This window comes from Chaetura pelagica, unplaced genomic scaffold (genome assembly GCF_000747805.2).
Source record: "Chaetura pelagica isolate M959 unplaced genomic scaffold, ChaPel_1.0 scaffold48, whole genome shotgun sequence".
Lineage (NCBI taxonomy): Eukaryota > Metazoa > Chordata > Aves > Apodiformes > Apodidae > Chaetura > Chaetura pelagica.
Window position 1 is genome coordinate 4,076,400 of NW_009954241.1, and position 51,601 is coordinate 4,128,000.

At 40.4% G+C, this 51,601-nt stretch overlaps 1 protein-coding gene across 1 annotated transcript; it reads right to left on the reverse strand.

The window, feature by feature from the left end:
* Positions 1-14,705: 14,705 nt before the first annotated feature.
* SYNE3 (spectrin repeat containing, nuclear envelope family member 3) lies at positions 14,706-46,102 on the reverse strand. Its single transcript, XM_010003738.1, has 17 exons — positions 45,953-46,102; positions 42,875-43,047; positions 42,122-42,431; positions 37,326-37,487; positions 36,260-36,604; positions 34,931-35,067; positions 32,830-32,977; positions 31,906-32,088; positions 31,502-31,645; positions 30,362-30,496; positions 29,272-29,433; positions 28,362-28,525; positions 27,297-27,423; positions 26,975-27,124; positions 26,197-26,360; positions 24,839-24,866; positions 14,706-14,900 (listed from the first exon to the last, which is right to left on the reverse strand). The coding sequence occupies exons 1-17, from the start codon at positions 46,094-46,096 to the stop codon at positions 14,706-14,708; spliced, it is 2,871 nt and encodes a 956-aa protein (XP_010002040.1). The 5' UTR covers positions 46,097-46,102.
* Positions 46,103-51,601: the final 5,499 nt, after the last annotated feature.

The window sequence follows — 51,601 nt, forward strand, 5'->3', positions numbered from 1 at the left end:
CCTGCTGTAACTTTGGTGACATCCTTGGAATTACTCAGGGAGGAAATCTGATGCTTTCAGCCACATAACCAATTGGCTGTTCATGAGGATGTGTTACTAATTACAATAACTGAATGTTAACAGCACTACAGAAGTATTGAGAACGCCCTAGATATAAAAATATTTTTGTAGCAGCTAAGGTCATAAATGAGCCTACTAATTTCAAATTAAAAGCAGAAGCCAAGAGTCTGTAAGTCTGTCGAGGGGCCTTGTGCGGTCTAACGTGAAGCAGGTAGGGGCTGCTGGCACTGGGGAAATAACAGATGGAGAAGAAAGGTAATTGCTAGTCCTAACCTGTCAGAGCTGCTCCTTTGTGCACCAGGTCCAACTTCCCCTTACACTTCCAAGTTATCTACAGTAAAGTTTCTTCCAAGCTAAACAAAATCAGAGGCTTTTAGGAACTTAGAAATGTCTGCTTAATTTCAGTGTCGATAAGCCCCTGCTCCAACTCATTCTTAATGTATCAAAATTAAATGCTTTAAACATATTTATCTAGTTGCTATGGCTTCACCTGGTGCGTCAGACACTTTATCCATCAAAATGACAATTGAATAACATTTTTATTTTTAGATACATATCACAGGTCCTTCTCATCGTGCTATTCCCTTCCCCCTTTCCCGAGTTTTGAACTGGAAAATCTGTTCCATAATATGGTGGGTAAATGAATTACAGCCACAGATGGCCTCTGGAGATTTCATACATGCTGCAATTCACTTGTTCAAGAATGAAAAAAAGTAAGAGAGACCCTTGACTTGTGAGGGTATTATCAGAGACAGCAGATCAGACACTGTAATACTGCCTTGCATGCTGGATTTGACCCATTTCCTAAGCTTTTATGGCTCAGCATTTACTATTCCTGGATTTGAAATTTTTTAAGTGGAACATCCAAATCCACAATGAAAATGATTGAATGCAAGGAGCTGTGGCAGTTACAAGTTAAAATTTATTTTTACAATTCTGAGTGAAACTATTGTGTACTATTGTAGAGAGATGCTCAAGAGCCACAATCTTCTGCTCTGGCAATAGTACTTCAGTTGTAATTATAAAAGATTAACTCAATTGACACATGATTGTTGAGAATTAGTTAAACCTTGCAGAGGACCTTGGAATCCTCAGGAGGCAAATGCTAGCAAAATAAGAAATACAATATAGAAAGCAAAATGTAGTTTTACTGCTTGAGTGTCTTGTTCAGCATAAGTCATAAAGCCTGTTTGCAGGCAAGTATTAGGGTCAGTCCCTGAGATTCACTTTCGCCTCTGAATTCAGGCCAGCAGTTATGGGAGGAAGGAATGGGATGATGGATACATCAGCCACCAGGGAAAAATTTATCCTGCAATAACTGCAGAGAATTTGTCTCAAGAGGGAATCAGACAAACTTGTTTCTGTTTGTGCAATAATATAAAAAAATATTACTACGTGGTCAAACATAGGATGGTGAATTCATTATCCACACCAACACACCATCACCCCATTGCAGGGCCAAGCTGCAACAGCCTGAGAGAGTCAATATTGAGCCTTTCTCAATATTGAGCCCTATCTAAGTGACATTCCACATGCTTTCACCCCACCCTGTGATAAGGCCACACAGCTAACACAGCCCAATCGGTGTCCTGATGAAGATACTTGTCCAAACACCAGACAAACCAGCTGATGAGGCTGTTTGAGCCAAGAAGTATCAGCTGAGAGGCCCCACTCTGTGCTGGGACTTGATCTGGATTAGAAGGAAACCACACAAAATCTTTGGCATTTCCACAGGTGGGCACCCGAGGGGAGTCTGTGCATCCCAGGGGGTTCCTGACCCCCCTGCAACCTCTGCCACTGGATGAAGGTCCCTGCATGGAGCTGAGTCACCCACAGCACCCGCTGCCAGAGAGGCTGAACTCCATTGCCCATCTACCTCATCAGGAGTTTAGGGAACCAGGAGGTTAAAACACCAGCTGAACCTTCCCAGAGCTTGCATTCCACTCCCTGTAAAGTGAGGGTGATTAAAGAGACCCGTTGCTCTGTGGTTTAATGGATGGCTCTTGCTGCAGTGCTTGGGGACCCTCTGACAGGGCGCTGTGAAAGGGCAAAGGGGTACTAATAGCTGCTGTGTTTTCCAGAAGCCCCAGCCAGAGATAGTTCTGCATGTAGCTGACAAGCAGTCAACGTCTGCTCCCTGTCTCTGTTTGCACTTCATCGAGTTATCTCCTCGCAAGCAAAGAAATCCCAGATGATTGAACAGCACATTCATCATCTGGATTTCCCCTGCATCTTTTCCTGTATCAATGGTGCCATAAAAAGCCCACCAGAAAAGTCAACAGTGATCTGCTCTATCTGCCATTAAAAGCTTTTGCAGAGCCATGTTAAGATCTGAAGAAAAGAAAAAAAAAATCAAAACAAAACCCAAACTTTTTTTTCCCCCACTCAAAAATGTCAATCAAGAAACATTAAGCAAAAAGATTAGTTCTGCTTTTATTTGTTTGTAAAACAAAAATCATGAAATATTTAGCAGTATCATAATGCAAACCAGATGGGAATAATGTTGGCTTTCAAGGCCACTGGTAACCACCTCCCTTTCATGCTGCTGCAGCGGCGGGACGAGGCAGGCAGCCCATTAGGACAATTTATGAACTGGACTTCCACAGAGGGAGTTCTAGCAAGAGGTCCACGGCTCGTATAGAGCAACCCTGATAACATCTGTTAGGGTTATTCATTGAAGAGGATTATATTACAATCCCTCTTAATACCACGAGTGCTACGGTAAAACCGGATGAGCCTTCAGTTTCATTTGCTCCCACAATATGTGTTTATCAGAGCGTTTTTCTGCATTTGGAAACCAAGTCTGCATGCATGGTGTGTCACAGAATGAAACGTAGAAAGCTTGAAATATTAACCTAGAAAAAAATCTCAGTGCCTGCTTTTAATCTCTCATGGCTGTAGAGCTCAGCCTCTTCGTGCAGCATCAACACACACCACCAGCCCTTTTCTATAGACAGCCACTCCCCATTAAATCTCCAGGACTGAGATTGATTTTATTTAAATGGTTATCACTTGGTAACCTTCCTCCATCCTTTTTTAAGATTTGCTAATGACGTATTATTTTCTCTTAGTTTACGTAAGCATGTAATGAATGTTCACATATCCAAAATGAACTCATTATACCAGTGAGAATTTTTGTGCAGATACAATTTAGTGCACAGGCATAAGGCAGAGGAGAACTCTCTAAATGGAGAGGTTTCATGCATTCTGTAAAATCCCTGTTGACTAGAAGCCAGATTCTTACTGCTGTAAATTGACTTAGTTCCAACAGCTTCAATGAAGCTGCACTGATTTACTCCACTCAAGCGTCTTACCCTATTATTTTTATTTATTGAACTTGCCACCTTTTGCTGCTACAACTTAAACAGATATTTCCATCCTCTAGCAGCAGGCTTACTATCTAAAACAGGTGTTTCTCTACTAATATGTGACTTACAAAATTTATAACTGCCTGGAGTATTTCTTCGTCCTATAAAGTGTTTATAATAATTCTTGTTGACTGTCTCAACCCCCACTGATCAGCTGTAGAGCTGTTTGCAGCCTGAACCTGGTCAACAAAATATTCATTCACCATACAAGCGTGAGCTGTACTTAGGCACTTTTCTCTCCTCTCTGCTGGACATCAGTCTTTCCTGTTTTATGTACAATGTTGGGAACAAAATCAGGTCCTGCGTTTCTTTGCTGGTTCCAGAAGAGGCCTGATACACACAAAGAACCCTACTTTCTGGATCCACAAAAAATAAACTGCAAGATGAAAAAATGCATTGCAAAGGAGAAAAATACTGGTAAGAACAGAAATTTCTTTTGTGCACTGACTGTAGCTCTTATGGGAATGTAACTGTTCCACCACTACAAGTTGCTCTTCCTACAGCCCTGGACTTGTTTTATCACATTCTCTTCTGGGAGGGATTCAAGCTGCTGCTCTGATCTTGACACAGCTATGGGCAGTTGAAGTGTTTGCATCGGTACTTCTGGGGGCTTAGCAGGAGACAGCTCATAGGAAGGCACAGGACCACATGAGAAGTCAAAGACTGGAAAAAGCTCAGGGTGTTCATTAAAACAACAGGGAACCTTACCCTTGGGTTCACAAAAAAATCATGGTGGTTTTTCACTCCTCCAGAAGTAACTGCCTGTGGAGCCTTAAAATGCCAGAGAAGCTGGCAAACTCTTATCTCATAAAGATTCAGGAAAGAAACCAGCAAAGACCTTGATGCTAATGAGAGCTGTGCATCCACACATCCATGCTGCAGTGATTACCCTTCAGAGAAGTCAGCGGTGGTTGAATTCATACACTGCTCACTCACTACATGTGACTGGTGTTAACCTAAAACAGGAGGTTCTCAAAAAAACCTTCCCTTTGTCTTAGCAGGTTTGGGATTGAGGGAAACCCCACAGAGAGTGTAAAAGGCCAACACTAAAAAATCATAGCATCATAACATAATTTAGCAAATTCACATTTTCTTGGGGTCCAGCAGAATTCTATTCAAACAACTGTGCAGCTTTATAGAAAAGTTGACATTTACTATTAAAATCTTACAGGGCTAGAGTGAAGTAGGTACATTCAGCACAACCTTCTTCCAGTGGTACATGAGTGGAGAGGCATGAAGCAGCAAATTTTATCCTTGATTTGCTTGTTCTGGGTGTTTCTAGGTCAGCCCAAATACTCTGACGGTAAGAAATAGAGCACAGCAAAAATGTGAAACCTCCCCCCAGAATAACTTAAAAGTCCTTAAAAAGAAATACATATGTGTTTATTTACTGCATTATGACTGCAACATCAAATACAGCTATTTTTTTTTTCATTACAAAAAAGGACACATGCAATAAAATACTCTGATTTTATAATCCGATTCAACATAACTCATTGGTAAGAGTGGAGCGTCTCAAAACAGCCACAAGGCTAGGGCTTGAGGTGATGAATTTCCAGGCTCTTTATCTTACTTGCAAATAGCAAAGCCACATCATATTTTATTTGTCACTGAAGGATAAACTTCCAGAATAATGTGGTCTGATCACAGAAGGTCTCAGCTGCTCTTAACTCTCAGATAAGTCTTGCAGAATCAGATACATATTTTTTTAGCTTGAGAAAATATTATGCTTCTGACAAGGTCGAGGAATAGACACTATTTTCCAGGCAGAGAGCAGAAATCCTTCCATGATACACCATGACCAAGGTACAAACCAAGGGCCCCTGCTTTACAGGTGCACAGAAGCCAAGGCTGTGAGTTACTTTAACTATTGCTCTGAAGAATGAAATCAGGCCATTTCCTGCAATATTTCATTGCAGCTTTCTATCATGTTCATCTGTGCACGGGGCTTCAGTCAATTTAATGTGGCATTTCAGCTCTGTAATAAATCCAGAATACACAGGAGGACCCCACAGCACAGGAAAGAACACAAGTTGTCCTTAAATACTGAAGATATAGCCCCTTAACTAGTTAAAAGGCCTCATTCTTCATTAGAAAAGGGCTTTTCTCCATCACTGCTTATTCACACATTATATGTCCTAAACAGTGTAAACAAACTATAGAATCAGGCCCCAAAATGGCACCATTTGCAAAACAAATTCTCCTGACTCTCAGCTGAGAATTTTTAGGAAGCGTCACATAACGATCTCCAGCCTTTCAAAACAATGACCTGATTTCTTTCCATGCATCTTGTGTGGAATAACACTAAGGATGACTTAGTTCTAACAATTTAAATAAAAAATAAAGTCAGCCTTCTTATGCAGCTGCATTTTATACAATTTCATATAGTCAGTATACAGACACTTATAGCTTTTTGAGATAATTCAAGCAAATAGGATATATATGAAAACAGAGTTTCAAAACTACATGGAAATCTGTAGAATAAAATATATATTTATATATCATTTCCCAACACAAGCAACGGCAGTTTAGAAAAATATGATTGTTACAGTCTTTCTGACTCAATAATTGTAAAAACAAGGATTTAAAAAATAAGTTCAGCTTTTCAAAAAGTTGTATTTTTAATAAGAAAATAGGCTGGTCCACATTTCCCTGAATAAGCCAGAAAGGTTAAAGAAAGGTCCAAGCAAGACAAGAAGTCTGACTTGGACTTGATATCAGCTGTGATAACATGCACATGTACAGAGACAGCTGCTTGGCTCCAGTCTTGTTTACCTTAGAAATGAGCCTAATTTATCACAAATGTATTTAAAAATCATAAATAACATGACAGAAGTGGAACTGGTCCCTGCAAGGCAAGTAATTATATTCATACAAGCAAAAAGTTACATCAATCCAGTTATTTTCTTGTGACAGTGAAAAGGTATTTTGTACCCAAATGTTACATTGACCAGCACATGTATAAACACAGATTATTATTACAGGCTCTGCTATCAGCTACTATACATAAACAAGAAGAGATGTTCATGCTGTAATTGCCTCTAACGTTTTTGTTCTTCTTGAATATTAACATTTACAAGAAGCTGAGGTGGAGACCTGAATTCAAGCCAGGGTTTCAACATGCAAAATGCACAGGGTTCATAAGAAGGTTTCTGATCCCCCCCTATTAACAACATTTGGAAGTGGATAGGAGCTCTGAAGAATTTAAAATCCATTTGCAAGATGTGTTTGTCTTGTGTACAGTCTCAAGTTTCCTGTCTGCCCAGTGCTAGGTGATCTAACATGGCATACACTGGTGAAATTTAGATCCACATCAATAAACCTCCCATTTGGGAGGATTCACATTTTAGTTCCAGATCACTTCTAGCAAAAGGTGGCAAAATGTACCTCAATATTTGTTGATTTTTAAATTAAAAGCAGAGGACAGTTTGACTGCACAAACTTCACTCCCCTTCATTTTGTTGTAATTTCCGTGAAATATATGGAGTATTTACTCACCCTATGTGGGACTCTTAGTACACTTATTTAACTTTCTTCTAGCTTGAAACTAAACAAAAGCAAAAAAACGAATGGGGGCGAGACTGATGGAGCGTTGTTGAAGGGATCCAAGATTGTTTATAATCCGGCCTTGTTAATGAAATTGGGCCCAAGACAGCCAGATGCATTGAGAAGTGAGGTCAGGTCCCCTGAAGAAGCACTGTACATTGATTGTATTGCTGGCAAAAAACAATGCAGCTTCTGGGACTCCCACCACTTTTCGATGTCAATGGAGTGTTAAGTCTTGCAAAAGGCAATGACAGAAAAATGCAACACCCGTGTTACTGCATGTGTGATTGCTTCACAGTGGTCCAGTACACCCAAGTAAACAAATGAGAAGAAGGTATGTTGCTAGAAGGGAAGCCCTGAGGTTGGGCAGGTGGAGTGTGTTCTCCTGGAATCATCTGATAAACTCAATTAACATAAATGAAATGAAAAAAAAAAACAAACAAACTGGCAAGAGTGACATTGATCAAAAAGAATACACCTTCTGAGAAAAAAATGACAGGGTCTCAGAGCAAGTAAAAGGTTTATCTTTTGGCTCCCAGTCAAGCACATGTACAAAATGGAGGTTGGCATTTGAGAAGAGATGCACATTTAATACTTTCAGCATCCGAACACCTTCATGAGCAGCCAGTGCTTTAGCTGTGACTTCCACGTTAAACTCTTACAGGTTCTGATCTGGGAAGGTGATGGGAAAATCATATTGGGTGCTTTTCGCCTTAGAGGCTGAAGCCTTAGCTCAAAGCTTATTAAAGCTCATTAAAGCTCATTAAAACACACACCTCTAAACTCTTCCATCTTCCCTTTAAGACACAATTTCTTTTAAAAGCTGCACTTGGAAGTTACACTGAAGTGGAATGTGACCTTTCTTGAAGCAGAACAATAATTACACTCCCCGTCACACATATCTACATACACACACACACATATATATATTTCATGGCAATGAAAAGTACCACACAGAAGTGTTCATTCACATCTGTAGTGAAACCAAGTCTGTGGTGTTCAATGCTTATTGGACTTGACAAAAGAAATAATTTGATTTTGAAGGTGGGAGTCCCTTCAGGAAAAATAATAGCTCCTACCCCTGAATTCCAGCTGGGGGCCTCCTGGCAAAGCACTGGTGAGGGCGGGTGGCACCTCAGCCTGCCTTGTATCCAACCTCTCCAAATTCACCTCTGCCTTTTAATATACATCTTTTGATGGAGCAAAAAGGATCTAAAATAAATGGTTTGCTAGAGGGCTTGATGAATGAGTTGTGAAATCAGTTTGTTAAAAATGACCATTTTATTTTTTCTTTCTTTTTTTTTTTTTCTTCCCAACTTAAAAAAAAACCCGGGTCCTGGCTTATTAGGGTGTATAACAGCAATATTCACACATTTCCAGCAGCTCAAGGGCACCCACCCTGGAGTGCACCACCCGGGCACAGCAGCAGGTGGGAGCGCTTACATGGGCAAGGACAACGCAAGAACAGAGCTAAGACTGAAACTCAGCCCTCCTCACTGATTAAGGGGCAATTTTCTACATGCAGTAATTGGATTACACATCAAAACCTACTTAGAGAGAAGAAAGGGGCACAGGCAGGCTATGAACAATGCTAATGGCAAGGCTTCATTATTAATCCTTGTTAAGTGACACCTTTGCACTCGCAACTGCAGATGTGAGTATTAAGGGCAGGTCTGAGCCAACAAGGGAGATGGGTGAGGGCAGGACATGGCCAGGACATTTGGAAGAGATGGCTGTCAGGGACCAGAGTCCTGTCAGACAGTGACGAAGGCTGTTTTGACACAGGGGCCAGCAGAAGCAGGCAGACCATATGTAGGAGAAACTTGCAATGGGGGAAAAATTTACTGAATTTCAATTTATTGAAACAGGACCAGATTTTTTTTCTCTATGTGTGCAGGAAGAACTGGCACTGGAAACAGTTAAGAGAATGGTGATAGCAATGATCAGGTGACAGGAAGAACTGTAACATGAAAAGAAGCAGAAAAGATTGGGATAATTTACTTTAGGAAGGAGAGAAAGCCAAATCTTCTCTGCTCTGATAAAAGGAAAGACAAAGCATAGTCTGGAAAGGGTAGTACTGATCTTTCTGGTTTCTTGGATTTAACACACAAAGACCAAAGAAGGAGAATCAAACAATGCACCTCCCCCAAACAAAAGGTTTCTGACTCAAAACCAGTTCAGGCAAATACTTTTTTTCACACAACTTGTAAGGAGGATGTGGAACTCACTGCTGTAAATGGCTCTGAAGCCAGAAATCCACTAGCATTCAGTAAGGCACTGAACAGGCTCAGCCCCAAGTCCAGAAGACTAAGGCAACACCTGGCATTTACTTGCAAAAGAACAGGAAATCTACTTCAGTGCTATACTGAATCTCTAATTCCTAAGGATTGAACAGAGACCTTCATGACAACCTTGCTACCTACAATAGCACTTCCTGCATCTTTTCTTGGAGCATCAACGCCTACCACCATTAATCTGTCACTGAGGGCTCCATTTAGCAGTTTCTTCTGTATATCATGAAAAGAAAAAAAAACATACCACAACAAAACTCTCCTAAGGCTGAAATCTCAGCTAGAGTGAATCAGCCCAAGGGGAGCATCCTTCTACATTCAGGGATGTGAAACTGAACGGTGCTGACAGCCACTGTCAAAATTTTGTCAGGACAGCAAACCCTTGTTCATGGGTCATTAGTCCTGAGTTGTGCTTGTTACACCAAACCTACATTTTCATCTCTTGCATTGAGGGATTAGGCTGCCTTTTGAAGACCTAATGTCTGCTGCAGCTTCTACTGGGATGTTATACCTTCACTTGTGCAGTTTCATCTCACCCACATTTTACTTGGAGGAGGGTGATTAGCTCACAGATACAAGGAGCTAAATATGACAATTGCTGAGGTAGGTTAGATAACTGAGGTGCCATTTGGGCTACTGCTTGAACTGGTATAGTCCTGATAGATACTCCTTTTCTTTCCAGATCTACAGATATCTCTCCTGTAGACACATAATCGTATTTTAAATGTGATTGAGAAGAGATAATTAAAAAATCAACTGATGATTCCATCCTGCTTTATGATTGTGGGTTGGTTTTTTTTGTTGTTGTTGTTTTGTTTTTGTTTGTTGTTAGGTTTCTTCTTTTAAATGATACTTTCAAGCATCTTTGTTTTTTTACCATTGAGCAAGTGCAAAATGAACTCACAATTCTTAAACATACATGTGCAAGTCAAAAAGCCCTGTGCCTAAAACATTCCACACAGTTACCCAACAGTAATCTGCTTATAACCCAACATAACAAATAGATAATTAAAGATGGCAAAAGTAATAACATTGCCTTCTGAATGAATTGTGATGGCTCTCCAAACAATGTTATCTTTAGTATTTTAATAAACTGGTTTCTGAGAGTTACCAGCCACTGACAGATAAATGCAATAAATTTGTATTGACCAGCTCAGAGCTGGTCAATGATCAATGTCAAGGATAAGAATATTGTTCAGATATTCCTGGAGAGAGCATATATAAAGAATATTTAATACAATCTAAATTGCTAGCTGGAATCAGAAAAAGGGCTTTTAATAGATATGTGGCACAATAGCAATTTTCTACCTCACCATATTGCAATAATGGAAAATTCTGTTGAAAGCATCTGGCTACGAAACCACAATTTATAAATTAGGCTTGCTTTCACTCCAAAAGTCGGGTTTGAAATGTGTCTTTGAGGCTGTGCAGAATTCTGACTTTAATGCATGGGCAGCGGAGTTCAGAATTTTGTCTTCAACACTGAAGGGTTATTAATGTGGTCAATCAAACATTGAGTCCAATAGTAGAGGCAAAAGAGCTTGGAGAAATACAGAAGAGCTCTTCTCTGTGAATAAGCTGGGTATCTGCAGGCAGTACAGGCTACATAGGCTGAGCCAGATGCACAATTTATGAGCTCAAACATATTAAATCTGTTTTATAGAGTTTTAGCACCCTCTGAGAGTGGTTGGATTTAGATTAAAGTAGTGCGAGTCCTCAGTTTTGGATGTGTATCTGTTTTGTGAATCCAGGTTTTGGCAAGGGATGTCTTAAGACAGTGGCCCCAATTCAAAGTTGAGCTCTAACACATCACAGTTATGTATGGCTGTCAGAGATGCATGAGCTGGAGATTTTAGAGGCTCAAAAGTGAAGGTGAAACACCCAAATCATATGTGAGCAAAGATTCAGACATGAAGGCCAGTGCTCAAGATTTTAAAGATTGATTTGGAAATGGCATTATTTAGCTTGTGTTTTGAGAAATCTGAGCTTTCTTAAGTTTCCTGGAAGTTGAACTGGGCAGTTTGTTTCATTATTCCAAACACTGACTTGATTAATATTAACACACACACTTTCAGGGATCAGTATCACAAACTTTTCAGAAGAGAATAAAAAAGAAAGTAAAATTTGGAATTACACTCCAGTCTTACTTCTGTGATTCAAAAAAATTCTTTCTTAGAAAGATCTCACACCTGCATTGGACAGGTGAGGTCAATGAAATTACAGAAAAGTGAAATTCCTTTGAGTGAGATGAACATCAAAGTCCTGTGCTTTGGACAGCTTCCATTGCAAATCAGTAAAAAGATTCATCACTTATGTGAGATATTTAGATTAGTGAAGTTAACGAGAATGGATTTGCTGATATTTAAAGCAAAAAATTCCAAGATTACAGACAGGGGACTTAGAGAATAAATTGAATGCAAACCAGCAAAAGTGTGTTTCTAATTTAGTGGCAGGTTTAAACCTGCCACCAAGATTACAGACAGGGGACTTAGAGAATAAATTGAATGCAAACCAGCAAAAGTGTGTTTCTAATTTAGTGGCGTTTTTAAACCTGCCACAACACTGAAAAATCAAGGTGATGATGCAGTTGTTCTGTTATGCTCCTCTGTGTAGAAACTTTTCCCCCCCAGCTGCATACTCCCGTGGTGTCAAATGCATTTGTGAACCCATAAAAATCATCCAGATCAGAAAGGCTGGGCAGAAAGAAATCTGATGTGAGATTTTGTGCTTTTGTAGAAAAAAAACATCCATCTCCCTACTGATTTTCTCTTGTGGCAATGCTATTTCTCATTATTTTTACTTACTCATTGGCAATTTACTTTCACCACCTGGGACAGCTCAGCAAAAGTTAAAGAAGTGCAACATAGCTATGCCAGAGAAAAGTGCATGCACAAGTACACATACACACAAGCACATCCAGCTGGTTTTGCTACTGCTCTTCTTCCCCCACACGTCTTTTTTACTGGAGCAGTTAGTGTGAAATGGGGATGTGTGTGATGATTATCTCCTTGCTGCACAGCCACGGGGTTCTATCCTCAGGGCTGGCAGCAATTTTTAGAGGAGCACTGCAGGAGCATGCATGGCTCTTGAACAGCTAATCAGGGGAGAGAAGGAGGTACATCCTCCACTGCCGGAAAAAACTGTTGCAAAGAAGAAATAAATTGTCCCATTCTCTGGTCCATCTCGCTCCTTCACAAAAGAAATCACAGGCCTTACCTTCCTTCACTTCTAATTTAGATGTGAATGTTTTACTTACAGCGTAGCACACATCCTCTCTCCTCACCTCTCTGCTTTCAGCCCCTCATGCCTGCTCTCTAGAGCTCATCTGCTACCTCCTGACAGTCAGGTTTTAATCCACAACAGTTCAGCTCCTCCTCGCACTCCTCTTGTCCTCTACCTGAATATCTTCACCATCCTTACTCTCTTTTCTCTAATTTCCACCCTCTTCGCTTTCAGCAGAAAATTGACAATTTTATTAAACTCTAGCAAGGACAGTGCAGTCAGAAACATTAGTACAAAACAAAGTGACAGAGTCCTGGTGGTGGAAGGGTCTCCTCAGTACCTTGGTAGAGTCTCTGCTACTTGCAACATTTTAAACATTACTGAAGCAAAGCTGTTTAATATGCATAGCACCAATTCTGTACCTGAGAGAAGAAATGAAAAAGACTCAGATTTTTCCTCCTTCGAGCCTGTATTCTTTTCTATTCATTGTGACCTTGTTTTTTAGGCTTTATAAATTGTTGGACACCTCTCTCTATCTTTAGCTAGTCCTCTTTCACATCTCCCTGTTCTCCCTCATTCTTTGCATATAATTATTTTCTTGCTGTACACCTCCCTGTTCTATCCCAAGTTTGCTTCTAGCAGAAGTTTCATGGTTTCGTTAAAGACTTTCTCCTTCAGACTCTCAACTTCTAAATATTTTACCTGCACAAGGGATTTAGTATTATTCTGGAACCTATGCAGAAATCAACACTGAATATACCATACTGATTTGCCAGAAGGAAAATTCCTCCTGCAACATAGCCAGGATGGGAAAATCAATGTTTCTTCTCTTTGTTGTTGTTTGGTTTTTTTTTAAATGTTTACTACTGGAACTAAAAACATGAGACAAAAAAGGGATAGCTCTTAGGAATGGCATGAAACTTTAAAAATCACCTTTTTGCTCAGAAGTCAGTTAGGTAAAACACCACTAAGAATGGTTTCATCACAGTAAAGTGAGAACTGGTTTTACATTAAAAGGCAATGTTAAAACGTACATTCAAAAAAGTGATAAATCAGGCATAAGGTTAAGTAAATAAATGACAATTTGTTATCATCTCAGAGTTTAGAGCATATAGAAATCTATGCTTGACTGTCTCTGATACAATCAGTTTACAACAGTTTAACAAACCATTAATATAGAAACGTCCTAGGAAGGAATCTTGTTTCCAGAGTGATATTACTAAAGTACCTCCAAATTTTGCTTTGCCAACACTGAGCCAGGCTGCATCCCACTGTTCAGACTTTACGATCCATTACCAAATGCCTCTTCATAAAGTAAAAAATCGCACAAACAAGAAAAAATCACCACTGCTTTCTCTAGAGAAGATCTCTGAAACAAGGTTTTGTTTAATGCTCACAAATTTGTTCAGAAAACTGCGATCTGATTTTAAAAGGTCTCTTGCCATAGAGATGCTAAAAATATACATATATTCTTTTTTCCCCAGCTTTCTTCCCACTGTATTCAACCTCCCCTCATTCAGGTGGGCTGGAGAACACAGTAATTGCAAAAGAAATCTGGTAAAAAAATGAGAACAAGAGGAGACCCACTCCTACTGAAGTCGGTAGAAACATTTCCATTACCTTCCATAATCCCCGCATTCAGATACTGAAAAAAGAACCGAAACAGCTCAAGACTTCAAATAGAATAATTCCAATTTTCTTTGGGCTGAATGTCAACCACCATATTCAAACATGATTCTACTCTGCCTGTTCTCAAACTTGCAATTTGGTGCATGCTTACATCTTCTCATACTCTGACTTCAGTTGTAAACAATGAGAATCTGATTTTTAAAATCACCCCAAAACCCCCACAACAAAGCCACCATTCAGTATTCCTTGCTGAAAGATGGTAGAAACAGAAATGTTGGAGGATTATCCTTCAACAGTGGATGAGTGGATGGTGGATGTTAGTTTGACAACAGATATGCATTTACACATATATGTACATATATATACATACACAATCTCTATATACATATTATAAATATAGTAATAAAATATTGTAAAAATATTAATTTGCTCAAATACATGATTTAAGTGGACTATTAGTATGTTGCATTTATTTGACCTATCTAGTTGATATGATGGCCTTGTTAGGAAGCCATAAAATCTACAATACTTGAGATTGTTAAAAATAAAGAGTCTTTATTTCTGAGTCACCTCATGCCATGCCAAGAAGTTAGGTTGGAGGTGGGCCCTCATGTCTCAGCATCAGCTTGAAGGACCGAGCAAAGTTGTTGGCCAGTGTGCAGCTGTGGGTCTCCTCTGCAAGGGGCAGGAGGACAGCCAGGAGCAGGAGGAGCAAGAGGAGTAGTTGCAGTGGCAGTGCTGCCCAGCACACTCGATGCAGGAAGGAGCACACACGTCCAGAGCGCTTCTGAAAGGCACAAATCAAAGAGAAACTTAGAAAAATACAGACCTCGAGGTGTGCATTTCAGTTACATCAAACTGCCAGGTAGAGGGGGAGAACAACCCATGTTGTCCTTGCCCTGGGATCCAGCCTGGGTGCTTGGTGTGCTCCAGCTGACTGAAAATGGTACCTAAACCATTTATTTTAGGACAATATTTCACTTTCTTGAAGAATTCACTGCTGCAAAGTGTTTTCTTCTAGCATGAATCCAGTTTGAATCTGCAAAACTAGAAGAAAACTTTTTTGGGGCTACAGAATTCAGGAAAGAGTAATTAAGAAGTGAGATTTTCCCTGGCAAGATTCCTGGGTATCTCTTGTCCATCAGATGAACTATGTGTCATCATCCAGGTTGGATGAGGCTTTGTGCAGCCTGGTCTAGTGCGAGGTCTCCCTGTTCATAGCAGGGAGGTTGAAGCCTGATGATCTTTAAGGTCCCTTCCAACCTTAACCATTCTATGATTCTATGTTTTGTTGTGGTGAAGCCACAGGCAACGTCAGTACTGCAGCAGAATTAGTTCTGGCCTCTCCTGGATCCTTGGCTCAACAGGCAATGCCTTTGTCCTACTAAAGCACCACATGAATACTCTGTAGGAAACTTCAGCGGAGAACATAAAGGACAGAATGATGGTAGAGAAAAATAATGATCCCTTTCTATTTTTAAGGGTCTCTCTCTTCCACTGCTTTCTAAATTTCTCAGTCTCTTGCAGCTCTATATAAATGCTTACAGAATTAATTATGAAGGCAAACATATAGCTGCAGTTACAGATCATGAGACAGTTGTGCTGTGAAATCCTTCTTCTGCTGTAGTTGGTTTGCTCCCATTATACCAAATGGCTAATGAGATTTAATTATTGTGTCAGGCAGATGCAGCAGAGCAACAGCTGCTTGCTCTGTCATTCTTGACCTGCAGTATCTGAGTTGTAACTTACTTGCCAATTAAAAAAACAGGCATTTGTATTTTATGAACTTTAGTCTTTGCTTTCCAGCTTCTCCCTTTTGTTTGATTACATAGCAAGGTCAGAATCTTGTATTTGACTCCACGTGTTGCCATGGGAATAACTCTGCTACCACAAACATGGTATTATGATGTCTCTGCAGGACTGAAGATGAGGCACACAAGAGCTGTGAGGGTTTGGTGCTTTCAGCAAATTTGCAATGATAAACCCTTAATATATGAGGGCCCCAACCTGCATGCACTGAAATCCATGGGAGATTTACTATTAACTTCAGTGTCTGCAGCAGGATTATGCACAGAGACAACTAAATGAAGTCAGGATTGAGAAATGCTTATTCCTGGAGTTCAGCAGATACTCTTACAAATGGATTCATTACTTACATGCCCAAGTTTTGTTCTGATGGGCTCAGAGTGATCCAGGCTGTACGTGTCTACTTGGAATCAGGACCCCACTCCCAACCCTTCAGCACATCATTGTGGGTTAGAGAAGGGCAGTATGACACAGTTCCACCTTTGCAAAAGTCAGTTTGAGCATTTAATTTCTATATGAGATCAAAAGTGGGATCCACAACCCTTGCTATGCAGTGGAATTCCCCTTCCCTAATCACTCCAGCTCCTGGCACCAGTGCAGCTGCTGCCCAGCACCCACAGTGCCTGCAGTGCGTGTGTTAGATCCAGGCTCCACTAAATATTCTGAAATAAAATCTTTCTCTGAGGAAAACTGGCAAAGCTCCAGTGAAGTCAACAGAACTTTAATTTCCACCATCTTAGAATAACAGCTGGAATACCTGGGTATTGAGCCAAAGTGTCAGAGATATTTTTGAAATACAAATGGAAAAGGAATAAGTTGACATTTAAAAAGAAAATATACTTTTAAAGTTTGCCATCAAGGATAAATGTCCTCCCCCTTCTCCCTAAAAATACCAGGACAAGCAATGACTGTCAAGGGGTAGAGGCTGTGTTTTGTGTAATGCTAAATGCATGCTTGTTACCAAATGAACTACACTGGCTGTGAACATTCACATTTGTGCTTGATTCATGTTGGGGCATTTGAATGACAAGCATTGGTTTAGATCTAGGGAGTCCTCAGTACTTAAATCTGTTTGCAGTTAATAATTCTTTACCAAACACACCATGAAAAATCACTTAGATGGGAAACAGCAAGAAAACACTTTAGAACTTGCTACATAATATTCCTGCCTAAGTTGCTGAAGTGGTTTAACAAAAAATCAGTACACCCCTTGCTTTGCTATTGACCACATTCCAGGATATAGGAAAAGTTAATTTAGGTATTTGAGAGAGCAGAGAAATATAGCATCTTATACCATGCTCACTAGTGGGTTTTTGTTGCTGCTTTTGTGTCACCAGTATGCCTGACAAAAATCATACCTGCATCACAGAATCAGTGATTCAGCAGAGGAAAAAGATTTAGTCTGGATTAATTACTTCTACCTTAGAGCATTTCACTGAGAGACTAACCTGAGAAACACTGGTGCCTGAAAATTCCTGCTCTCCACATGGATAAGGGGACCAATGCCCCAGTGCCCCTACAGACACTATACAAAGACACCTACAGCCATGTTGCTTCACGCCAGTGCAGGACCCAGCTCAAATATCCTATATTCTACAGAATATGGTCTACACTACCATACATTTGTTGCAGATGTGTAGATACCAAGGCAAGCATTTCTCCTTAATATTCTCAGTTTCCAACTAGTTTCAGCTCAGGCAGCTTCTTGAGCCTCATGTACCTCATCCACCTATTTAACACACAGTGAATCTTTCATTCGGAGGTTTCCATTTTCCCCTTGAACTTATACAAACTTAAAAAACCCTCAATACACTTCAGCAAGAGGTTCCACGGGTCAACCAACTGGCATGAAGAACAAACTCCTTGTGCTAGGTGTAAACCTGGCTCATAATTCCTTCTTCCAGAAGAGGTGGAGAGACAACCTCCATTTACATTTTCTGTACCATTTTGGAAACCCCTGAGTTAAATGCTTAGACAGAATCCAGGCCTATGTCCACAATGGGCAGATGACAGCCTAATGGGCTTAAACTATAGCAACAGATACAGAGGAAGTACATCCTAATAGGAAGGACAGGCCTTAGAAAGGATGACCTACACAAGTATTCATTCTACCACTTCATTATTCTTATGAGAATAAGCAGAGCTGCCAGGAAGGCCGTAACAGCAGCTTACCGTAAGTCCCTTTCATTCTGAGAAGAAGCATACCATCATTGTGCACCATCACTTTTTTTTGGTAAAGCAGTTGCCTTATCAGAGATATTTTGCCTCTGAAAGGCCCTGGGTTTCTGTCACTTTAGATCCCACTGGGTACAAATTAAGTTGCCGCTGAATTTGGCAGTTTATTGCCGAATTACCAGTTATTGCCCATATCGGCAGTTTATTGCTGACATGAAGAGATCAGTTCCAGGGGCTCCTCATCAGTTCTCAACTCAGAGATATGAGTATCCTTCTCTAAATAAGCAACATATTATAAATCACAGCTGCTTTTTTCAAGAGGGAAATAATTTGGGGGAGGTGGATACTACTGTCAACATAGAACTGAGCATCCAACTTGCTCTTGGGCAAAGCTCTGCCCCATTCCCATACACTGCAGCAGGAACTAGGAGTTGTATACTGTCAATCAGAGGTTATGTGGCTTCTGCAAAAGGCCAGTGAGCCACCGGCTTCAGAACTTTACTTTCCTAAACGCAAGCACTGCCCAGGTTAGGCAAGCAGCACTGAGGAATGAGTAAGGATGGTTGGGACCTCTTTTGAGTCCTGTGCTTACCATAAAGAGCTACCAGAAAAAATGTGCTGAAGGGAGGTTAACTGAGGTCACACAAGCAATTTCAGTTCTATCTTCAGATTGCTTGACTTTGCAACCTTCACGTTCTTTTCAATTCTGAAGTGTATGTACATAAAGAAGCATACGGGCAAATCACAGGCTATGTTTTCTCCCTTAGGGTTGATTCTGTAGTACCTCAACATGGTTGGAATACAAGCTACAATCTTTGATGAAGGCTCCATTTAAAAAGAAACAGAAAACGAGTAAAGCAAGCAGTTTGTATCTGAGGTTTCAGCAGTCACATATGGCACATATTTCAGAATTTCTGCTGCAAAGTTGCTTAGAACTAAGTACTCTGCCATGTGCTACTGTGACACAGATTTATAAAGGTTCACTTTCCTGTGTATATACAACATGACACTCTTTTAGAAGAAGCATGCCATAGGACAAGGGCTACAGCCTGATTTGTTAAAGTACCACTGATTTCTATAATTCTCCAGGCCAAAGAAAGCAGAAAAAGTCTCTGGTTTGGTCCCATCTTCAGCACATAAGCAGTGGAAATTAATTTCTTTTTATCTGGAAAGTGTGTGACATGTGACAGAAGTTAGGAAGCACTGCAGAACATTGGCAAAGTGGTAGGTAGGATGGGCCACTAAAAATGTCTTAGTTCCATGCTATAAGAATATGAAAGGTCACACTTTCAGTGAGGTAATTTTGAAGCACATTTCCATATCCAACAGCAGGCAGTGAGTTACATTTAATTTCCTATCACAAACTAAGTATTTGCAAAATGTTCAAAACAAGGTAATAGGTGTTTAAACCAGTTGTAGTAATTTCAGCTGGAATAGTATTAATTTTCTTAGAGTAGCTTGTATGGGGCAATATTTTGGATTTGTGATTAAAACAGTGCTGGTAACACACTCATGTTTCGCTTCTTGCGGAGCAGTGATTAACCAGTGTCAAGGCCTTTTCTGCTCTCACACTGCTGCCAGCTAGTAGGCTGGGGGTGCACAAGACGTTGGGAGGGAACACAGCGCAGATAGCTGACTCAAACTGACTAAAGGGGTATTTCCAACCCTATGAAAACATACTCAGCAATAAAAACTAGGTGGGGAGGAGTTTTACCAGGGATGCCGTTGCCCGGACATCAATTTGCTGGCAGTGAGCCCTTGAGTTTTTCTGCATTATGTGTTTTACTTGTGGGCTGTTTGTAGGTTTTCTTGGGGTTTGTGGGGGTTTTGTTGTTGGCTTTGGTTTGTTTGTTTGCTGTTTGTTTTTGGTTGTTTGGTTGGTTTGTGGATTTTTTTGGGGGGAATCCTTTGTTTCTTTCTTTTAGTTATTAAACTGCCTTTAGCTCAACCCATGAGTTTTCTCACCTTTTACCCTTCCAATTCCCCTCCATATCCAACTGTGGGGGGGTGTGAGTGAGCAACTGTAAGGGGCTCAGCTGCTTGTGGATTTAAATTTAATTCAATTAAAAATATAGGAATACTCCACTGGTTTTAAATACATTCATAAGTAATACAATTTATCCCAGTAAATGTATTTTGCACTTAAGAGGAATCCTGTACTGCTTTCAGAATGCCAGTTATTGGCAGTTAGTGGCTTGATGACTTTCCAGTCAATGCATCTGAAATTTAGGAGACATTGGTGGTGTACATTTAATCAGGAAGGCAGAGAAGTAAAACAACTTTTCCCAGTTTACAGCTTCCACCCAGCCTTGCAATTTGAAATAAACTCATTAAGTTGGGCATAGAAAGAATAAAAAACTAAACAAAGACATGTTCTGGAACCTGTAGAAAAAGCTAAGGACATCAAAAGCTGGTTTATCATGTTTCCAGCTGCTTTGTGAGTGACTTCTGTGCAGTCAAGGCTAAACTTGTCTTAAACTTCAGCAGTCACCATGCATAATTTGATTAATATTTGCATTTTATTTAAAAAAATTTAAAATGTGATGGCTTATTTCTAAAAACCTGAGACATACAGTTTGAGGTATTGATTACAAAAATCTTCCTACCCTGCTTCTTATAGCAGTGTTAAAAAGTTTTTTCAAGTGTATTCTGAAAAATGGTTTCATTCTGCTACTAGGCAACAAATCTCTCTCACCACTTTTCAGTTAGGAGGTAAAAAAAAAAAAATTACATCTGCTGAAAAAATAATTCTAATATTTCTCCTTGGTGAAAATTTGCAAATATTTCTAACATGATAGGCTACCAAAGGGTGCATCTTTTCAACACAGGAAGCAGGGACCACCAACCACATACCTAGATACTACCACATTAACAGTATGAGAAAGTTATGAACGAGGTGTTCTGGGAAGCAGGATGTCTTTGACATCTTGCACCAGCACTTCTATAGGGGGACAGTGTTGCAAGCCACAGAAGTGGCAGAACCAGGTAACAGACAAAGAGTGTCTGTTTTCTAGCATCTGGGAAAGCTGTAACATTGCTTGGTAAACAACACAAAATCTACAGAAATAAGTTCCAGGCAAAGAGTCTCACATGTGCAGTAACGTGCGGGGAAGCTCATAGGCCTTCTGGAGAAGGAAGGGGTGATGCTGTCTGGCACATCATACTTAGCAGGGGGTAAGCGTTAGGAAGAGGCAGTCAGGATTATTCTGCTTGGAGTGATATTATCTATCTGTATAAAAGAGATACTGAAAACTGAGAGAAAGATACCTTTTAGTGAGTCTTTTCCATTTTACTAAGAATGTAATTGTACAGAAGATTTCAAGTGGCTAACACAGAGCAAGACTTCAAGAAAACAAATGGGCCACATACTTTCAATAGAGAGGTGCCACTAACACAGGCATATACACAGGATGCTGTGCATTTCTGTGATGTGACTTTCTGCCGTGAAGATTCCCAGTCAAATCTGCACTTGGCCAGAGCAGAGAGTATTATTGTTTTCTTCCTGGTAAGCTGTGGCAACTCCTGAATGACTGCATTAATTTGATTGAATCCAGATCAATGGTGTCTCTAAATAAGATTAAATTACATGTTCCTTCTGTCTGTGTGTTACAGGAGATTACTCTTAGCAGAATCTCAAAGGAAGCAATTACCTGACCACTGACGTAATGAATCCTAATTATTTTGTTTGTACAAACAATAAAGCCAGAACCATTTGTTTAGCAAGGAAGTGTAATTACTCTGAGCACTCAAGAAAATAAATCAAACAGTGCTACCTAGACCTGTGAATAACAAGCCTTTGACTTCCTATTTATGCTAAGAATGCTTATGGAATATTTTCGGGTAGGAAGGAGCCAACCTTTGAAAGTAACATTTATCATAGTTATTATTGAGCATTTGCTTGATTATGTCTTCGGGTGTGCTGGGTGCCCTGCAGAAATATCCATCTACATTGCCCTGTCACTGGCACCTGCTAAAAATTCACTGCAGCCAGTGCAATTTCCTGCAACTGCTTTTTGTTAATCAACAACAAGTCGCTCACATCGCAATCATTAGCCCATACTGTTCCTAAGGGCACCAGTGGCTGGGGGCACGTCCTCTAGAATGATCAGAAAAAAACCCACATTGAAATACATTAGAGCAGGCTTTATTCTGCTCAACATTTGGCCAGACAGGCTAGAAATGGAATAAAACCAGAAGGGAATGGAATGAGACTGACCACAGCTGGGTCTTCCCCTTCTCCAGGTTTATCTGCTGCTGCTGCAAAATACTTGCAGCTCAAATGGGAGAGACAAGCAGAGTCAATGGGGACACTGTGTTGCAGAAAGGAGAGATCAGACCAAAAATAGCTGAAATTCTACCACCTCTGCTGATATTACGTGACCCAAAAGCATAAGGGAGCTGACAAATCAGAGATAACCTGATCCCATTGCATGCAGACTCACTAGATGTTGCAAGTACAGTGATGCAGCCCTAACCATGTGTACTTTCTGCAGATACTAACTCCTGCAACCAGCTGGACATTCAGGGTAATTAATTTCCTTCACCACAATTTTGAAACGATGTTCAAAATATATATTAATATTTTTCCTAATCTTTCCTTAATTTCTAGCCACACTTCATGTGTTAAATCAGAATTTAAAATAAATTGTAAAGCCAGGAACTCTGCAGTTGGTTTGCTTCTCCTCTCAGCCTGAACAGTGATGCACCCAAAACAGATCAACATTATTTTCTGTTTGTTTTAAGTTGGTGCTCAAGAATCTTAGAGTAACACAGGCTCCTTTTCATATAGAAGCCTCAGCCTAAATGAAAAAAGAGACACCTCTGCTTACAGTTCTTGGATTCACATTGTAGCGACACTGTTTCAATACAAAATGAATGCTTTGAAGTCAGCAAAATCACACTGAACTGAGCAAGGTGTAAGTATCTGCCACTTTTGTACTGGCCAGAGGGAAACTGCAAATCACTTGATGGTTCAATGGGAGCCATTTCCTTCATGCTTATAAGGTACTTCAGTTCTTCATTTCTTCCTACCCCAAGCTGTTTCTCTTTGTTTGTGTTCAGTAGCTATTAAAAACTCATAGAATGTTTTCTTTATTTGTACTCTTGCCAGCAAATGTTTGCTGCCTGTCACTATGTTATTCCAGTATCCTTGAAAACGAACAGAGGACTTTAGTCTCCTTGAGAGAAATTAAGGAGGAATAAATATCACCTACCTCAAAGTAGGTGGTACAGATTAATTAAAATAATATATCTAATTGTGCAGTGGAGATGTGCTTAGGCTTAAAGATTTTTGTTTTGTTTTCCTCTATAAACAATCTCACCCAAAACCAGAGAATTCCTTGGTGGGTCTTCTGGAATATCCCTTTAGATCTTGAGGGAAAAGCAGCACTAGCAAACATTTGGCTGCCTCTACACTTACTATTAAAATGTCATATTGTTCTTCCAGCCTGAAAAATTCTGGTGACCTTACTGGATGACCAACAGTACTGAACAATTAATCCTAAGCCAGACAGACAAGAACAGAAACTCTTTAGGTGTTTTTGGGAAGGCTGAACTGCAGCCAAAACTATTAAGGGAATGTGTGAAAACTACCTTAAATTGGTTGGTATTTCACTGGAAAAAAGTATTGGAGATGCTACTCCACACTTGAGTACCAGAGGAATACCTCATCTGAATGAGGAAAGCTTAATCTCTGGCCATACTACAAGAGCACTGTATTGCACCCTTCAAATGTTGGTCTCTTCTGAAGACATGGTGCAACAGGAGAAATCAACGTTTTGATTTAGCTTAAGATTATCATGTTATTATATTCCAGCAGCACATCATTCGTGCAGTCTGCTTTGTGTTGGGCAAATAAAGCCTTACTCTATTCCTTCTGAAAACAAGGGAAAATGAAATGACAGTTTAAAGTTGAAACAAACAGTGTCCATAAACAAAGCCAATTGTGACACAGAGAAAAGACTCAGTTCAGTGCTGCTCAGGTCACCAGGAAAACACGCTGACTTCATCAACATGGGATCAGAAATGCTGCTTGGGTTTAATAAGAAACTGGCCACATTTTGTTTTCTTAAAAGTCTCCTTATCTTCTCCTGTATGACTTCTGTTTCTTTATCATCACTTCCAAAGAAAATCCTTCACAGGAGGAATTCTGCTGCTTAGAATAAGGATTTAGTCTAATAGCATTAGACAAATCTCTCGACTTTCTCTGCTTTTCTGCATTAGAAAAAAAGATGGGCTGAATGATCCAAAGCAATTTTTTCACAAGTGTCTGAAGAATTAGAAGTGCCATCTTCAAAATTATGGTAGGTACTTGCCCCCTAAAACTTGAGAGAAATTTGGGCTCTACTTTGAAAAAGTTATTAAGTTCATACAGCAAGTAGATATATATAAAAAATTACTTCTTCTAGTCTTCCAGGTGATGGATACATACCTTCCAGAAATACAGTAAATATAGCTTGAGAGTAAAAACTCTGCAATATTTTTCCTTTTAAAATCTGGAGAAAATAAATGTGTGTGTTTGTTTGTTTGTGTGTGGTTTGGGTTTGTTGTTTTTTTTTTTGGTTTGGTCTGGGTTTCTTGTTGTTTTGTTGGGGTTTTTTTTGGTTTTTGTTGTTGTTGTTGTTGACGCGAGTCTCTTAATAATCAAATTAATATAAAAAAACTTCAAGAAAGTTCAATTTAAAATAATTATCTGCAAAATGTCTGATCAAATACTATTTTAGCCTAGTGACAGGAAACTGCCCTATCTCTGAATTTGTCTGGTCCTTCAAAAAATCCAGAACTTCGTTTCAAAGAGAAAAAAACAAAACACAACAAAGCAACAAACACTAAAATAAAAGATTAAAAATAAAATAGAAAAAACTTCAAGCATAAACTTAAGATCCCAGTGGAGCCTATAAATGGGTATTCACCTCACAGGGGATCTTTCTTTCAAATTCGTGATCAGCTGGATAGAGTGAACCAGCAGGAGATTTGATTTTTTTTTTTAAATGACTTTTTAAACACACATTAGGCAGAAAGCCGAAATATTTTCAGGTTTTTGACCGTTTGAATCAGATACGAGCTCTGTGAGCAATAGCTTGGGCTTTACTGACACCTACTGACTGTATTTGTGCTTACACAAGATTTTAGTAAAAGTAACTTGCTACAGTCAATGGCAAAAAAATTTTATAAATATTCTCTTTATTAACAGAGGTCACACTTACCTTTCAGGGACTTTAAATTATTTGTATTCTAATGAAGCTTTGGATTTGAAGACAAAGTTACCTAAAGCAGAAAATTTTCAGGTGCTTCATGTTTTAGGTGCTAAATTCAGATACCTGTCAAAGCACTTCCATACAGAAAGTACCTAATGCACACCTGTGAAGTCTAATCCTCTGATTAAAGTATCTTGAAGTTGAACACATAATTTAAGTAATAAATCTAGAAAAACATGATTTACTTGTGTTATGTGAATGAATTCTGGCATCCTTAATCAACTTGGTAAATTTAATTATTTGGTTCTTGCATTAAAAATCCTCCTCTTTATTTAGTTCAAAATCCTTAGCCCAGAAAGACAGTTTCACAATGGACTAGGTCCTTCTGTGCACTTACTTTGAGTCCATTCAGTCAGTGGCTGTGCTGATCACTTTTTCTCTCAGGAGACATGAACAGTATGAGACAATGAACAGTAAATATATTCTTACTTAAGGAATTGGTAAAAAAATAATCTCAATAGAGAATGTATGGAGAAAGTGCAAAACTAGAAATCCATGTGCCCAGAACTAGCTGTGTATGCAAAATATTCACAAACACAACACATCTTTGTCCCCAACTGTCTGTGTCTTTGACAGCAGCCAATTGTCACTCTGGTTTGAATCTTCCATTCTGAGAAGCATCTGGCACACCACTTACAGAGGGACAAAGCACACAACTCTTATTTTAATACAAGAATATTCATGCCTATAGTTATAAATATATGGCTAAGCTTGTTCTGTGTTTGATGGCACTTTCTACGGGAGGTTTTAATTAAGCAGACACACACATAGGTACTGTTGCACTATGACTAGCAATGTGAAGCAACCTAAGAGAGATGGCACAGAACCCCAGCTGTGAATTGAGTGCTGGAACTTACCGGTGAACTCATGGACTCTTTCAGTTTAGATTTGTAGAGCATCCATTGGTAACGCAGATCCTCCAGATCTTCAGAATGTCCAATTACAGCATGAAGATGAAGAAGGTCCTCAAAAATATGCTGACCATCAGGCACACGAGACTGCAGTTCCTGCAGGCAAATACAAGGCCAGCAGCAACTCAGAAGTGAAGAAGGCTCCACTTTTTCAATCTAGCATTTGAAAGAGCAGTAGTACTAAATCAAACTACTAGGTACTCTGGAACAGTGCTTTATTTTGGGAACATTTTTTGGCCTGAAATGATACAAAAGGATCTACTTATCTGCTGAACTGCTGTAGCCTTGGATACTTCTGTTTGTTTAATTTCTTACAGCATTGATTGCCATTGTGTCTGGCTATACTCAACAGAAAGACTAAGGTCAAATACTAGACACTGATTTTAGTCAGCTTCTTTTAATGAACACCTTTTCCGTACCACACTGGAGATGCCCAGTCTAACAGCTAGATGCCACACTGCTCCCTTCCTTTCTACCACTTCTGCTCTGGCACACCTTTCTTAGTAAAAGAGATTAAATATTTGTCCTAAATTTCTGAGCTTCATCTAATCTAGAATCTCCTAAATCAGAGAGTGTAGTGACTGACTTTTGGGTTTTTGGTTTTGGCTGGTGTTGTTTTTATGTTGTTTTTGTTTGTTTGTTTTATAAATTCTGCAAGAACTTGCACTTATTGCAGTATTTGCCTCTGATTCCATCCTCTGAAAACTAACCTCCAGTTTGCTCTGGCGTGCCTTAATTTCCTCGGTAGAAGATGAAGTCACAGCAAGAATTTTGGTCAGTTTGGTGTTTTCTCCTTGTAACCACTCTTCAAAGTTGCGTACGAGCTTCAAGTGGCTGCTTGCATTTTGCCCTTCTATCCTCTCCTAGGTTACAGAACAACAGGAACAAAAAAAGCCCTTACTGTTTTGTCAGATGTTTCCTCTGAAGGCTTGATTGCAATATCTTAACCTCCAGCTTTGTAACCCATAACATCAAATAAAGCCGATAAAACTGTGAAGCTGTTATGAAGGCAATACAGAGTTCTCTTCTCACCTGCTTATGCTTGGGATCTACATCTAAAAGATGGAAGCCAGGTCCAGACATCTGTCTGCTGTCCACAAATACCATTTTCTTCTTCTTATCAGCTACTGGTCTGTTTAACTGCCTCTGTTCGAGAAGACTTAAATCACAAAACCAGAGACATCAGTGCAGTGAAATATCTAATAATGAGACATCCACATTTTGAAAGGGCTTATGGGGGATACCTCTGATGAAATAGCACTACTATTTTTATACTATTATTACTATTAATAGCACTACTATTATCCAAGTTCTTTATAGTATCTTTTTAACAAATTAAGATCAAGACAGAAGTGTCTCAAAGCAGCACCAATCCTCTAGTTCTAACATTTCCAAGTGTTTTTTTTACTTTTATTCAGTGGAGTGAGGGACCCTAAAAAATACTACTTTTAACATCCTACTACATGGTGACAGCAGGCACTGCAAACCTTTCTCAATATAGAAATCCCATTTTTACGCCTATTTTGACACTATGTATGAATCACAGTATTAATTTTTAATACAGACTAGCAAATAGGAGCAGCATTTTCACATTGCACAGTGAAGGCAACATAAATTAAGTCTACATTTGCCAGCCAAGAGAGGATTCTAACTCTGTTTATTCTTTTACAGCTTTGCAAAAGGCACAAATCCCAGTGCAGACATAGTCTCCTTGGAGACACCTTCAGATCAGACAGCAAGGAGAGCAGGAAGGAGAGACAGAACAGCAGGAGTCACTCAGTCTATGCTCTGTCTCCTCTGACATAGACTGCCAGTACAAAGGTGAGACAGGTCCTAAGGAGACATTATCTATTCCAAGTGTGAGGTAAAGGCACCTTCATAGCCTAATGTGGTCCCTGAATTCTCTAAAATGGTTTTCTTGAAAGTATCAATTTCTAGTTTACAAATTTTTAAATAAAATCTCATCTTGCTCCTTGAATTGTAACATAGCTGTTCACTTTTACAGCACAGAGCATAAAGCATGAAACGTGCCTGGTCATAGAGCAGTAAAGAGCATCCTCTTGAAGGGACACAAGTAATATGTACATAAATACTTACCCTTTTGCCATCTCCTTCAGTGATCTCCATGACTTCTTCAGCTGATCCAGCTCTGCCTGGACATGGGCAATCTCCTCTGGGGAAGAATTCTCCATGACCAGCTGGCCATGAGCTTCCACAAGGTGCAGCTGGATCTCCTTATCTGGAAACTCAGCTAGCCATCTCTGAAACGTACAGCCCTTACAGTTACTTCTAGGTATCCTGGGTAAAGCAGAGGCTATGTCAGACTGAAGGCCATGTTCAGTCCAGGACTATGCTGGTTCTGTTGGCACTAGCTAGAACATACCTAGCGGGAAAAAAAATATACTGTGGATTCTTGCAAAGAGCCAACATAGGTCAAAGAACTGATGGCAAAATGCAAAGGGCACAAGCTGTCAATGCACCCCTTCTATAGTCTTCCCGTGAGATATCTTGGTTTCCTGCATGAAGGCAAAAGCTGCCAGCTGACCTGACCTGTCAGAGTGAAGAATCTAGCATGCAAAACACTGCTACACTGGGAGAAGCTAGCAGCTGTGGAACAGTTCAGTTCAACACAGTATAAGGTTAGCTAATAGGATAATACTGGTCAATGTACTGATGAGTAAGCACAGACAAAGGTAGGTACTGTCCAGAGAGATCACCCTGGCAGGCAGAGCTATTGTTAAAAACCACCTATCCTTTGATAATACTTTATTCAGTTCCACAGTTCTTAGTCATTTCTCACTGTTCTTGTCTTTTCCTAGTTCTACATCCCACAGCAGCTGACAAAGCAGGGAGGAAGCAGCAGCAACCAACAGTTATTCCAGAAGGAACAAACCATCACTCCTCTCCCCAGCTAGGAAACCCTCACTAGAAAAGAAAATCCCTGCCATTAATGTCCAAATTTTACAAAGTGAATAGGTAACATAATACACTAAGATGCTTTTCTCACCTCAAGGTCTGCCACCCTGCCCTTGGTGTTCTGCTGTCCATCAGCACCCTGGTAGGAGTCAATCTTCTCTGCAGTTGCTGTGATCCACTGCTGGAGGTCAGATAGTTTGTCATTATATGCCCAATGCTTCTGAACATGCTCTTCACTTTGCTGTATCATCACCTACAAATGACAAAAATATGTCAGCAAAGAAATACAGAAAAAAACGTGGTTTAATTAATGGATCTAACACTGTAACTACTGGAACAGAATCTCACGGGCAAAAGGAAAAAAAAACACAACAGCTCTTAATGAGATACAAAAAACTTTGTCCTTCAGCATCAGACACAATCACAAGCTTCTGCAGGCCTGAATTCAACCACAGGGGGGGGCTTTAACCACTAGAACAGCTCCCTTCCTTTTCAGCTGAAACAATAAATACGTTTGGGTTTTTTATATCTCAGTCCAAATTAAATAAAACTTACACTCCCTGAATCAGAAATGACTACAGACTTTTGGTAAAAGTCCAGTTCAGCGACATTGAGAATGAATCTAGAATTTCACGGTGCATATTAGGGTAAGACTTTATCATATGTATTTTTATGGTGAACTGCAATTTTAGGAACTCTTCCTCTGAAACTGCTTTGGAAGGTCCTTTTATAGCTGTGTTTACAAGTTACAAAATGCCTCAGGTCAAAACAAATACTTACACAATTGCAACACTTTTCTCTTAATAACTTTTAGGTCACAAAGCTATAAAAAGCCAAAACAAAACACTATGCAGAAACCTGTGAAGAAGTTCAAGCACCTCCATGATAATATAACTATGGGGAACTTTGGTTAGAAATCTCAGACCCATTCCAGAAATAATTTATACAGATATAAAATCTGCAGGAATGGTATCCTCTCCCAGAGGGAAATCACATTACAAATACTTAGAGAATCCTTGGGGAGTTATCAAAGTCATAAGAACTCAGTTCTTTCTTCCCCTGAAATGAAAAAATCTGTCACTCAAAGTATATAAATTCATATGCTCAAAGATTATTTAAATTTTTTTAAATAGTGGCAACTGACAACTTTTCAGACAACTAAAAGTTCTTTCTTACATTACCTCTAATGATCTCTTCAGGGCCTGAGAATCAGATGAAAGTTGGTTCATTTCATGCCTGTGTGTGGTATTTGACTGAACAAGCTTCTCTACATCCTCCATTTGAATCCAAAGTTCTGCCAAGTCATCCTGGATCATCTGCAGAGGAAAATACAGATTCCATACAGGTAATGTGCTAGATATGGCATGGATGTCCACAAAACATATACTAAATATAGCTTCCTTTGACAGTGTGAGGACAAAAAAAAAAATAAAAATCAGGCACACTCGCTGTCATTAAGAAAATTAATTGTTTTGATATTTAGAAGTAAATGTTTCCAAAATAAATGGTTGTATGTCCTTACATGTTACCAGGTGTTTACAAAGGTAAGTTGCTGAGAAGCTGCCAGAGGAGACACAGTATAATCAGCTAAGTATTACAAAGAACTATAGTGGTAATACCCCTGTGGGTCATCCAAGGTGAAGTGGCATTGTAGAGCTGAATCACTGTAGCTCACTATGGGAAAAGGAAGAGTCTCATCCGCCCTCTCTCCTCCTACTCTTCTCTCCCCTCCCCAAGCTATGTAGTCCCACTGCATGCCTTGAGCAGGCTCTCCTACTGCATGTTGGACCTTTTGCTGAATCAGTGTGAAACATTAACGAAGTGGAAAACGATCATACTATTCTGTTGATTTTATTTATTTTTTTTAATCTTGGCCAGCTGAATCAGCCCGTGGAGTAAATCCAGCCCATGTCAAGGCTCTGCCAAGGCAAAGGGCAGGAAAGGAGGGATTCAGAAGGAGGCAGGACAATGGGAACTCCCTGCTTTTGAAGGGAGGTAGATTGGTTCAGATTATTTTACGCAGTTTCACTCCCAGTGGGAAAAAATCAGGATATATTCTGCTCAGCAATAAAAGTAGCCCAAGAAGGTGTGGCACCAATGGCTTCCAGTTGCTTGCCCCTTCCCTCAAGCTGAGTTTACTAGCTCTTCAGCTGCATTGTTTCAATTTAATTTATTCCATGCTATAAACCGGACTACATGAATTTATCCAATGCAAAATCCAATTGAGGGGACAATGTACTGAATTCCTAATGCTAAAAAATAAGAACAGACAGTACCACAATTAACTGAGGATATCATGGTCAAACATTACAGTAATGTACCTGGAGCCTCTGGAGTTGTGTCTTTTTACCCAAGAGGTCAGGCCGTGGTTCCTTCTCTAGTTCTAATTTGGCTTGGATGGTAGATAATTTCTTCTGCAAAGGTGCGAAACCAGCGTCAAAGTCTTTATGTTGTGATATCAGATTCTAGACGGAGAAAGAAGCAGAAAAAAAATCCAGCAGTCAACAAATATCCTGTGATATTATCTTTTTTCAATGTCTGTTTCACACTGAAAACACCGAAGCTACACTATGCAACAGACCACAAATTTATTTGCATATTTGATTGACCTTCAGAAAGGGATTGGACACAGCTGGTTAGTGCTAAATTTGTATCTATAAAGCTGGCTTAGTAAAAGATTGGTCATTGTCACAGGCAAAGACTGTATATGGGCTTCGAAGCTCACCTGGAGTTTGCTCTTGCATTGCAGCAGACTTTTGTGTAGAATTTCTCTCTCCTTTGAAGCTTCAGCTACTTCTTGCAGGAAAGACTTTGCTTTTTCTTCACCAAGGATATTGTTTAGCAAATCTTTCTTCAGCTGTAATGTCATTAACTTCTCTTTGAATTGGGAGCTTTCAACTAGAGCAGCCTAAAGGAGAAAAATTCTTCCAGTGAAATCACATCAAAATAATAAAAATCATATAACTGTATTATTCTCACACAAGTCACACAACCAAAGCAGTATGACAAAGTCAGGTAAAAACAGCATGCTGGGCTGACAAGGGGTATCAGAAGGTACCTGGACAGTGCCCAGTTAAAGGAAAAGTCTTCCTGATAATGTTAGAAGCACCAGGACTGCATCCATTTTATGAACAGAAATAGAGGAAAGCTGTAATATGGAAAGAGTTGTCTGTGCAGGGGAGAGGCCTAAACAACCAACAGAAAGGACAGCTTGATAAACTTCCTCCTTGTTCACAGACACATTTATTCTAGAGATCACAAGGATGACAAAATAACGACCACTTTCCTGGGCACATGCAGAAATCATGCATTTTAATCCCACAACTACATTACTACACAGTTCTTAACAGAGTCCACAGAGTTCCTGATCAGAGAGACTTGGGCTAAAGCTAGACAACATTATCATCATTGTTAAAGACATCTAACACTTGAATTCAACCTAGTCAGTTGACAACTCCAGTTAACTAAATGAAGAGCAGAAAATATGACCTTCTGCTACAGCTAGAGTTAAGTATTAACCTCTGTGCTGTGGGATTTCCTGCCATAATGGAATGGCACTGTCCAGCAGCTGCATGCAGGCAGTTGCTGCCACAGTCTGGGCAAACACAAACCAAGTCTTAGTTTCCAAATTTAGTAACAGGTTTGGTACCTCAACGTGAGCCAGCGCTGGCTCCGAAGCCTCCAGGAGCATCTGGACTGATGGCTTCCACTGCTCAAAATCTTGCAGGGGATTTTGGAAGAGTCTTGTCAGTTGGATTTCTGTATCACTGCTCATTTTAGATGTCTTGCCTCTAACACTGTGAGGATAAACCGACAGCCGAGAGAAGGATTACGAAGAAATCCAAGTCCAAACATTCTATTCATCAAGGCATGAATTAACACAACACTCGTGTGTTAACTGTTTCCAACAAAAGCCTCAGTGCTTCTTACTGTCTGAGCCTGGTGTTGCATACACACAGCTGCTCTGTCAGTCAGAGACATCCATCAAAACTTTATTTAGATGCCTTAAGACACATTTGTCTCTTGTGCAGCTGTGTATCAGGTATTACTTTGTCTTTCTAGGAGCTAGCAGTCTCCCTTTGCACATGACCTTTCTTGGCAGCTATCACCAGCAATATTCAACAACTTATATTATCAGAGAAGCCTCACTGACTGATGGGAGGAACAAGACAAGACTGTCTAGAATTTAACTGCTGTTCTACGTATTACTGAGTCTTTGTTCCTCTAAAAAAATACATTAAGAAGCCTTTGATCACCCTATGTTACCTATAAAAAGAAGAAAAGACATTTTATTCAGATATATATTTTAAAAATTTTGTTGAACCACTTGTATTTATATTAATATATGTAGGGGATTCTGGTAAAATCTCTGTATTTATAAATATGTATACACATACATGTACAACTATATATATGTGTGTGTACATATATATTGAAAAAAAAAGAAACCACCACAATTCATTAAATATCCAGGCTTCTCTTATAAAGGCTTATCCAAAATACAGCTGAGTAACAAGGCCCAGAAGTGACACACCCCAGGCAGTTGTCTCCTGTTTTTCTCAGCTTTCCTGAACTCCCAGGTTGCAGAATCCTATTTGATACAGCAGAATGCAGCCCAAACTGTACGTTCACATGGGAACACTTCCTTGCAAATTCACAAGACATGCAGGCAAAAGCAATGCCAATCAAAATTAATACTGCCTTTCTATAAAAACAGTAACAACTTTCTTACCTGTGTCACTGAGACATTACGGAGCTAAACAAAGGCAAGCTTACATTTGCAGAACTTTTGGCCTATAAGTTCTGACATTACATGTCCTTTGCCGTTTGCTCTGCTGCCCCTGCCAGGCTCAGCACGAAGCTGCCAGACTTTGCAAAGAAGGTTTGGAGAGAAGCTGGCAAAAGAGCAGCTGCCATTTTCTACTCAGAGGCAAGTCCCCCGTTTTCTCTCTCTCTCTTTCGACATCGTTTACTTGTTAGTTTTTAAACTGAAAACCTTTCCCTTAATGACCTATAACCCTTCCAGCAGGGCAGCATAGCGTGCACCAGACAGAGGAAAACAAGCTTGGATACAGTGAAAAACTGACCTTTCTTTTTCCTTAAAAAAAAAAAAAGAGAGCCTTTCTTCCAGTTTGCAAAATTTGCTGCAGCTTCTTTACTTCCTGATTCCAGACAGCCTGGAAACGGAAACACTGAAGTCTGGGGAGAGGCTAAACTTTCAGAGTTTCCAAACCAGGGCAAGTTGAAAACAGGAATCATGCATACATGCTGCCAGGAGAAAGGGAGTAAACTCTGCCAAATAATTGCTAAGGCTGGTGAGTCACCACAACAAACTCAACAAGGGAGGGTCATTAATTCTACTGAACCGTTTACTACTACAGCTCCTGTCCTGATTTTCTAGTTGCTGTCATGCAAGGCAAGCAAAATACATAAATTATTATTATAAAATGCTACAAACATCAAATTAGCTGCCAACAATCTAATTTTCTTCAATCCACACACAACAGTAATGATGCAAGAACATTGCTTGAAAATGGCCAGCAGCCTACAGCTCCTAGTAAATAGCTAAAATCATAGGCTTACTGAAATGTGGACACAGATGTAATTAGCAAAAGCCTTTTATTTTCTTTCTTGTCACCTACAATCAGATAGCATATCACTTTTTTTTTTCCTTAGGCTCTTGTCAATCTCTTCAGCGTCTGAGAGAAAATTCCCCCCACCCCCTCTGGAATCATCAGATTTCCCACTACCTTTGATACAGCTGTATTGTAGAGACAACACTCTCAGCATGTGGCTGCACATCTTGGGAAAATCGTAGCAGTTCCTTAAGCTGAGCCTTCAGCCTCTCAACTTTGGACTCTTCTGCAGCCAGAGCTGCTCTCGTTGCCTTAATCATAAAAACAATGAACAGATCACACCTTATATAGTGGGGACATGTCTGGCACATGAAATCAAATGAAAAGGCAGTTTCTTGGGTTAATCACAAGTCCCCTTTCTGCTGCCTTTTTTCCTGGTTGTAAGGACTATGGACTTCTAAGGAAGAAATTCTCAGGAAGAGTTTTGTTCCTGCAGCCTCTCTCTCCTTTCCTCACACTGCCCAGCATCTGTATCTGACCTGCAGGGCTCAGTTTGAACACTGTGAATCACAAATAGGTCCCAGTTTCAGTTCACAGATTGCAGTATATAACACGAGATGCATTTTTGGAGCAGTCTTAACTGCATCTCTTTCCTTGAACAGAGCTTTCTCAGAGACTCACATATACAGAATGTTAATTCTAGAGTGATGTAAATACAATTCTAGAGAATCCTAGGGAAACAAAACCAACAAAAACAACAACAAAATATGCAAATGTAGCTTGATTGAACCAGACTATATTTTGGGGATCTTTTTTGCATATACTATTTCCAGCTGGTCCTGCTGGGTCCTAGACATACAAGCAGTGATGAAAGGCATTTTGGGAAGAGATAATAAATGCAAAACCATCCCTCAAGCAGAAATGAGTGGTAAAAATTCTTATCTCCTGCATGTACGACAAATGTTTTCCACTCATTTTTGCAACAGATTGATTTTGGTGTAGATACTAAATTGCTATAAACTTGGGACTTCTTAGGAACAAAGATGTGTTTGATGGTAGATGGGTACCCACCCTACATGGATTAAGGATATAGTATAGAAATGGTCTCACTAGATATCAGAGAAATACATGTATTTGTATATATATATGTGTGTGTGTTTATATATACAGTAAAGCATTATTTGTTTCTGTTTCTTTTTAAATAGAACAAATTGTATTATTTGCTCTGCATTGTGCTTTTTCTGCATACGGTCCATTTGAACTCAAGACACAAACTCCCAGCACATCCTTCAATCTTGCTCCCTCTGTTCACAGTGAGGTACAGGTTGGAATAGTTGATTCCACTGTTGCTATTCAGATTTTCCCCAGTTTGCTCCATGCACACTCATATTCTCCTTATCAACTTTAACCAATGGGACAGGCACTTGGATGTGTCTGTGCATGTTTAATATAAGACTTTACTTGGTACTGCTGGTTTTAGGCATACAAAGGGTAACAACTTACATTGCATTTTCTCCACAGAGTTACAAATCCATCTTCAGTGTTTTCCTTTTCCCCAGAGTCCAGGTCATTTTCTAGTCTCTCTAGATCTTGTCTGAAGTCCTGGATATCCGCTTTTAATTGTCTGGCTTGGGACTTGTAGGCACTTTCTGACTGTTGGATCTTAAGCAGTCTCTCCTCCTCCTCACTACTCAGCAGTTTCAGCTTCTCCAAGGCTTTTCTTAGTTCTTCCAGTTCATCCTTCAGTCTGTGAGCTCCAAGTGGGGAGGTATTCTGAATCACCTCTGCACACTGATGTTCAAGGTACTTCCATTTCTTTCCACCGTTCCTAATTTTTTTTGCAATTTCCTGCAGAAAGATGTCAAATAAAGATTAGCTGCAGGAATGGTAAGTTAGGGAAAAAGCTGAAAGCAGTAGGAAAAAAAGACCTGATCGTACATACTTTGGTCTTCACTTCCTTTTTCAAAGTATGACCTTTTTCAAAAAGAAGCCAGGGTTGGTCATTTGACTACATTCTCAGTAACATTAACTGCCATGATTCTGAAAATATTGGCTTGTTTTTCCTAAGTGCTTGTCATCTAAGGTCCCTGACAAAGAAAACAGGAGCTACAGGCACTGAGAAATACTAAGTCAGATCTCTGAGAGATTGAAAGAGTTTAAGCAGTGTCATCAAAATATTGGATACTGTTCTCAAAACTGGTAGTCTTATCACCAGGCCTAAGCTCTCAAAACCTGTGAGCCTTCAGGCTCTATTTGGATCATATTTACCAAATACATCAATTTCAACAAGTTTTAAAGGCAAGATTCTCAAAGAATCACATAACTAGGAGATCAGGCTTTTAAAAAAATATAAAGCAGACTGGCCTGTGACTTCTGCTACAGTTGGGAGAACCAACTAAAACTAATAGTTTTAGAACCTGACACAACTGTTCTCCTCTAGTCTATGTTACAATTACTACCATATTTTTTAAAATGAAATTCTTTTCCCTTTTGTGGTTTGAGAAACATATACAGGCATGAAGAACACACACAACTCTAGCTCCTTGTTAGAATTATATTGTTTCAGGACCTTCAGTGTCTTTAACTTGTCCTGTGCTGAAGACTTGGTTGCTTCTCTGAGGCAGCAGTTTAATCTTTCTGTCACACCATTCAGCCACAATTGAAACTGGTTGACGTTAGTGCTATACAGCTCATGTTCCTTGGTTATCTTTTCAAGCAGGTTCACTCTGCGCTGTAACAAGAAACAACAGAAGCTGTGAGGACAGTGCTTATCTGGCTCTTTTTATTCACACTAACCCAGAATTTATAAACAAGAGTCCCTTTCCATAAGCTCCAATAGCAGTTGGCCTCCACAGGAACTCACAGTTCACCTCAAGAAACAGGACACAAAAAAGGCTTGTCCCCATGTGGGTCATGCTGCAGACACCAGCTGCATGGTTGGTCTTCACAGAGGCAAACTGTAAGTTCCTCCTAGGTTTTCTGGCTTCCCATTCCCAAAACTACTTATCCTCTCATTAGAAAGAGAAAAGAGACAGAAGATTCCTCCTGGTTTTGACTCTGGGATACAAACAATTATGTTCCTTACACTGGTTAAAAAAAAAGATGAGCACATAACAGATTGAATTTGCCCATCTGTCAAAATGAGACTATGAAAGACTGTGCTAGGGGCATGCGAATTTTTTTCGAAGTGTTCATTACTTCAATAGGCTGTACAGAAAGTGATCATCAACTTCAATGTTTCCCTAGAAATTATATAGCCCAGGAACTTTCATACTTACTCAATTAGAAGATCACAAACTATCATGTGGTGGTACTGCAAACCCTGGAAGCAAATTTAAGCCTATAGGATGCAGACTTCACTTGTGGAGTTACTGTGTTTGTATCCTATAACCAACAATCCCTTATGCTACAAGGGCCTGCACATTATGAGTTGTTTCCCACCAATCCAGTCTGGCACCCCTCACAAGGCAAAGTCACATTTGCTCTGACTACCCTTGTTTGCCATCTGAAGTTTAGACCTGCTGAGGGAAATTTACACAAATCACAAGGAAGCCCATTTTTGTTGTTTCACTATGCCATTATGTTGTTTCATACCCAACCTAAGTATTATTTCCTACAAAATCAGACTTTTTCTTTTCTTTCCCTTTATCAGTTGGCATAGAGAACAATTGAGGTACAATATAGTTACCTTAGAAAAAAAAATGGTTTCTTGTGGAATCCATTTAGTGCTTGCAGCACCTTTGGAAGGCCTTTCTGTCACAGACAATGGGCTGAGTTTCATTTTGTGTAATATGGGACACATCCTGTGTCTCTGAGCAGAGCTTGATTCCAGCTACCCTCCACAGAGAGCAGGGTGGTAACTGCAATGATGGGCAGTTTTGAAGTCCTCTCTGTGTTGCCCTTGTCTTTTGAGTCTCTGGGCATGTCAACCTGCTTGAGGTGGCAGTGTGCAATGGCCGGTCCTGTCAGCATTGCTTCAGGCCAGCAGAAGGGTGGCATGAGCATCAGTCAGCATGGGATCTCCCATGTGATGTAGGGTGATGGTCACTCTGAGACTTTGCACTTCACCTTTGGGATAGGTTATGCCCATGGTGCAGTACAAAGCTACCACTCTCCCAGTGGCATCACACCAGTTGCTGTTTTCCACACTGCCACAAAGAGGAGCTATTATTAAAAGGAAAAGTCTTAAACTAATACATATCGAGTTAAAAAGGAAAATGAAATGACCCATTCCTGGCCCGGTTACTCAACCAAAACAAAGAAGCACAACAGTTTGGATACTTCGGTTGGCCTAAGAGGTCAAGGAAGAGATGCCATGATCTGGACAGACTGCACTCGCTGTCAAACAAAAGGCTTACGAAAAGCTGGGTCAGCCCCGTGTGTGCGTGTGTGTGTGTGTGTGTGTGTGTGCGTGTGTTAGACCACGAGGTTAGGCAGGGAAGCTTTCTAACGACGGAAAACACGGTATCATTTGCATCTATTAGGTTAGCTGTTCAGAGAACAGGACGGTGCTAAACTCCATTCCCACATGCACTTGGTTAATGTGAGGAGACATTAAACAAGGACATAGCCCTGTAAAGAGAGAGAGCACCGACAGGAAAACAATGGGTTTGACCACAGAGGAAGAGCTGTGACTCCGCAGGATACACCCAGCCCTCAAGTACCCCTGGTACTCAAGGAGGGTGGATGGAGGTGTAGGAAAACCTCTCCCCTAAGCGCCCCTTATGGTCAGCAAAGGAATACAAAGCCTTCTCTGGAAGGCAATCTATAGCACAATTTCCCCTGCTTTAAATCCTTCTGTGGCATCTCAAGTGGAGTCCAGAAAGCTCCTGTAGTCCTTCCTGATGCTTTTAGTATTAGGCCTAGGGTACATATGGGAAAGCATTATAAATATCTAGGTTTCACTTAACAGAGAAATCATGGAGTGAAATTAGTTTTATGTGCACAGACATACTCTATACACTGCAAATATCATAACTTTTTTTAGCATCCTCAGTCATAATTTATGCTAAGACCCACGACCATCTATCTCTGCATATTGTCCATTTAGTAGGCAAGGGAAAACACATAGGAAATGGTTGCCACATCTAAAAATATCCCTGTCAATGTAATTAAAAGAAAATGACATGCTTTTAAAATTTGGGAATAAGGACACGTTAGCACCATGAAAGAAAAGAAACAACTCCACCGTTTGCTCATACCAGGAAAACAATGTCACAGGCAAACCATTTAAGAAACGCTGTCCATGAGCTTGCCTTCTGATAGAGCTGGACAACTGCACAGGATCTAAAAATGCTTTTCAAACACAAGTGTAATCTACAAACACCAGTGAGCCTCCTCTGGCAGGCAGCTCAGGCATTCAGCTGGCATCTGCAAGTCACATTTAGCCTGGCCTCTTATCATGCGAGAGGCTGGAGCAATCCCCTTACAACTCCTGCGTCTCTTTCATTCATTCCGCCTTCCCATTGGAAGAGGTGGCAGGGTTTCCCTAACTAGTGTTATACTTTTCAATAAGATTCCCAAGATGTCTGCAACCTTGGCATTAGCTAATAAGCTCTGTATTTATTTCAGTTACTAAATCCAAGACTTCCCAACACCCTTCTTTTTTTTTCCATAGCTCCTAGAAGTGCTGGATTTTCTCTCTCTATCCTTCTATGAAATGTGGTATTTGTGACCAATGCCAAGGAAAAGTTTTTTCTAGCAGCTCAGTTGGCTGGAGACATAAAGAAATCTTTTATCTAAATACTATGAGCAACTTCCTGATCTCATTTACACCAGTACATATCCAAGACAGAGAAATTACATTATGTAAAACCAGTCTCAGAGGAGTCATGTTCTGGCTTTGGGTATTCAGATGACATGTTTGAAAAAACTGCTTTATTAAAATAGTTAACGACTGTCTCCTGCTTCGAAACCAAAGAGGAATCTTGGTTAGAAATGGGTGAATGAGAATCTTAAATTGCAATCTAGATAGGCAACACCTGAATTCCCAGAAACCTTCTTATTAATTAATCCAGTTTCATTGTAATGAAGAGATCTACCTTTAAAAACAAACAATCAATGCTTAGGCATTTTTACAAGTCTTTTTACAGACTTCACAGCCTCTCTGCAGCAGCTGCAGTTACAGAATTGCCAAATATGCTCTGACTTATTAGCAGCAGTGGCATCTTTATGGCTAAAAATATCTGAATTTCATGCTCATGAAAGGTACTAGTTTGAAGATTTTTTTAGAGTTTTGGCATGGGTTTTTTTTAAACAGAAAAAGTATCTGTAGAGCAAGCAGAGCAATGGCATGAGCATCCCAATGTTACTGTACTTCCAATGTGATCTGAAGCTAACTTTGTATGACAGCATGCGGGGCGGGGAGGGGGGAACATACATCACTGTCAGGATCCTGTTCTGGGCTGGAGTTTAGGTGTGGGAACAAATAGAAGATAATGTTATGACAGAGGCAGATAGTGGAGCAAATATAATGAAAATTATTTGTATTTGCACCAGGTAATTCCAGCCTATGGAATTCTGGAAGCCTCTGTGAGACAAAGACTAAATTTTAATCTCTATATGCTTGGGATAGATGTGTCTATATATATTGCAAATATCCCTTTGAGCATTTCTGTTGATACAGGCTGGTAAGAAACTGATTTCTGCTGCATATCTGCAGATGTCTGCCCCCCAGCCACACCACATGGTCCAATCCTGTCTTCACCTGAGTTTTAGAAGTGAAAAGTATGAGCTTCATCTGAAATCTATACCCAGTAATAGGGTAAAGGAAATTACTGGCAGTGAAAGATGAACTCAGATGTCTTATACCAGCCTATCTAACAACTGTTCAAGCTAGAAGATTAGCATCAGGCAAGAATTAATATCTGTGGCTACTTGAGCTCTGTGTTGGGCCACAGCTGGCTCTCACCTCCATGTTTCCTAGTTTTGCAGGCAGGGATTGTATCTCTGAAACTGGACTAATGCTACTTCCTTCAACAATGGTGCATGCATGTAATATTCCCTGGCTCTGGGAATGTGTGCTTTGCATCTGGTTATACAAGTATCTCTAATATGCTGAAAAATGAGGAACAATTCAAACTTTATACAAAGATGACATAAACCAATATTCACCAGGTCACAGCAAGCAGCTTGCAGTTACTTTACAACATACTATCAAGCACAGTGTAATAATGTCTCAATTAACAGCTTTACCTTGGGACACAATGACTGTTTCAAATAGTCCACTGACTGAAAGAACAAGGGTCCTCAGCTCTGTTTCCTCTTTGCAGTCCTACCAGCTAAGCCTCATCACTCAAGAAGCAGATAGCAAACAATACTGTATGTTGGTGAAATCTGAACACCTCCCACTCTTTATAGGCATACCTGAGCTTCTTCTCTGATTCCTTCATATTCCAGCCTCATTTTCTCCTGAACTTCATCATCAACACTGGGGTCACCTATTCTGCTGAACAAGGAAGCAGCTTCCTCTAGCAGCCTTTCCAGCAGGACTGACTGATGTAAGACATCATTCAGCAAAACCTGAGCATGGCTTAGCTGCCACTGCTTCTCCTTTAAGCCAAGCTGTAACTCGATGTCAGGCTCCAAGGTCACCTTCATGTTGTGAATCCATGCATAGAACTCATCTTGGGCTTTCAGGTACTCACTCCAGTGCAGCCAGACCCACTCAAGACGGCTGTTGGGGAGAGCAAGAGGGATGGGTTAGATGAAATTATGATGGGAGCAGTTGAGACTGGCAAGCTCAAAAGGCCTTCAAAGCAAAGAGCAAAGTTCTCAGCAATTTTAAGCTGCTCTGACTTGAGAGGGCCCAGATTCACTTTCCATGTCCTCCCTGCTCTTGCAAGGATATATCCCATACAAGGTCCCTATGCCTGGCCAAATTCATTGTTCAAGACCATGATGTGGGCTGGCTGTGAAGACAGAGAGCACTAAGGTCCCATGGACCCTCTCTCCTCACACAGTCCTCCACATGCTCATGAGACTGGGATTAGCAGTGTAGATTGCCATCTACAATCCATGCAGCAAAGAAAGGCAAGAAGCACTTTATAAAAGCACTGGATGAGACAACTGCCTCAACACACCAAATAGCAGTTCTTGTCCTGGGTATGTTTGTCTTACCTGTGACAATGAGTAATGTATATGGCTGTCTCTTCCCACAAGGCTTTAATGTCTTTCAGTTTAGATAGTACCTCGTGCTTCTTATCCTCACCAATGTTGCGAAGAGCTGCATCTGCCTTCACATGAATCAAGTCAATTTTCAAGCTGCCTTCTGGTTCCAATGCACGTATTTTCTATGAGAAAAACAAATGAGACTGAAAGCATGAAAAGAAGGCAATTCTAACTGTGCCATTTAAACTTTAGTTTTGCTGAGGAATCACAAAGTCCTTGCTGTAAAGCCTCCCCTGAACAGAAAAATATGAACTTCTCTTCACATTTGTTTGTTATTAAACTTCTTAAAGACTGAATTGAAAACCATGTAGTAATTGAAAAACATTTTAAGTTAGCAACAAAACCCAGATCATCTTCTATCAAGTATCTGCAGCTGTGTTTCAATTGCAGTTATAAAGTTCCAGCACTGTGTTGCCACACATCAGTTGCTCTCCCCAGCCTGCCAAAGAGTGTAGAGGCATCTTCACAGGCTACACTGCAACGTCTCAATTTTAAGATCTCCTATAAGAAACTATGAAACATATTTAAAAGACTTCCTATTGCAAATAAAAGTTGGCTCAGAACACAAGCCAAGAGAGATTAACTAGTGGAATTTTCTGCCTGCTACCAACTTTTGCTTTGACTCTAAATTGCTAAGCTATGCATTAGTAAAAATGTGTATCTTACACAAACTGGAAAGCCAGGGACTGAAAGTTTAACCATCTAATTTTAAGTAGTTTCTCTTCCTCTACCCAGAGATGGAAAATCAGCACAATTTCTGTGAAATGTGACAGATTAATTATGTCCTGATTTGGCTGTCTGCTTTCAGCATCACTTTATCCAAATTTCTGACACCATCAGATTAGCTTTACTTACTGTTCTTCCACAAACTCCTAGTAAACTGCAGGCTCTCAAGTTTGAAGGAAAAGCCTTTGAAAACACTAAGAAGTTCAAAATCAGCAACTGCTTGTGAAAAGATTAAGCCCATGGGGTTTGTTAAAAAAATCACGTCAGTTATTGCAAAGGTGAGACTAAATCACAGGCCCTTGGAATTCCAGTGTTGCACTCTGGGAAAAGACTGTTCTTTTGGCAAGTACACAGCACATCTACAGGTGACGTACAAACAGGTGTTTGGGTGCATTATCTACTATGAAAAGTATGATTAAAAGAATCCAGGAAAGCAGGGCAAAGGGTAGAGCAGGAAAAGAAAAGCAAAGCCATAGCTATCAGACAAGGGGGAAATGTTAAGAGTAAAGCTATATTCTAAGTCTGACATTTTTCCAGCAAACGAGACAAAAAACAGTCAGAGAGAAAGCAGTGACAGGCATTTTTCTTTTTCAAATCTTTTTTTTTTTAATTATTACCATCCTTGGCTGGAGTTTTCATTAACAAATTAACAAAAAATAAACCACAGGAAGGAAGCCAAAAAAAAAAAAAAAAAAAGCAAGACAGATGCAAAAAAGGAACTGAAAAATTATCTTGGATTTGAAAACAGCCAATAGGTGAGGCGGTGAGCACATCATGAGCTGGACAGGGAAGCCGGGCCCAGAAAGGAGGGAGGATGAGGGAGCAGGAGGTGGATAAGGTACACACAGGAAGAGAGAACAGACACTTGTTATTCCTTAGGACTATTAATTTTCAACATCTGGATTGAAAAAAATCTTCTAGCATGATTTTTTGCATGTTATAGACCTCCTCCAAAGCCCACAGAAGACAACAGGCTTCTGCTCAGGACATATTAAGTCACCACAACACCTTAAACATTTTGTCTTGTTACCTCTGCCAGGAATGAACCCCTTTGTCAAACTACCACTCTCCCTACTCAGGTTCCTGTGTTTCTAGTATGTTTTTGAGACTGTACATATCATAGTTGTCCAGACAAAAACAAAAGATGAAAATAATTTAAGGGCAGAAATAAATCCAAGAGGAAATACTTCAGATTTTCACAACTGACATCCAAGTCTAACCATCATCCATCACCCTGTGAACAGTCTCTGTGTTATGCCAGAGGAAAGATCCGGCCTGTAATGAGCCACAGTTAAGGAAAAAGGCTGAAGACATTACTGTACCATCATGTAAACCACCTCCATGTAAGCCTGCAATGTCTTTTGGAGTTATTAAACTTCAGAAGAGGCAGTTGAAATAAGAGTAAACAAACGAAAAGAAAGACTTCTGGGTAAACAGTGATGGGAAAGATTTGGCCATTTAATGTAAAGAACAGACTAATTGGAATTCAAGGTAATCCAAGTATTAAAATAGTTTCAATGTTAATCATAGAAATACCACCACTCCCTCTAATCATGGATGGTAGAAATGGGACAAACAGGAGTGTTTCAATCTCTGAGATTACAAGAACAAGATAACATCTAATGAAATTGAAGTTACTGAACACAAAATCACAGTAAGAGAGCAGGCACAATCTGCAGTGGGATCTCTGTGAAGAGAGTTATATAAGAGATTAAGTAAAACCAGAAAAAAATGAAAACATTTACCTTTTCATTAGACAGATTATAAGGGTGACCTGTAAACCCTCTTATCATTAGGGTTTATGGAAAAGGACAAAGGGATTACTCTATAACAACCCATTACTAGGACACTGCAGTCCTCCTCTATCAGCGCCCGAGTCCTGGAGGAGGTGGAATACTTAACATGGTCTGATTCTCTCATCCTATATGCTGGACTTCTGTAAATCACTGTCTGGTAACTGCATTCAGCAACTCAGATGTTTCAGGTTGGAGCATGCTCATAGGAGAGTGTAAACATTTTAACCTGCCAAACCTGCTGCTAGTCTTCCAAATCAATCTGAAAAGCTTGGAAGCCTGTGATACCAAATTGCCATTTTCTTTTTCTACAACATCTGTAAACATATTGCAGATGTAAAAATTAGAAAGAATACTGATGTAAACTCATCCACTCAGGATCAGCATTCCAGCAAGCAGGGGCAGCTGGAATTTCTTAATGGAAAACTCCAGAGCTCACAGCAATGACTGCTGTAACAATGGCAGGAGTGACAGCCACCTCTGAACCCCTGGATCACTTTTCCCTTACCTCAGACTCTCTCAGTCTGGCTTCTAGGGCAGATCGAGGTCCCTTGGTGTTGTCATTGATCTTCAGTCTCTCTTGGATGGCCTTCATCCAAGCTTCTGCAATCTCCACACTACTGTCAAATTCATCCTGTAGCTGCTGAGTCATTGCATTAGAAGAAGCTGAAAGGATAAGAAACAGGGAAGTTAGTAGGTTTTGGTTAATACCTAAACAGGAATGCATTCAAGGCGATCTAAAGGGACAAGGGAGAAAAGCTAACGATCTTGTGGCTTTCCTTTTTATTGATAATACCAAAAAATGTAGCAGTATCGTGATCCAGCCCAGCACAGAGAACACATTCATGCTGCAGCTTTTCCAAATGAAAATACACCAGGAAGCAAAATGAAGGTGGAGAACTGTGGGAAGTTCCATTACAGTAAACAAATTTAATTCAAAGCTTTCAAATGAGATTAATTTGGTGTTTGTGGTGTATTCCAGATTTGCTACACCAATCAAAAAGACTCCTCCTCCCAGAGCCTAGTTAGTACAAATTACTTTCAGGCTACAATGCTCTTCCAGGCTTACATACCAAGGATCTGACACCACACTAGCAAAGCACTTCAGCACATGCTTAACTTAGAGGTATATAAACCCTTTAAAGCTGATGAGATCGGTATCAGATGTTTAGGACCCCAGTGAACTTGTTCTGGTGAGACCATGGAAAAGTTACTGAATGCATGTGTAGTGAGTCTGGGATACACAGACAAGGGGAATTGGCCAGCAACTGCAAAGACAAACCACTCACAAGACATCACATAAGAATATCAACAATGATGGTTTTCTTCTCTTGACACCTCTTTTATTCCATACCAGATTGCAAGCTTTTAATTTTCCCTTCCCTCTGTCTTGTTGCCCCTTCCCAATCTGTGGGTGGGTAGTTAGTTGCTCTGTTGATCTACTCTTGTGTCTGCTCCATCGAGAGCATAAGCTCTCTGCTGTTCAGAGGGCCTCAGTTGTGCCTGCACAATAGAGGAGAGCCATCCTACACTCTCCCTTAGGCATTGCCCTACTAAACTTGACTAATAAGGATGAATCATAACAAAGCCCCCTGTATGTCAGCTTCACTGAACTGAACAGAAAGATAGCCATTGACATTAAATGGGTTTGGATCACATCCTACAACTAGTTCCAGCCAAGCAGTCAGTATCTCTTGTAAATGAAAATATTCTTCCTCTTTACTATTCATCACTGAAATATTTTTGCAGCACAAAGTTTGAGGCTTAATTACTGAACCCAAGTTTGTTGCTCAGAATTCAGCTCCACAGGAGACCTCTCAGATGATTCACATGGAAGAAAGTGCTTAGCAAGAGAGGCCAAGCACAGCTCTTGGCAAAGGTTGGAGCAAGCTGGTCTAATGGGCCCAAGTAGGGGGGTTGGAACTACATCTTCTTTGAGGTCTCTTCCAACCCAAACCATTCTATAATACTATGAAGCCAGACCAGTGGTGTTTTTAACTCTTGGAAGCTTTGTCTTTAAAAGAAAGAGATCTCTTTAAAGAAAGAGGCCACTGATAGAAGGCTTTCCAACCATCCTCAGCAAGGCTTTTGACACTGTCTCCATATGGCATCCTCACAACCAAACTGGAAAAGTGTGAATTGGACGATTGGGTAGTGAGATGGATTGGGAACTGGCTGAAGGAAAGAGCCCAGATAGTTGCGGTCAGTGTGGCTGAGTCCAGCTGGAGGCCTGTGACTAGTGGGATCCTCCAGGGGTTGGTACTGGGACCAGTCCATTTAAATATATTCATCAGTGACCTGAACAAAGGGATAGAGTGTACCATTACCAAGTTCAATGACGATACAAAACTAGGAGGGGTGGCTGACACACCAGAAGGCTATGCTGCCATCCAGTGTGACCTGGACAGGTTAGAGAGCTGGGAGGGAAAAACCTAATAAAGTTCAATAACAGCAGGTGTAGAGTACTCCATGTGGGGAAAAGCAACCCCATGCACTGGTACAGCTGTACTGCTGGAAAGCAGCTCTGGGGAAAAAGACCTGGGAGTCATGGTGAACAACAGGCTCACCATGAGCCAAAAATGTGGCCTGGCAGCCAGGAGGGCCAATGCCATTCTGGGGTGCATTAAGAAGAGTATGGCTAGCAGGTCAAAGAAGGTTATCCTAGCCCTGTACTCTGCCCTGGTGAGGCCTCACCTGGAGTACTGTGTGAAGTTCTGGGCTCCCCAGTTCAAGAAGGACAAGGAACTACTGGAGGGAGTCAAGCATAGGGCCACCAAGATGATTAGCAGACTGGAAAATCTGCCCTATAAAGAAAGGCTGAGAGAGCTGGGTCCGTTTAGCTTAGGGAAAAGGAGGCTCAGGGGGATCTCATCAATATTTATAAATATCTAAAAGATGAGTGTCAGGAGGATGGGGTCAGACTCTTCTCAATGGTGTACAATGACAGAACAAGGGGTAATGGTCACAAACTGGCACACAGGAAATTTAGCCTGAATATGAGAAAATACTTCTTTACTCTGAGGGTAACAGAGCCCTGGAACAAACTGCCCAGGGAGGTTGTGGAGTCTCCATCCCTGGAGACATTAAAAACCTGCCTCAACATGTTCCTGTGTAATCTGCTGTAGTGAAACCTGCTCTAGCAGGGGGGTTGGACTAGATGATCTCCATAGGTCCCTTCCAACTCCTAACATTCTGCAATTCTGTGATCCTACTGATGTTGCTGTTCATGAGGTAAAAGAATTCATGCAATATTAGATGTCCTCCCCTGTAGTTTCCAGTGCATTTTCTTCCACGTTAGACCAGAGGAAGCAAGACATTGGTGTTCACAACACTGATGTCAGGCAACGGAAACAGTCTAAATTGCTGTTTCCCAGCCTTCAGCGGGCTGTGTACTCAACATGCCCAAGAACAGAAGAAGAGTTGCAGACAAGCAGAGCTGCATTTGCATGGAAGAGGGAATTTCTCCCTGAGAGCTGTCAGATGGGGCAGAAGCCAAAGCTGTAACTCTCAGATCTAGAGGGTAGTTTTAAAAAGTGTGACGTCACCTTCAAAAGATTAAAGACTAGAACAGGATGTACTGGATTTAGTGAGGGTGGTGTCGCATGGGGCTGCTACTCCCTCTCTCAAATATAATAAATATGATGGGATATAAATTAAAGCTAACATCATTGACTTACATGACAAGATCCCTAAAGATTAAGCCAGCTAAAGGATGAATGTCATTCTCAGTGGATTCCTGGATATCTCTGTCATTTTCCAATTATGACTGCTCCAGAACTGACGTTTCTGGAATAATCTAACCCTCAGAAAAGAGCACCCATCTCTTCATAGCTTAATGATTAACTCATTTTCATGTTAATATTTCTCACTGTATCTAGAAGCTGTACAGGGACTGTCCCCTAAGCCTTTCCTTGTTAAGTGCATTTATTTCTAGGCAATAAATTTCTGAATATGCTAGTTGTGGTGACTCCAGATCTGCTATTGTGAAACCAAAACTCATGGTACAGTGCTGTATTGACTCTTGATGAGGAGTGGCATTCATTTCCTAGGAGAGGTTTCTATTCCTGGCAACATCCATATCATATTTAAAATTGGCTTCAGGGCTCCAGTCATGGAGTAGCCAATATAGAACATTACACTATCCTAGTCCTATTTCTTACAAAACGTAAAAAAGGCAATCAAACACGGTTAAGAAGTAGTGGAAAACCTACTGTCATCTAACATGAAGAAAACCCCACTCACACTCTGCCCTCATGCTGTTGTCCTCTGACCACAAGGATTTTTTTTGTACAAAACCCACAGACACTGAGAGCCCCCATCCCACACACAGGCATTCCATGTAAGCAGCCAATGCAGGAAGCCATGAAAAATGTTATTTCAATTTTAAGATCATCTGTTTGCAAGGGAAGAAAAACACTTTACTACTCCAACTGCCTGCATAACATTGACTGATTTTGACCAAGTAATTCCTACACTTGGCACCACAAAGATGATTAAATTTAGCATGGACTCTGACCCAGTGCCCAGGCAGATTTCGTGGTAGTTATGACCTGCAATATCTAGTGTGGATTTGTGCTGCCTCTTGAGATTGTCTGTGTCCTGTCCTCCCTCCTTTCTACAAACCAAACAGCCAGACCCTGGCTGAAGCATTCTGCTACAGCGTCACAGAGTCTTTTGTTCTGGAACTGCCTCACCCTTGTAGGCATTAAAGGCATGGGTTGATATTTGCAAGCACAAAGTGTGTTTTCTGACTTATTGCCTAATTGGGAGGAAGAACCAGAACCAGAACTGCTGACCATCTGGGATTCAGCAATATGTGTAATTTCTTTGCAAACGCTCCTAAAGCTGAGATAAATGATTACTGGATAAGTGTTAATGAATCAACAGTATTTACCCCATTTCTGTTGCATCATTGGAAATAAATGATTGAGCAATACTTCTGGATATCAAATACAGAGCTCTGATCACTTGAAGAAATAAAAAGGAGACATAGCAGCTCTTGGAACAGACCTGATCTGTTCAGCTGTGCAAAGCCAGCATTCACAGATCAACCTGCAACAGCAGCAGAACACTACGGTCACCTGTACTCTGGTGTGACAGCCCCTATCCCAGTCTGTAGGCTCAGTTGCTCGGACTCACAGTGGCAGGGAAGCCTGCCCCTAATCACAAGTGTGATCCTCTGAGCAACTGGTACAAATTTATTTTTATCATAGTCATTTTCAAATGCATGTAGCTGTTTAAAAGTTTTTCATTTTAATGTCACTTGAATCAGTGTATGAATTCATACCATGGAAGGCGTATTGATACTGCAGAAAGCATTTAGCATCTCTATACATATGTTACTCAATGAAAGCAATTACTATGCATAAGAAATTCTGGCATAGATAATGAGATGCTGAGCAAAACGAAGCTTTATTTGTTCAAATGCAGTTACACAGTTACTTTGTAGTGATAAGGAAGAAGCATATTTCAGGGTGCTGAGCACTGCTGACTCAGGAGAGCTCCTGCAACATGTCCAGAGGTTATAAAAAGCCTGTTTCAAGAACAGGAAAATAAGACACAGATTAACTCCAAAATAATTTAGGTGAATCTCTCCCACACTAGTATTTCTACCTTCTTTGAATCACCTACAACTACCAGTTGCTACTAAGATGATTAAGGGAGTGGAACATCTCCCTTATGAGGAAAGGCTGAGGGAGCTGGGACTCTTTAGCTTGGAGAAAAGGAGACTGAGGGGTGACCTCATCAATGTTTACAAATATGTAAGGGGTGAGTGTCAGGGGGACGGAGTTAGGCTTTTCTCAGTGATGACCTGCCCAGGGAGGTTGTGGAGTCTCCTTCACTGGAGACATTCAAAACCCACCTGGATGCGTTCCTGTGTGATGTACTCTAGGTGACCCTGCTCTGGCAGGGGGGTTGGACTAGATGATCTTTCAAGGTCCCTTCCAACCCCTAAGATTCTATGATTCTATGATTCAGTTGGGAGTCTCTGAGTAGGCACAGACATTTTAGTGCCACAGAGAGCACGATGCCTCACCCTCAACCCGGTTGCTCTGCCAGGCCTGCTGCACACTCACAGCACAAACAGGACTTGTACTGGGCTGCCTGCTTCTCAGTTACCACACACAGGTATCTGCAGCTTTGGAAGAGGGAAAGA

Coding starts and splice junctions, on each gene's coding strand:
- SYNE3 (XM_010003738.1), bottom strand. CDS start 46,096: ATGACTCAGCAGCTACAGGATGAATTTGACAGTAGTGTGGAGATTGCA. Junction 42,432..42,874: donor TACATTACTCATTGTCACAG/GTAAGACAAACA, acceptor TCTCCCCAACAG/CCGTCTTGAGTGGGTCTGGC. Junction 14,901..24,838: donor CAGACAAATTCAGAGATAGG/GCAGTTTCCTGT, acceptor GCCTTTCAGAAG/CGCTCTGGACGTGTGTGCTC.